The following is a 72089-nucleotide window of genomic DNA, read 5'->3' as shown; positions in this document are numbered from 1 at the left end:
GATTATCTTTTTTCATATATTTTTCTTTTTTTTTTTTTTTTTTAAACAAAACAAAACAAAACATGAAAAGTCCAAAAAGTCTACTGAGTTGCAGCTTATTCCTGACATACCTGCTAGATCAGACTGTCAAGTGGCAACACTTGATATTGTCTGAACCAAACATGGTCAAATATTTAAAGAACTGTTAAGCTTTCTTATGTGTGACTGTACTTCAATAACAAGTTAATATTATCAAGATAGACGTTGATACTTCCTAATGCATACATATAAAAATATGCGTATATCTTCAGCTGAAGTAAATCTTCTAACTACTTAATATCAGGTTTGAGAGTTGGAACTGGATAATCTTTATGTCCCTTCCAACCCAAATCATTCAATGGTTCTATGACCAAACTCACGTGTTTTACAACCTTTAAGATTAGTTAATTATGCCAGACATCAAAATGAATGCAAAGATCTGAGTAATTTAGAGCCTGCCTTAAAACAAATGTCACTATATAAATATTAGCAGCATGGTTGCTTATTCTGCTTCTGGTTATAAAATACAATCATCTCCTGCAGGATGAAGTAGTGATATTTTATCACATTTCAGAATAGTTACTTTACATCCTTTTCAAATGGTATTGCCCTAATTTTTTGGACTTCCTCAGTAAAAAAGCCCTTATCAAATTAAGATTGGAGTACCACAAAATAATATTACTCAGGGCGTTTTATGCCTGGAAACTGAAAAAACCCTGAGATTCTCCTAAGCCCCATGGGCTACACAAGCCTTCATTACTGGTGTAGTATGAGCTCCAACACTTAATCCAGCTGCTTCAGAGAAATGTGTGAGGAGGATGAATTTCTTTAAGTGTTCAACCCAATTGTCTATTCAGAGCAGTTGATGCAAAGACAGGAAGAACTTCAGAAGCATGGTCAGACATGGTGATTCTTCCTCCAAAAGAAATCTGCAAAGCTCCTGAGGGTGCTCATCACTGTTAACAAGGTATTGAACTCAGTCTTCTGTGATTGCCTTGGCTGCCATGGGAGTACTGGTAAGGAACACGGTGTCAGACAGAGTCAGTTATCCAGTTCATGGTTAAAAGAAGCAGATAAAACCTGGTAAAACAGCCCTGAATTACACCAAATCGCTGAAGCTGCCAAAGCAAACTAAGAGAGACAAAACAAAGGGCACATCAACATAATGTACATATTGTGAGGATTCTTGAAGGTCAGAGCATGCTCTTTTACTTCTTAGTGACATATAATGCCAATATTTGTCAGACCTTGATGAAGACCAAAGCTCAGTCAGAAAAGAAAGCACTGCATGACATTTGTTCTCAGACCTCTACCTTTGAACAGCCTTTGTTGTAGGCACCTGGCTCTGAACATAGTTTATAGCTAGAAAGAAAAATGTGGTGTGATTTTGGAGGCAGGGAGAGGGCTTCAGCTGTGGTGGTGAGCAATGATGAAACAGTCACACAAAGAATAAAAATGTTTTCTTTCCATGGGAAACAAATTAATGGCAGGATTTATCCTAATTAAAAGTTACTCTGAAAATCAACTAGAGAGTAAATTCAAAAACTATATGAATTTATTTGGATTTCATATTGATAAAATGTAATGAAAAAATGAAGACTTTTATTTTAACAAGTTGTCTAAACCCAATAGATTTTTCCATGTCTTTCTTTGTCTATTTGTAAATCTTCAGGATGCAGATCCCCATATAGACATTAATCTATTCAAAGATGCATTCTTTTGAATTGAGCTGATTAAATTTAAATTCAATCCACCCAACATGGAGAGTTGTTATTTTCTTCTTCATTTTGTTTTGTTTGTTTGTTTTTCCCTTTGGCTTTAATTAAGCTAAGAACAATTCAAATAATTTTTAGGCACTAAAGAAACTTCTGACTACATCTAGAACCAAGTATTTCCACAGATTAAGAGTATTTGTGTGTACTTGCACCTTGTGAACTACTTGCTTATAAATTAGTGTATTTCAGAAAGATTTTTAATTTTTTTTTTATTTTTTTTTTTCAGAAACTGGTTGAAAATGACACTTTCTAATCTGATGGCATTAGAAGACAAGGAAAGCAATAAAAAAGTTGAGTTTAAAGACTTTATTTATTATTCCCAAGAGTGCCATTGATGAAATAAATACTGTGAATTTGAAGATTTCCTTTTTTTACAATTTTTTTGGTAAACTTTGTTGGTCCTGCTGAGGAAATAAAATTATACAAGACAACAGGAAATTGAATAAGATTAAAATAACATAACATAACATAACATAACATAACATAACATAACATAACATAACATAACTAAAATAAAATAAAATAAAATAAAATAAAATTCTTCCTCTCTCCAGTAGGAGGACGATACAAAATCTTGATTTTATTGGAGAAATACTCCAAAATTTCTGTAAGAAATTTTTGATGTAGACCATGTTCTCAGATTTCTAGTGACCTCAACATGAAGATGAATCTCCAAATCATATAGCAAAATCAAAACAAAGATCCCCTCAGCTATGATAAACAGAATAAATTATTGTCTGAAAATATTAGAAATCTCTTAATGAAGAAGATATTTTTTTTTACTTTTTACTGAGGAAGCATTGCAGCAGGAAGGCCACTTAAGGATAGCTCAAAGATGCTGGATATGTAAGATCTGAATACTTACTTTTCAGCTCTGTCAGAAAGTTTTGTGAAGGCTTCAGCTCACAGGCAGACACCTAAATCTACTTTTTAGCTCCTCCACAATAATAAATAATCACAGAATATCTCTCTTGGCTGTAAAAATAAATATTGAAAGTACTACTTCCTTGTCAGACTGATCTAGCATGGCTTTATTTCCCTTTCTAGCCTGTCTATGAAATAGTGCTGACTATATGACCACAGCTATTTCTGCTTGTGCTCAGATGTGTACCTGTAGCTGTCAGACTCACTTTTCCCAATCTTAGAGCCCATTAATCATTTTTATCAAATCTGATCAGGGGTTTGAAAAATTTAATGAAAATAGTTGGTCTAAAAAGGAGGAAGAAAATATTAATTTCCTCAGCACAAGTGAGAATGCAGAGTTTCCTAAACCCTTCTGAGATGAGAGAGCACCAGGAAGGAAGATGAATACACATCTTAAACAAATGTGGTTGAAACTTGAAGATGCATTAATCCTTCAATCCAAAAGCAAAAAGATAAATTCACTATACATCAGGGACACTCTGACATCAAAAATAATTTGGAGATGAGGTCTCCATGGTTTGACACTGAAAGTTTCTTGGTATTTACAAGTGTTCAGCATTTCACAATATTTGGTAGTTTCATTAGGATTTTGCAGTGAAAATGAAGTACAAGACACTTGAAGATATAATATTATCTATATATCTATAGTCTTGTGAGCAACAGGTACCTTTTTATTATTTTATTTTATTTTTAAATTTATTATTATTTTATTATTTAAGAAGAAAATCTACACTTATTTCCAGATGCAGTTTTGGTAAGTGCATTAAAATGGATTTGACAGACAAGAAACATGTATGAGAGTGATGGCAAATTTTCCAGGTTAATTCCATTTCATCATGAGCCATGATCAGTGTCTCACTATTTCAGCTAAAAACAAGCATGGAGGCAGGTAGTGACTGATGTCTCTCACCATTTTGTTTGTCTCCTGTTTCCTCTGTCTAGCCCTAAAATTTTCTTTTCCACTGTGGAAGCCAAGCAGAGTCGTACATTAGCCTTTGGATGCCATACCAGTTTAATCACATTGATAGAGGGGTATGCAATCAAAGTGACAGTGCAACGATGATTTGCATCATGCCTGACTCATTACTTTGTGAAGGATTTGGCATGCCAATCAATGGAAAATGATGTGCAGTCCCTTGAAAAATGACAGTAATCCATTTTCCACCATTTGGCAAGAGAGGTCCTTGACAGACTTACAAGTTAGGGCCAAAGCCAAAAATTATTTGGCACGTTCCTCACTTTGCTGCCATTTTGTAAATCCTGAGGGTATTGATCAAAGCAGTAACTTTTTTTCTTTAATGTTAAAATCCTTACACCCTTCAGGATTTCCTTTTGTTTTCCAGAAAAGCCCTTGAATGTACAGATGTTCTGTGTGTTCGTGTTGAATTCTATTATGACATCAAATGCTTCTAAACGAGCACTGCCATTTGTTAACATCCTAATAATGCTAATAACATCCTGTGACAGTATTGATAGCATCCTTCAATAGCATCCTTTTCTAGTTCCCAGAGCAATTGTACTTACCTCCTGCAGAAAGCTTTGCACAAGTCCTCGACTCTTCCTTAGGAAGGTATTGGATGGAATTTTCACAACATATCTGCATTCAGGACACATCTGCATGGACTCAAAATAATGGTCTGAAGCATTCAACACCTACTTTGATTTAGGCTGAGGAGTGTTCTGTTGGGGTTTTAGAGAAAACACAGCACTACAACTGCTCTGGGCACCTGGAAAGTGATGAACATTTCTCTGAATGTCTCAAGGGCTGTGAAGGCAGGGCTGAGACCTCTGGAGATTCCAGGCATGGATCCTGGTTCAACTCTAAATGCAGGCACATCAGTGCTGTTTTGGATTTTGTGTTACTCTAGACCTCCAATCCCTACATTATGAGACCATCTGGGCTGCCAAAAAAAGGAAAAATGTGTGTCAGTTTTTTAACTTTAGGATGAGCTAAATGCCTTTTGAAATGTCTGTCTTTGTCCATTGATTCTAGAAATATTAAAAGTGGTCAGGTTAACCTGTGACTCCATTCTTTTACACTGGTACCAGGAGGGAAAATGCTTCCTCTGCTTCCTCTTCATGGCCTTAAATATTTGCATCTCCTCCTGTAATGAGAGTTTGGTTCCATGCATTTCAGGGAGCTGATCAAAAAAAATGTAAAAAACCAAGAAAATAATAAAGAGGAAAATATCATTTTCTTTTCTGATTTTCTCTCTTTTTTTTTTTTTTTTTCCAGATGCAGAAGCATTTTACTTGAATTGGTTTTTACCTTGACAAATAGTCTAGACAGCATAATTAATACAGCAATTCATTGCAATATTGGGTCAGAAAAAATAAATAATAGTACAGTATATATGAAAACAATATTAATGTTCAAGTGAAATTTAGGTTTAGATGAGACAGCTAAGTATATATGGTAAGATTAGTTTTGCTAACAATTCCCTTCTTTCATCTTTTTTAATGAATATTCTCTCTTTGTGTGAGCGAGCATAGTGCTTATTTATGTGCATGTTAAGTCTAAAACGGAAAACTCTATTCTGTCATTTATATGGGAAAATGATCTGGTGAAATCTGTCTATTACTGGGAAAATTCTTTGTATATATGCATATACAGTCAGTAAATGGAGCTATATGTATGCTAAATGTGATATTTATTATATTCTCTTATTGTTAAACTAGAGAGATGTTATTCTCTACTTACATTCACTTGCTGTCATTGGTTTACAAGTCTAGTTTTGAGATGTGGTATTTTTAGGATGTTGCTCTGCAGTGATGATTTTAAAATAAATATTATCAGGCAGCTTTACAAAACAAGTGAGTGAGAGAAAAACATACTTTTTTCAGTCGTAGACAGTTATTGCCACACACATTACTTTCCAACATAAATAATAGAAAACAGGATGAGTTTTGCACTTTAGTTTTAGTATATATAAATATTATGAAGGAGAACATCTGCAACATTTTTTTTACGAGAAACTTGGAAAAGTACTAAAAATGTTTTGGAAATTAAGCATTTAAAGACAACAAAAGGGGCAAAACGAAGAGAACACTGACAGGCTCAATTTTTTTTTTTTTTCTCCAAACATGCATCGCTATGTAAAACTTGAAGCTGAAACTTTTTGTAAGAAAGAATAGAAAGTTTCAAAAGTAAAGTTTTCAAGGCTCTCAGTGGGTTTTTCTCCAATTCTTTCTCTTTTCCTTTTCCAGTTAGATCAAGAGTTCTATTCTCAATGGCAACACAGAACCAACCATGTGTAACACAGTTATAAAAATGCATGTACAGCTCTAATGTTGACAGTTCTAGTTCAAGTACCCATTTTTCCTGTTTCAAGTCCAGATCCTGAATATCCTGAATTTCCATTTCCCACGTTCCAGCTAACTGCAGGGTTAGTGGGAATTTAATAGATGTGTAAGCTTCTCACATGCTGTGGTTTGTATTTTTCTTCACAAAAAAACTCCAAAAAACAAAACAAACAAGCAAACAAAAAAACCCCAAAATCCAAAAACAACAAAACAAACCAAACCAAACCAAACAAACAAACAAACAAAAAAAAAAAAAAAAAAAAAGCTTCAAGACAGCTTGTATTTTTCTGTTAAAAATGTTGAAAATATCTTTAGGGCAAAAAGCTGTTTCTAGCCTAGATCTTTGTATTGATTTATTAAAATATATAGGTCCGTTCTGCACAGGCTGAACTTATACATCATTGGAGATAAATAATACTGCAAAGAGCTTATAGTATAAACAAGCCAGATGAATGGAAAAAGAAAATATTATCCCTACATAATAAAAGGGAGTTTGAAAATAAGCAGCCTGCCTAAGAAAGTCTGGCTGAGTGCTGAACTGGAATCCTGTTATCCAGAATCTTGACTTCTCCAGCACAAAACTGTCATCTCCTGTGCAAAGCCTGTAACCCTAGGATTGATATACAGATCAAACTGAACTTTTCTGAAGAGAAAATAAAATCAATATATTCTACTCAGTCAGTCTCTATGGCATTATACAGAAGAATTCTGATTTTGCATATTGGATATATCATGTTGTCACTAAAGCAACGAGCATTTTTGTTATCTACCCTCTTTTCCAGATGATCGTAAGTTAGCACAAAAATCAGAGGCAATATTTATTGCTTGAATGATGACATCCATTAAACCTGGCCAACTTCCCCAAATTTGGGTAAGGTCTGTATTTCATGTGGCCGACAGGTAGTCATAATGCTAATTTGGTGCTGTGATGTGAATTTATTGTTCATGCATCACAGAGGACTGATACATACATAGAACAGAAAGAAGAAAAATTTGAAAGAATAATTCTTTGCATAGTCCAACATGGACTAAGAGTCTTATCATCTGGTCTTATATTTTTGGGTATATATATTCTGTTTTCCAATACTTCATGTTCTTCAAGATCTGAAGTGAAAAGGCATAGGTTGAAATGGACTACTCAAGTACAGAATGTGTCCAACCCTCTTTCCCTATTAGAGAAATGAATATTATTACAAACTGTTTCATATGCTTAGCCAGAATATTTTTGCATTGCCTTGCATAAGCTCTCTTTGTTTGTCCTTTGTAAAAGGACATTGACAAGCCAGAATCCTCTTAATCCAGCACTTTCGTATTCCAGCCTTTGTGCAGTTACATCTTGTTTTATACAAAGGAAAATAAATGATGACAAATGAATTACAAGGTTGTAAATCAACTGAGTACTTCTGCTGAGATCCATCTCAGGCAGATTGCAGAACAGCAATGTTAACAAAACGTGGATGAAAATGCAGAATATTTGTGTCTGATAACTCATGTTTTTCATCATCAGACTGAGGAAAGTTTGGAGTGTAATGCTTAGTCAGCATACTTGTATTTGAAAGCCATTATCATAAAGGTGGTGTTATTCATATGGAGATTGAATAAAATTTGGATAATCCTGGAGCACTAAAACAACACAAAACCTGATCACATTTTTTTTTTTTACTTTTGTCTCTGAAACACAAAAGTCTTGTAACTTCCAAGGAACGGTGGATCTTTCATGTTCCTAGGCTATGAATGAAGCCCAAAATTAGATCTGTATATGGAGTAATCCGTGCTCTGACTATGGATCACTATGGCTACTTCTGTGGCAGGCAGCTTCCAAATCACAGAAGCACGTTCAGAACCTAGGTGGTTCAAAAGCTGCATTTTAATTATCAACAGTGAATTAATATCACTGCAAACTCTTTTCTCAGCTGTAGCTCTCTTCAGTTGCAGTCTATATACAGGCAGATGTGCTGAAGATGTTTAAGTCTTTTGCATCTTAGTCTAGGTTTCATTGGATTTTGCTATAACAAAATAAATGCTTGAAATAAAATCTGATAATTAACATGCACAAAGAAACAGAACACCAAACTCTCATCAAATGAAAAAAAACAACGAAGGAGGATGGCCAGGCACTGAACAGGCTCCAAAGGGCAGTGATCCCAGGCCTGACAGAGTTCAGGAAGAGTTTGGACAATGCATCTCAGCACATGTTGTGAGTTTTGGGATGTCATGTACAGGGCCAGGAGTTGGATTTGATGATCCTTGTGGGTCCCCTCCAACTCAGATTATTCTATAATTATAAGAGGCATCATCAGCTGTTAGGAAATGCAAGTGCAGAGATGCATCCCTTGTCCTTTCAAAAAGCAATCTCTTCCTGCTGGACCAAAAGAGCATGATCTGGGCATGAAAGAAACTTGGTGTCTCAGTTTGCTTTTGGGGATTTTTAATGAGTGACTGCAGAGCTCTTCATAAGAAGAGCCAGACCTAGGGTTGTGCAAACCCTCTGTCCAATCTCCCAGCTTGGCATTTCAGCTTTATGTACAAAGGGGACATCTTCAGCAGGAGAAATGGCTCCATGTAAACCCTTGCCTCACCTGGGAAAATATCTTCTTAACATTCCACAGCAGTTACTGTGCCCACTGGGGCACTGGCTTAGGCAGTGGAACCAGCCTCACTGAAACTGTCAGCAACTGGGCTTTCTGCAAGGAGCCTGTCAGGATGAAAAAGCACAGAGAGAAAAGGAGGTGGTGACATGTTAGACAGCTCAGCACAGTCAAGAATGTGAAGAAACATTGACCACACATGTGGAAAGTAGCAGAAGTTGAGATAGTGGGTTATAACTGCAGTGGGAGAATAAGTATCTTGATCACACAGCAGAAAAGCAGAGTTTTGTCTGCCTGTGGTCTTGTGATGGGTCACATTAAAAGTCAAAATCCATTCCACAAATGCAGCATCTTGACACAAGAGATGCACTGCCCAAGAATGTGATAAGTGTGTTTGAAATTCTCTCTATAGTCTGCCAGTACTTCCTACCTAACTGTGATAAATACTTCCAGTCTGAACTTCATTTTGCATGTTTCACTTTTTTTTTTTTTTTTTTTTTTTTTTTTTCCTCTGGAAATATGATAATTCTCGATACTTCGTTCCTGCCTGCCTAAGACAAGTATTTTAAAGTCAATGATTCTGGGGGGCAAAGTCAGATAAGCTAACCAGTGTTATACTAATTCGAGTTATATAAAAGCATACTCAGGTTCTGGGATATGAGAATAGACTGTTGACTTCAGAAAGACTTTGGCGCCCCATTGAAATTGAGGCTATAAAATTGAATATATTGTTAACATGACTTTAGTTTGGATTCAGACTAAATTCCCTTTTGTTCTGTCATTGTTATAAATTTCATTCAGTAAAATCAGTCATGCAGCTATTGGTGGGTGAAGAAGAAAATTGTATTTAAAAATAGAGGATTAAATTAGAAAAGGAAAAGTTACACCAAGGCAGTGTAATAATAAAATAATAAAAATCCCTGCAAATAAATAACAGCCAACCAGGAACAGAATTTTAAAACATAATTGGAATTAAAAGAAATAAACGTGTTTTACTCTTATCTAATCTATCAGCAGAACAGTAATATGGTTTTTGAATTAAAACATGTAGTTGGATGAGAACAAATCCATCCTTACTGTGACTCCATTAACACCAAGTGTTACACTATGTGGGCTTTGACAGGAATATGCATGACTACCTGAGGCAGGAATATGAATTCAGTAATGGGCCAAATCCTGTCAATGACTCTTTTTCATTAACTGGAGTTGGGTCTAGGCACCAGCAATTTTAGACCTGAAGGAGACTTGGAATAAATTGGTAACATTACTCCTGTGGAAATCCAAGGAATTGTGGAGTGATTAAGTAATGTATTACACAGAAAATCGGTGGCAAAGTTGTGAACTGATCCTAGATCAGGTACCTGTCATCTGCCTTCTTAAACACAGGAAAATCTGCCTGCTCAGGGTACCCAGGGTGGTTTCTCCCAGCTTCTGTTTGCTTTAGCTATTTAGATTGTTAATCCAACAGTGCCAGGGCTGTCCTTTGCCATGTGTTTGTAGTGTGTGACACAAAATACCCTGTCTTGGAGGGGCCTTCATGGCTGCAGTGCAAATAGTGCTAATAACATTAATAATGCTACAAATAATGCCCTGAAAAGTGGTGGTGTAAATATTTGCTTTATATGCGGGGACAGTGTATATGTTACGGATGAAGATAAGCATTCGTGTCAGACAAAACAGGTATTTGAGCTGGGATTTTCAGAGCCTGGAAAGTTGCTGTCCCTCCGTGCCAGGGCATGAAAAACCACACATATTTTGTAAATGCCCAATACATTCACCAAATGCTGCTACCTGTGAATCACTACCTCATTTCGAGTATGAGATCTATACAAACTCCCTCTTTGGGATCTTGGCTCATTGCTTTTGGTGTCTCAGTTTCCCTGACTATAGGTTAGAAACAACCACGTTTACCTGATGTAGTTGAAAAAAAAAAAAAAAAAAAGAAACTAATTTGAACCAGCTGTTTTGCAAATGACTGCATAAATGTGGCTCCGTTAAGTGCAAAATTTTATTAACAGGTAGAAAAAAAACCAACCCTTTTAATTTACCATCAAAGTAGACCAATTTCTTTAAATCGCATTCAATTACTTCTTGATGGGTAAAGCTCCTTTTTTCCATGCCCATTTCTGGATTCTCATCCTTCCCATATCAAAATCCACTCTAATTCTTCTACTGTGGAGCTTTAAAAATAAGCTGGGGAGTCATAAAAAACTATCCCTCTCCAGATTCTATAGGCAGCCTAATAGAAAACAATTAGCTTGAACAATTAAAACACCAAATAACATTTGGGACAAAAATATTTTCATCAGAGATGCACCTCATCATTGCAAAGACTTGTGCAAGTCAGCAGACCTGAGTGTTTGTGGAACCTGTTTTGCACTCCCTTTACACCACCAAAGATCTGGAAGCATCCTGAGACACAAACTTTTTTGTAAGCTAAGCCAAGAAGAGAAACAGGAGAGGGTTACTGACAACCCTCTGTTGTACTATTGTACCCTAGTTTCCATGATATTCTCTTAATAAAACAAAAGGGAACCTTACGATAAAAATATCTCCCCGTTTTATAATGTAAAATACAAGCAATTTTATCAGCATTAACGCTGATTGGCTTCCATTAGCCTCTTGCCTTCTAATAAAATTTATGATACCTTTCAGAAGCACAATTTGATAGAAAGTGAAGTGATTACACCCTGCTTAGATATCTCTCCAGCATCTATTCCAACAATAATGCGGTAATTTTATGCATGAAATAGCACAATTGGCATAAATAGTTATAATACTGAGTGCTGTCTAAGGAACCTGGCTGCTGGAAAATTAGAAAGAGCTTCACACTTTTGAAACAGGTAATTAGGATTTCTCTCCATGCTCATAGGAGGCAGACTGGAGTTTCGTTTTATATTTCATGTTTCATTAAAATATATGTGTTAAAAATAAATGTTGAATTTAAAGCTGCAGAGATTATGAAAATTAAAGGTACAGCACTTCTGCAGTAGGTAGAGTAAAATAGGGCATTTTAACTTCTAATTTTGACTCTGCCAAGAGTTTTAACACTTTCTGACAGGTAAATCAGCCTTCCACTGTTTTCAAAGTGTTTAGTTCAGCAATAGCTGCATATGGCTGTGGTCAGCAAGATGGAGTTTTACTGATGTAGAGTTATGTCCCTAAAACTAGTCACAATTTTAATTTTTGCCTGCTCAGAAAAGTGGATGCTTAATGATATAGGAGACTCTTGCAAATTAGTGGTTCCAGGGCACTTCTCCCTGACCTACCTTCTATTTATCATTTAGTTGATCAAGGACTGTCTTCAATGTGTTTCACTTCCCATCCCAACCATCAGTGTGCCCCTTCTATTTTTTTTTTGAACTCCACAATTTCCTTTTTTTTTTTTTTTTTTAACATAGTCAGGGTCAACACCTCAAACTAGATGGATTTTTAAAGAAATTCAGGCTTAAAACAATCAGGAAGACAATTTCAGGCAAACAAATTAATTTGTGATTTTGGCAAACATCAGCTAGTTATTTCAAGCTCTCTTGAAAGAGAAAAAAGAGTTTCCCTGAATCATGACAATTCACATTTTTTTACCTTAAAGTGTTGAAATGCATTGTTCTGTTTCTAAATAATAATTTATGCTGAAATATTATCACCTTGCAAAAAAACCAAGCAGGGAAACATACAAAAAACCCTACACAATGATACAACAAGAAAGCCCCATAAACCCAAATCTCCAACCAATCCCTAAACACATAAAGAATGAAGACAAATAGTGAATGCTTTGGTTAACTAAACCAAACCAAATTAGAAATTAAATGTATAGTTTGACTCAAAATCATAGATTTACAGAGCAGGTTTGGCTCTAGAAGGGATTTTAAAGCTCACTTTATTCAAACATACAGGGTCATCGTCTGCTAGACCATATCCCATCCAATCTGGCCTTGAATACTTCCCCAAATTCCCTGTTTATTTTCTTATCTTCTCTCTGAAATTTAAATATTCTAGTGACTCTACTTGTGAAAACCTTTTCTGGCTGCAGTTTGGCTGTTTTATGGGAACCTGAATAGTCACAACCCCAATGAAAAACAAGCAAGTTAGGAATGACTGTGGCTCAAATATCACTCAGACCTGTAAAATCAAGGCCTATTCATCATGGTTCAGAAGCTCTCCTTTTGTGAGGGCGCAAGGTGCATTTCAAGAGACTGATTGTGAGGAAATGTTCCTTAGTTGTGATTTTTTTTTTTCCTTGTAGCCAAGGATGGCTTTTTACTCAGGAAAATTTCAGTAAGAGAGAAAAATAACCCTTTATTGTAATAGGCAGAAAGAAAATACTCCCTAAAGAAACCATCAGCAAGAGGGAAACTTTATTATCATTTCCTCGTGGGCATTCAAAATCTGAAAAATCTGACTGAAATTAAGCATCTGTTGTACAAAAAAAAAATAAAATCAATACATTAAAATTAACGATAAAACTGCCCCTGTTCTAATGAAGAGGGAATATCTCTTCTACTAGCAGATGCAATCAAGAAGGCACTTACCCAAACTGTCTTTGGTCAGTGGAAACTGAAAGAAATTTATGACCATAATATTAAACTTGAAGTAAACGAAAATTTCTCTTTGTGTTTCTATGCACATACTTTACTGTGGTCTGGTAAATAAATTACAGCAGTAAGAACCCTCCAACTATGAAAAAGAGAGCAACATTTCACAATGTTCAAGCAAACTCCAACAAAGTAATCTTGTTATTAGTGCCTGAGATCTCAAAATTTGATTGCTATTTCTCTCACCATTTATAGGAATCTTCACAGAAAGTGGGGAAAATAAGGTCTTAAATGTTAATATGAACAGAAACAAATAAATGAACCATCTCTCAGAAAATAGTCAACTTTAAAATAATATGAGGAGAAAAGAATAAAACAAAATAATTAGCTGTTGTTCATAATACAGAACAGGAGAATTTTATTGCTTTTCAAGTTGTGTTTTCTCCAAATTTCTGTAAATCTTTGGCTGGTTCTTATTGCTTATTTTGGTTTTGTTTTGATTTTGTTTGTTTAGGGGGATTGTTTGTTGGGTTTTTTGCTTGTTACGCTTTTTTTGTTTGTTTGTTTGTTTGTTTTTTGGTTTTTGGTTTTTTTTTCATTTTAAACTTCTGTTCCCATCACATGTTCTTCAGCACTGATTTCACCAGGTGAAAAAAAAGTGGAGACTGGCACATCCGTGTCTTGGTGTCTGCAGCTCAGCTTGGAGGGTTACAAGGCTTTCTCCAGACATTGCAGGTTTTTACTCCAAACCCTTGCACTCCGTCCTGCTTGGGACACAGCCAAATTCCACTTAATGCACGGTGCCTTTTGGGAATGTGCCATGCAGAGAGGCTCCAGAGAATACAGGAGAGCGATCTGAATAATTCCTGGGGAATAAATTATTCAGGAGGTTTGGCCTTTGTTCCCAAACCATTCCTGAATACTATGAATACGATAGTTATGCGTAAGTATTTACCAAATAGTTTATACAAACAAATCGCGGCCCATGGATAGTTCGTGAATTATTCACTTCAGCTGCTCATTCTCTGTTCTTCCGTAAACTGCTCTGTGCCCCTGAAATCATATGTTCCCTGATTGGATGACTGAAAAATTGCATCTCACTGCTCTCCCAGTGGATAACTGAACTCCCTGGAAGAAGGGAATTACACATAATGAGCAGCGAGCTGCAAGTGTGTGGTGCAGCCACAAACCTTTTTGGGTGGCAAAGCTGATTTATAAGGTTCATTCCCACCTCAGCTCCTGCCTCCCATCTTTATCCTTCTTCAGTCACCAAAATTTGTAATGTTTGCAGCTAATTTTACAGCCACGCAATTCCGAATGTGTGCATGTTAACTGCACGTGCATCCTAAAGGTTTCAACAGAAGCATTTTGGGGCTAATGCTCGCAATTTTAGCACAGGATACTGAGGCAGCTGTAACCTTGTAGCCCTGAAATATGGTAGTGCCACAGCTATCTTGTTATTACCACTGTTAGTGAAAATATTAAAGCAAGGGGTTACTTTTTGTGTGAGTGCAATTAGATTTAGACTACAGGCATTTTTAGCACTTTCAGAGACCACAGTTCTGCTAAAAAGGTAGAAATATCCAGCCACGAATACTAGGCAAAGGGGACTTGGATCATCCTTTTTATTTTCTCTCATCAGCCTAAACTGGTTATGAAGTGCATCTTCCAGACATTGATAGATTATGGCAAATGTTGGTTGTGAAAGTGCATTACTCTCAGAATCATTTTTATGGGCAAACAGTAAACATGTCTTAAATATAAAGCCAGGAGTTTATCGTTAGCATAATAAAATCTTAGTTGCTTAATCATTATCAGCCCTCATCTAACTAGAGTGGATAAAGAGAGAACACTCCTATGCAGGAAAACTTTCTGCACTAATAATTCTGTGCTTGAGCCTTGATATGCACACCTGAGTTTCTGTCACTTTCCCTGGTGTTATGCTCACACATCTCCCTCTCTGCTGGGTCTGAAGGTGAGTGGTTTCATCCTGGTGGTGTGTGTGGCAGGGGTCATGCTGAGATGTCAGCATCTCCAGCTAATGCCAGGAAGAACATGGTGGTGGTGACTGGTTTCTTCTTTTTGAGTGGTTTATTCTTTTTGACTTTAGGATCCACTTGTGGTCATTCTTATGTGCTTCTTAGGACAACTGTACACTTTATTCTTTTTTTTATTTGGACTGCATCTTTACATCCAAAAGTACCAGATACAGTACCTTCCACATGTCTCAGACATGATTTCCTCCTTTATCCCTAAATCTGGTTTCATCCAGATCCAGGTCCTCCTTTTTTTAAGTGAACCCTGAGTAAGTTAGTTATAGCCATGCAGTGTCCAGTGCCAGTCCCACCTCTGATCACCCTACTCCTCCACATCCCATGTCCCCACTTCTTAAGGCCTCTCTTGTCTTACCAGCACTGCATTTCTCTATATCACATTGAGTTAGAGTTATAAAACCATGGTGGTAGCATAAAAAGATAAACAGAAATAAAACAAATTAGCCATAGCCATCTGGTCATTAGAAAAATTGCAGTTGCAGCTAAACTAAGTAAAACAAAGCTGCGGGGGGGTCAAGAAAAGTTCAAACAGAATAAAGACAGATCTGAGGCCTTGCAAACTCAACACAAAACTGACAGTCTGCTACTAGCACTGGCAATATGTTATTACACGGCTATGGGAATACATGTAGATTCCACCAGCTGGAAAAGGAAAAGACCTGGACAACCTTGTATTGTTGATGTTATTTTATGGGGAGAGGTTTTGCTTTTTCGGGGGTTTTGTTGCTATGATTCATTTTTTATTGTTATAAAGGTTTCTGACTAAACATTGCTCCAGAAATGCTTATAATTCATGAAATGCCTAACTATTTTTGGGGCAGAAGTACTTCTGCTTCTCTAGCAGATACTCAAACTCTTGTGAATGAGCAGATAATGTTTATCTGATATCTATGTGAAGATCTGGACATTAAAGGTGAGTTTGTTAGGCTGGTCCATTAAGAGGTCTGTGGGGATTTTCAATCCCCACAACTGCATCTGCACGCCTAGAGAAACTAAACGTTTGTTCTTGAAAGGTACATGTTGGAAGAGAAGAAAGTGATATAATAAAAATTATTTCCTTCTTTACCTGAGCAAGGTATAAAGCCACAAAGCCCAGAAAGCCAGAAGGAAAAAAGAAGAGGATGTTTTGTCCCAGAGAAGAGGGCACTCAGCGGGAAGTGATAAGACTCTCTCATCTGTGCAGCTTCAAATCACCCAAGGGGGAAGAAACTCATCCTGCACACGTGAAAGCATCATTTGTTAAATTAGTTTTCTGCAAACTTGAACAGAAGAACAATTGTCATCACAACATGAATGAAAGAATAGCACTCCCTAAACAAGTGCAAACCCTACAGATGATCTTTCTGTGACAGCTTCTTATGAAAGACTAATCACAAAAAAATCTCTCACTGCATATTATGAATAAAATCTTCAGAGGAACCTAGAGCAGAGCTGACAGAAGATGGTTCCTTCCTTAGATTTTCCTATTTAATTTTAAATTCTGGATTTAAGCAAGTGGAAAACTGTAAAATATGACCAGGAAAATTTAAACCCAAAAAAGGCACGGTGTATCCTATAGAGACTTGGAACGTAGCTCATTCCTGTAAAGAGGAATTTCTTGTATGGCCAAGACTCCACCCTTCGGTTCTCAGAGCACTGCACATTTTCAGGGGCTTTCCTTAGGGATGAAGGGTAGAATTTGAATTCTGCAGCTCATTCCTGTCCTCCCACCCAACTTGGCTCTGGACCCCAGTGCTGTGCAAAGAAAGGGTGCAGTCTCCCATCCAGCTTCATCTTGCATTCACCCTGCCTCCTTTTGCTGTTGGAGTGGCACATGCCTCTTCCTCCAGCAGCTGGTGGGCTCATCTGGCGCAATGTGCGAACCGGCTCTCTCTTTTGTTTTCCTCTTGCTTCCCCTAATAACTTTGCCAGCCTTTTCTGCACGCTGGCGATGAATGTCATGGAAATGCCTATCAGCACATAAATTAAGCAAACACTGGGGGTGTCCTGAAGAGCTTTGCAAAGTAATGTCTGAGATGCCAGCGGGGTAGTGTCTGACTTAGGCACAGTTTATTATCCGCTCAACAATAGAGCTCATGCACAGCTCTGGATGAGGAGCAGGAGCCCGAGCAGGTTGTCGGCCATCTGAATTTTACTTGCTGAGTTATTTCCCCAGATAGAGTCTTCAGTCACAGCCTGGCAGCCGCCTCAAGCGCTGCCAGAAAAGTCGCACCACTTTATTAGCATAACTAATGCCACTGAAGAGGATCTGCAGATATGGAAATCATTCTGCTTCATATGAAATTGCAACATGCCATCATTTAGCCTGTCCAGACAGCATCAGTTATGAGAACAGCTACCTGGAGAGGCTGTCCTCTCCATGTCCAGAAATGGCAGGAAAAGTGAACTCTCACATCACCTCATCTCTCCTTCTGTCTGCAGTTCACAACATCTAAGGGGACAAAGGAAAATCATATTTCTGGTGCAGCTTTTAGGACTAAAAGCAAACAACAAAAAATCAGGAGTTGGCTAAATGGAACAGAAAGATGCCTGGTAAACTGCTTCAAAGATGTGAGAGAAAGGCTTTTAGGGAGAGGCATCCCTGATTAAAATATCCTGCTAGATCAGAGAAAAGATGAGAGGGGACTCCTAAGATAAATACAAAAGGAAGAAGACAGTAAAAGTTCTTCACAAGTGGATTTTCAAACCAGATTAATTTTTTCTGTATAAAATCTATGGTAATAGAACATCAGCACTTCCTGTTCCTTATCCAGCCAGTGGACCCCTCCATCCACTGTGTTTGTCAGCAACAGCAGTCAAAAACAGCTGTTTCCAGAGAAAGTTTAAAACTCTGTGTATGTTCCTAATTGTGACAGATTGGGGTGTACCTGACCCTAGGTACTGATCAGTTTATGCCCTGAAGCATGAGAATACACAGCTCTTGTAATTTTTATCCCAGCTAGCAAAACTGCAGATGTTCTTTTTAATTTAAAAATGTGCTGAGCTTCCCTCATTCAGCCTATATGTCCTTTATGCTCATGCCTTGGGCAGGCCATATCTGCATTTCTGTAGGGACATTGAATACCAGGAGACAAGAGAGGGAAAAAGAGACATATCAGTGAATGGATTCTGGGTTTGCAATAAGTCATGGCTCCAAAGCTCTCCTTGGGTTAAGCACTTTTATTTTTTTCCCCAGTAGCAAGATGGTACTTAAATAGACAAGTATGCCATCACAAAATCCCAAGCACATAATGATGAGATTGGAGAAAGGTTAGGCTTAATTGATAGCACTTATTTAAAGGTATACTGTTTCACACTAGGGGTACCTGAGGTTAACCTTTCTCTGCAAACATATGTGGCCATTTTTCTGGTTATATATCCCTGGGCTGCTCACTGGTGTTGATCTGTAATTCCAGGTGTATGGACTGTTTATGGATGCTCAGAAATGTACACCCACATGTACTGAAAGAGAGCTGAGGAAACTCCCTTCTACTTTCAACTTCCTTTGCATCCATCTCTGAGACTTTCTGCCAGATGATACCAAGGAATCAGGAGGAGAGGAATGGTGGGAGGATGTATTTGCAGGGAAGGAAAAGTTTCTGAGAGTTCATTCTGGTCAAAAGAGAAATTAGGATTAAAGTAATATTTATGCTTCCCAGGCTGAATGTCCTGGTGATAGCTGGTGTTAAATAGCGTGGGGTTAACTTCATCATAATTTTGATCTGCTACTGCAGTCTCTACCCTCTGTATTGCAGAGTCCTTTCAGCTGGTACATTGACACTTTTTCCCATTTCCTCTCTGCAGCCACTATTTATAATCATGTGTTTGCATACTCTGAGACACCATCAATGAGTGATAGCACAGACCATCCCCACTCATTCCTATTAATGACATTGCCACTCTCAGGCAAGCTCTCCTGCAAACTACTGCTTTGAGCTCCTGCTTGAGGCTTCTAAGCCTGTGTTGAGGATGCTTTGGAATACAGAAATCACTGGTTTTCCTGATGAAAGAGTTTCAAGTAAGACCTAGAAGAATTAAAAGCTATGAAGTTATTTCATCCATTTATTTTCCCATTCAGGATTATTTATCATGCAGATGAGTTTATCCCACACTCCCTAGTCTTGCAAGTATTTTACAATGATGGTTGTATTGCATCCCTTGGAACACTTCTCTTCTTTCCTTTTCTAAGAATTGCACTTTCTCTTTTGGAGGTTTCAGGTCAAGATTTTACAGTCTGTTTCTGAACTCCCAAACACCCATGTACTTCTAATAAAGCTAGTGAGAGATGCTCCATGACTCCAAAGGTCTGATCTAAACTATTATTAGAAAAAGCAAAATCCTGTTTGGAAATATTAACCTTTTCCTGAAATGTTATTTTTATTTACATATTGTAAGCAAAAGATCTCAGATAAGCTAGAGTAATCCAAGCTTATGAAATATTGAAGCCACAAAGGGAAACACAGTATAATAGCAACCAATTCCAAGAAATAATTAATGCCACCAGAAGAGTCAGCCTGATCAGATAGAACAAGAAAAGATGGATTTGGAGGAAAAGAAAAAAAAAAAAAGGCAGTGGAAATAAAATAGGTTAAAAAAAATTGTAGCAAGACAGGAGTAATAAAATGGCATTATAGATAGAATATTGCCATTCTCATTTACAACAGACCTCTGATTAAGAAGACAAATCATGTTTGTGTACCTCATCTAGTTTCCTTCCCCTCAGTTGGTGGAGAGAGGTGGGAGGTGCCAGAGGGTGCCTGAGGTGTTGGGATGGAGGAGGATCCTGCACCCTGGGCAGGGCACACTGACCTTTCACCTCCTGGGACAAGGGTGAGCAGGAAATCAGGGACACAGCAAGGACTTTGTCACATTCTTCTCTTTCCTTTGCTTCTGGAACAATCCTGCCCTTGGTTGGGAGGCTGATTTAACTGCATCCCCTTGTTAGCTCCGATGGGATCCCGCTGCTCCTCTGCAGACTGTCAGTCATGAAGTGCTTTAGACACTTATTGGCAGCTAAATCAAGAACTTGTTTCACCCATATCTCTGCTCAGCTAGAGGAATGCAGAGACTGCCCGAGGGCTGCATTTCAAAGGTATATTCAAATGTGATGCAATCCCATTACAGGTTCCCTGTGCAGCTTGAAACTGGGGAGAGTTGAAAGCCATCACTTGGTAGGGAGGAGGCAATATGGATTCAGTGTCACGGGAGAAGCCTCGCAGCTTGGTCATCACATCCTTTCACTGAAAATATCCAAAGGCAGAACATCAGGTGACTGATTATATTTCTGGTTCTGCTGTTCATGCAGTATTGTGACTTTGGTCAAGACAGTTAAAGCTGGATGTCTTGCAGTGCCTATCTGGAAATTAGTAAAAAAAACCCCAAAAAACAAAAAACCCAAACAGTTTTAAATCTATGTCAATGAAATATCCTTCATAACAACAAAGATCATTTATTGTTATGATTGTAATACTGAATTGAAACATTTCATGGAAGATAGGTGCATAATTGATGGGGATGACCTTCACAGCAAAGTAGAGACACGTTTCAAGCTAAGCAACTGGTCTATAGTTATTGATGATATGTTATTGAATTATTTATCACAGCCTGAATGAAGGAAATTATATTTGCTGTTGGAAACTACAGAAATACAGTAACGATGGAAATTCTTAGAGGAGAACTGCTAGATTTCATACACAGAGAGGATGTTGAAGCAATATGCATCGTATATAATTTCAGATGTGGGGGGAGGCTACCAATTAGGCAAATTATTAAGCCTAGTAATTTAAAAGAGAATGTTAGGGATAGAAGAGAAAATAGGTGCATTAGCAAACCCTTACAACAGATGGCAAAGTGTCCTCAGATCCTCTAGTGGTAAAAAAATCCGATATATATAAACTTTCAAAGAATATTTTATGTGATGATATCATCTAGAATGCCCTGACTCTGAGGACTCAGAAAGCTATCTAGGAGACATTCAACTAAATTATTTAGCACAGGATGACAGGAAAGAATTAAAGAAAGAAATTTTCCCATCTAAAAGTTAAAGCAACAATCTACTCTGTATCCACTGTTAAAGCTCAGGGTCCAGATGGTTGCCCAATAGAATTTTTAGCAAACATTTGGAGAGATAATAAGGCCTGTAACAGTAGATAATTACTCACTTCTATATGGCTCAGTGCCCCCCTCATCTACATTTGTTTCTGTAGCAGGTTTTTTGCCAAAAAAAAAAAAAAAAAAAAAAAGAAGCAGGCCCTCAGGTTTTTGGGTTTGGGTTTTATCTTTTTTGGGTTTTTTTTTGTAGTTTTTGTTTGTTTGTTTGTTTGTTTTTTCATTTGTTTTCTCTTTTTTTCTTCCCTGTAATTTGCAATACCATCTCTACTTTATCAGTGCAGATGCCAAAATTCAGGTGTTTGTCAACTTGCTATGCATAAGCCAATCTTGACAACTCTCAGAAAGGTGAGGCTGCCTTGAATACAGTGAAATGTAATACTTCTTTTAGTAAAAGTAAACTAAAAAATATAGAATGTGACTTTAGATTGCGATGGTTTCTTTTTAACTCATTCCGTCCATGGGAATAAACAGAATATGCACCACAGAGCAAGATAATCTGGTAGTATAATTCCCTACAGTAAACAGTAGCAATACACTGTGTTTTAGACATATATTTTGCAAAATGGTCACACTTGAATAGAAATTGAAATGGAAGGGCTAGACCAAAATATCCAGATCAGAAATTATCTCTGCTCTTCCAGCAGTTAATGGGGAAAGAGGAAGTTCAAGTCTGTTGTTCTAAATACTTAGGTGTAAAACTCCCTGCAGGGTTATGGGAGTTGCTACACGTTTGCAACTAAAATTTATTCCTTAGTCTGGTAAAGTACTAATGTGAAATATATGGGCTATGAACCAAAATCAGCATTACCATCAGCAAACTGACGTTCAAAAGAAATACTGTTAAACTAAGTCAGTAGAGCTGTAGCAGTGTCCTAGATCTTACTGCTCACTTGATGTTTTTTTCTTCAAAACCAAATGTGCATATCTGAAGCGTGAAGACACCAATGTCTTTGAGAGGGTCATGAGAAAGAGAATAAATGCTGCTTTTCTTTTTCCCTTAATTGCATACTGTTCATCTGGATAGCCAATGGGTAGCCAACTTGAGCTTCAAGATACTTTAGGTAACAAACTTCAGGTGGGTGAACAGATTGGAGATGTATTTTCCTTGAGCTTGGGCTGAACAGAGCTCCAGGCTCAGATTCTCGGCTGGTGTAAACTGGCACCAGTTCAATTAAATCAATGGTGCAGCACCAATTTGCAGCAGCTGATGGCCTGACCCCTTCATTCTCTCACCCTCTCAGCTGCTAAGGAGTGAGATGGCCATTAGTCCAGTTGTTAGTGAATCATCTGGACAAGACAGTTGGAAGAGGATATTGCATAAATAGATAAAATGAGAGTTAGTAAAATTCAGGGCAGGGGAAAGACATCAGAACAAAAAAAAAAAGACAAAAAAAAGAGGCATTGAAAACATCATTCAGAGGAAAACTGAAGATAATAAAATAGTTCTGATTTACCGATATGCTTATACCACTTTAAAAGAAAAATAAAAAGCTCTATGAAGAATTAAACCAGTGATGTTCCAAAGACTGAAATACTGGCAAGTTAGCAAAGCAATATAGAAGACTTTAATCTACTGTTTCAGCTATAGTGAGGACAAATTCAATAGTCAAAACTTTAAATTTGAAATACAAATGAAAGCTCCATGTCATTTTTCCTTTAGTTTCTCTGCCCTGGGCTGGAGCTGAAGTAAGGACTTATGCTGAGTCCTCCTCCATTCCCTGCTCCACAAGGCCAGGTTCTGAGTGTCGTTTATTTACATTATTTACATCCAGCCCAGCAAAGTGGGTTTATGGGACATCTGTGCTGCAGAAATCTACCCAGGCCTCAGTACTCACTCTGTATGTCTGACTGACCCTTTTTTCACATCATGTGCACAGTATGGCTTTTCACATCCATCCACACAGGAAAACTCTCACCTCTCCCCTCAACACCTTGTATCTCGATTTCTATAATATCCCTTTTATCTGGGTCTGAATGCTGCAGACAACTTTTCTTTCGATGTACAACCTGGGAATGTCTCTCTTTTTCCTTCATGCCTTTATCTCTCCCTGTTTTCAAGAAGGGCAAAAGGCAGTCATAGCTCAGGATTGTTTCTGTACATAATTTCTCACTGCTGTCAAGAGGTTAATTTTGACTTCCAGTTGGCACATGGTGTTTAACTTGCATCACCAGCTTGTGAAATTTTCAATCATTTTATGCTTTCCACTGTACTTATCTCCATGGAGTTCATTGGCTTTTCCTGTAAAGAAGAACCATAACATCTCTGCAGTCTTCTTCAAATTCCTCCTTAAAACTCTTATTTGCTGTAACATCTTTGCAGAAAGCCTGTCAATACATTAACAACAACAACAACTCTGTTGTTCCCAGTATTCCTAAGAGGCTCTTCAGATTTTGCCTTTCTTTTGCCCAGTATTTTGGGGGCAGGGACCACTTTTATGTTCCTTGTCTGTAAAGTACCTGACACAATAACATGGTTCTGTAATTAATGTGCTCAAGTCTTTCAGTAAAAGAAATAATAATGAACATCTGAGCACTGTTGAACTTGTTCAAATCAGGCCTTTGCTTTCTATCAATATTGGATAAACTTGATATAGCTTGATATGAAGTTCACAGACATGAACACAGTGTCTGATCATGGAAATCATAAAGCTCCCTTAAAGGAATGGAGGTAAAACTGACTGAGGTGTTTCATGACTAAAGTTATAGCTTGGACACTTTTGATTAGTGAGTAAACTGAGGGAAGCAGTGATCTTCCTTAGAGTTTCAGTCCCAAGACTAGATAATCAAGGCAGATCCACCTGAGAGATACAGCTATAAATATTCAAATCATTCACCATTTTCTTTTTCTTGTTGAAAATCAGAGCATCACAAATCACAACAGAGAAAATATTTCTTCTGCACTGACTGCAGCATTGGAATTTTTTTTTTTAATTAGGAATGTGAAGAATTATGCCTGTTAACTAAATTCTACTTCTAAATCAAGCTAAATTCATCCTATGTTTAAAGAAGAACAGGATTCATTGCACTAGGTAGGAGTTTCACTAACCTAGAACTGCAGTTAAACCATGAGCAATGCAGAAAAGTGATGAGGTTATCCTTATCTGACTGACTGCTGAGTCAAACCCCAGTGCAGTGCTAGATAGCACTCTGACACAGGAATTAAAATCTCTGGGATTAGACAAAGCTTCGAGCTCTTGGTTTTAGACAGTTAATAGCACTTTTCTCACAAGAATTCGAAGCATCAGCCCTTTCTATTTGACCACTTCAGGAAATATTATTTCTGGGATGTGATATAGGTGATATCACTGTAGACTCTGTTTAGGTTGAGCACAGGCCTTATATTGCTACTCACATTGCACCAGATATGCTGTCAAAAGGAACAATTCAGCATCATCAGCTTTTAGGACTGACTGTTGGTGGTGGTGCCTCCATAATGGAGATATTTTATCCCATTTCCCAGCATATCCTTTTGGAAGGTGGGGTAAAGTCACAGCAGAAGCAGTTTCAGCTTGGGCAGAAAGATCTGTCTGCTGAGAAAAGACTGGACTATGAATCTAGCTGTTTATTTTGAGTAAAAGGATTGTCCTGAATTCCACTTCTCAAATCACAGAATTGGGAATTTCTGTGTTTTCGTGGGAGTAGGGAGACAATAAGTAAAAAATAGGTGCATGTTTCTCTTCTGACCCACACCAAAATCATGTTTCTCAACACCCCAACTGTCAGACACATAATCCAAAAGAGAGGAGGTACCACATTTGTTCCTTTTTTTAAAAGTAGAAAAATACAAAAAAATTGGTCACTCTGAGATGGACCTTCAAGGGTAACAGCCCTGTGACAATATGTGTCCTTTCGAAATGATGCTGTGTCTGTGTTACTGCCAAAGATATTCCTGTTTTACTATCCGAGCTGTGCTGGGCTTGGCTCTTGAGTGAGCTGCAGTTGGTGTCAGATATAATGTTATGCAGGGGTTATATATACATATGTCCACCTATATGTGCTAAAGTTATTGTTATTTCTGCTTTACCATAATGAATACTTACTATCTGGGTTTGTTTTTTTTTTTTTCCCCTTCTTCTTCCTTAACTGCAGAGATTTTTTTAGCATATATGACACACAATTTGGCAAAAGTCAAAGCAGGGCAGCATTGCTGAGGCAAAGTGATAGCAGTATGTACTGAGCCTAAGGCTACAGCCAGAAAGCAGCTGTCAGTGGACAAGTAATAGATACCACTGGAAGACAGAAAGCTCACAGTTACAAAAAGTGGCACATTCCTTGAATAGAGTAACAAATAAAAATGGCCAGGAAATGTACAACTTTGTTTTTAATTCGCAGATTTCATCCAGTTCTTTTCCAAACCCTAACTGCTCCTTATTAGTAAAATTGAATTTATAACTGTCTTCAGTAACATTTCTTTAGGCTACTAACTACATTTTTAAGTTTCTAGCTGAAAATAAGATGCAAGTTTGCATGGAATCTTCATATTCAAGGTCAAGTTTTGTGCCAAAATGGAACTTATCAAAATGAGGAAAAGGAACTTTTTGAATTGAGAAAAAAGAAAAGAAATAGTCTTAACTATTAATTTTTTAATATGCTTTATTCATAGCTTTTAGCTGAGAGCTGAGGAAAAACAATCTGCATAGCTAGGTAACAGTGAATTCTTATCTCTATGTCAGGTTTATGGAAACAGTGAAGGGATGGCACTCTACCCCTCTGAGCTTCACCTCCTGCAAAAGCTACAGTGCTTCCAATTTTGATGTAGATCTAGCAGGTGGAAAGGTAGAAGCACTGTGAGAACACACAGTGTTTAATGAGCAGTCTTTGCTCTGTGAGGGGTGCATTAGCATTTCTAATCCTGTGTAGTATCACGCCAGTTCCAAAGCTGTGTGTTCACAGGATGGCACAAAGTCAATTTACCCACGCCAGTTATTTAGTTCAATAAATTTCCTCCTGACCACGACTGAAGATATGCTTATGCTTTGAAGCATGTCTCTCTTCTTGTCAATGTGGGAAAGACAGGAACAGTCAGTTTCAAAGCTAGGACATTCTGGAGACAGACACAGAGGAGCCCAGAGGCTGCACCACAGTGTGTGCAGGAACAGCACCTGGTCCCAACTCATTCCTAAGTACCTGAACACAGCATGACAGACACTGGAGCTGCTGGTGTGTGGGAAAAAACCATCCTCCCTCCTCTGTAATAGTGTAGCTGGACAGTGTAAATATTTTTCTGGACTCTTGGAACATTCTCAAAGTAATAAACTCGTAGTCCATCTGCCAGAGACCAATATTTGCCTGAGAATATACTAAAAGCCAAGATGATGCAATCTTCCTGTAAGCTAGATCTATGCCCTCTATACCCTTCCCTTTTTACTGGCTAGTCTATATTCAGCAGCCTTTCTGTTTAGAAAGAATGGGAAATATCTTGAAATGGCTACATAATTTGAAGGGCAGTAATAAATGAAGCTTGTTGTCTTTATGTACTGTACAATAGTCAGCATATTTCCTAAAAAATTCTGCTTTCTTCAGTTGTTTTCAAGTGGAATGAGAGTTTTCTCAATTATGAGATAATTTTATTGAGATTCACCGTTTCCTTTATTATGAATTCTTTTTCCCATCAGTAACTATTTATATGTACTTGCTTTTCCCTAGTGATGAAGAAGTTGTTGTTTGATTGCTTGAATTTCAACATTATGAGGTCAATGCCTTTGCTCTCCACTTATGAAAGCAGGTAGGAGAACACTTCCCTGTATATTATATCTAATGAGGTGAGCATGAAAAATATGCCTAGGGCTGCAGAAGGGCTCTCTATTAAAGCAGTTGTCATGAAATTCCTAGTAAAGAGAAAAATGAGAACAGTTGCCTTGATCAGCAGATGCAAAAAGATAACTTTTTCTTGTGACAGTGGAAAGGCGCCTCTCATTTTTCCAGGCCCTACGAACTAATGAGGAACCTCGCATAAAGTCAACAAAAAAAAGTTGCATGGATATTGCAGTGGGAAAAAATGGGCATGTATTGCCTCATTGAACAAAGGTGATCACCCAGATGATATCAGCATGGAAGGACAGTTTCCCTTTCATCTGCAGCTCAGAAGAAGACACGTGCCCTGAAATATTTAATATGTGCAATCACTGTGGATGGAAATAAACGATACTTCTCATCTTTCTCTCTCTTCTGCCCCTAGTCATCTAGCAACTCTCATAACTGGCATATGCTATGGCTCAATGACCTGGCTTCATTCACAACTAAATCAGTACTAAAACAGTCAGAATGATAGATAGCAGCTTATCAATAATTGAGAAGAAAGGCTTAGAGATGTCCCATTATCTGAATAATTAATGCTGCACATGGGCTTTGTAATTCCTTAATAAAACTGACTGATTGATTTGCTTAATTAATTCCTTCTTTGACAGGCTTATTGCTTTCTTTGGAGACAGGGCTGGACAAAAAGTAGAAAAAAAAAGAAAAGAAAGGGGAAAAAAAACATTAAAAGAGCTCAAAATTCAGAAGGAAAAGAAAGATTTAAAATCTTTCATAAAGTTTAACCCTCCACTGGAGAATAGAAGAGATGTTCGACAGTTAATTCTGTCTTGCATCCCAGACTGCTCCCAACCTCCTCTATCTCTTGTCAACCACAAAAATGGCTCAGCAAATGGAAATATCGACAACAGAAAAAACACCCAACAGATTTTTTCCACCTCCTTTGCATTTCCCCTCTTTTCATGTCCCTCTGCAACTGATCAAACATTATGATAAACCATAAAGTGTCCCATGACCACACCAGTAGTAAACTTGGCTGAGCCTTAAACACTTTTGAATAAATCGATCTGAATGAAATGTTTAAAGCCCACTTCAGTTTAACAGCAATAATTGCTTTGAAAGTTGGCTGCTGCTACCCCTGCACTGCTCTGTCATAAATGAAATGTTTCCTCAAGTTGGAGGGTTTATGTTGGGGGACAAAAGTAACTGCTGGCTCAAAATCAGAAGGCTCTGTCAGCTTGTTGTCTTTACACTTTTACTTTGTTGTTTATTGTGCTAAACTTGCTTAAACTGCAGTGGAACTCATGTTGTTATCTAGTGTGAACCTCTCTAAGTACCAGTGGGTTTATGCTTGCAGCATCTCCTGTTCTGGGTAAAAACAATATTCAGTGAATGTGCTGATAAAGGCAGCCACTGAAACTGCCCATAAGGGTCACATAAGCAATTCCTACATGGTGAACACACCCAGACCGTGATTCCCTCTCATGTGTCCGAGCAACACTTTTGATCCAGACACACGTTCTTCATTACTTAGGGGCATGGCAATGCTTGCTGCATATTTGGCTGCACGCAAATCTGAATTTATGTCTAAAATATGAAGACACATTGGCCTAAAATAGGGCTATGTGGACTTGAACTAGGGATGAAATAATTTCCTATTTCTAGAAAGCTCTTCTCTTTCTGGAAGCACCTCTTTAACCTAGACAATACTAACCCAGACCTCAGCCAGCACATGCTGCTAAAATGCTATTTTACATTCAAATATCTTGCATGGAAAATCTGTTTATTTATAGAGTTCCCTTAGGGAGATTACCCCATTATCTTCCTCTTCACTAGACGGAAAAAAAGAAAAAAAGTCAAAGAGTGAACTAAACCTGAAAAGTGAGCAAAATTAGCAGGTTGTGTGTGCTGTGCAGACTTGGAAGGCCAGCATGCCATACTGTGTGAAGGCAGTCTGCAGGGAAAGTGTAGATTACTGTGCAGACATGGTTTCTAGTTTAATTTCTGTTATATGCTAATTCAGGCACCCTTACAGTATAGTGAAATCTGCAGTGCAGACATTCTTGTAGGTTTTAACTGTGGAGAAGAGATCATTATCATGCTCTTGACAAGCGAGGGGAAAGAAATGTGTGGACAAGATGATTCAGATCAATATTCATCACTGTAACTGTGTTGGGAAAAAAAGGCCAGTCATTTGATTAAAAAATTATCCCAAATTTTTAATGTGATAACTAAATGAAAGATTCTTGTTTTTTCTAGAAGATAGTTCTGGGCTTTGATTGGTTAATTGGTTTTTTTGGGTCTTTTAGTCAGAAAAAAAATTGTTAGGACGACTTCAGCCTTTTCCTTGGAGCTTGATCTCTTTTAGATGAAAGATACTAGACAAATGAAAAACATGAAAGTGGAAAAAACTAATAAGATTTGTTGTTAAAAGTTAACACAGAATAATTACTTCAAGGTTAGTTGAGACAGACAACATTAGGTTAAATGTTGTACCTTTTTCTCAATCAAGACACCCATTGAGAATAAAGAAGAAAATTGTATAGGCTGTGTGAGGTGGAAGGGTGAGCAAGGCATTCAGGCACATGGAGTTTCTTGTATGTCTCATGTTGGCAGTGGCACACCATTTTCTTTCACAATGATTTCACAAAACAGTCAAAAATTATTTTTTCCTGAGGATCAGCTCTGTATGACCCAGCATTTACATTCAATCAGTTATTCAACTCTTGTGTATGTGTGGAGGATCTGAATCTCAAATGACACATTAAATTGGATGCACAGTTGAGGGAAATAATTAGCAAAAGAAATGGCTTTCTTGAGACTCATGATGAGGTTTCTAGGCTCATCATAGGGGAGATTTTGACACAACCAAGACAACTCGTTTTCAGCAGTTCTTCAGCTCCATAATCCACTATCGCTCTACTCAGCATTTCAAACCACAAATTCACCGAGACTTACAATTTCAGCATCTTTCAGAGCTGGTGTCTGACATAAGCATTACTCACTGCCTGACATGATCAAGCCAGTTATTTCCTTCTGCCTCATTTGTTCAGGATGGCAGCACCCCTACAAAAAAGGATGGACTTCTTAAGCTAGGCAGTTCTCTTGCAGAAGGCGGAGCCTGAAAATTTAACACTCCGTTTAAATAAGATTGCTTCTCTATCCTGTTAAAAATGCTGTGACGGGAGAATTGGCACATTATCTAAGTCACATGGTTTAAAAACAGCTACAGTGTCTTTTATTTATAGTAGATTATTTGCAAGTATCTTTTTTTTCCCCATGGACACAACTGTGATTGTAACAGGTCCAGGCAGTACCGAGACATTCTGCTTGCACTTCTCTTCCTCATGCCCGTGTGTTAATCCTATATGGAAGCACAGGAGAGGGTTTTGTCTTCCCAGACTGGATTTCAAAGTCTATCCCTAACATACTGTAAAATCCTAGATAAGTATTTCCAAATAGATTCTACTTATTTTTCAAGTGGAAACTGGAAAGCAGTGTTTAATACTCAGAAAAAAGTTTGTAAATAGTATAAGACAATAAACCATATTTGAAATGCCAATCTAAATGGAAAATATAATCTACTTGTACTGAATGTCCCTCATAGTGTTCCACCACAACAGCTTATGCATGTGTGCAAAGTATTTTCCTTGTGGTCTGAGATATTTTCTCAGAGCATGAAGATGTTCCAGATCTCTCTCCAAAAGCCTGGAGTTGTTTGCTGTGGCCCCCGGCTCAGCTGTGGCAATGGATTGCACAAACTCCCTGACTTTGTCTTGTTTTTCTGGGTAATTTTTTGGCTCATGTAATTTGTTTACATGGGCAAAAAATTGGGCTCGTTGCCAGTCTCATGAGAGGCTCTCCTTGGGAATTATCTAAAGCAATTTTTGTTGCCCAAAGAAGTTCACACTGGAAGCCCAACCACAGAGCAGAAAGGTTTCTGAAACCATTTCTGATGTCCCTCCTCAAAGACTCCCAAGGGACTGGCTTTGCTGGCTCAGGCAGATGGTCCATGACAAATGACAGAGCAGAAGCTACACTGTGTTCCTCAGGGCTCCCTGTTCTTCCCATTTCAACTGAGTTGCCTAGCCTTGCTCTCTGCCTGTAACTTTGGGTCAAATGAGAATTTCTGCAGCAAAAGTCCTGTGCATTTTATATTGCTGGAATGGACTCATGCCTCGTGGTGCTGTGTGTTTTACCTAAAAGGTATACCTCTTCACAGACTGAGAAAAAAAAATAAAAAAATTGGCAGTGCCTATCAAGGAAGTTGCTGTCTCAAAGACACAGCCCTCAGCACAATATTTTGGGAGAAACTAGTCATCCGTCAAGTCCACTGGTGTGATGCTGCTTTCACTGAGCTGAATATGAATATGAAGCTGAATACCTGCCAGTGGAATTGCAATCATTAAGGGGGGAAAAATAATGAACTCTAATTTTCAATTTACTGATTAGGATGTTTGTTTATGTTCTGCCTCTAAGGCATCTTGTAACAGCAAACTATCATATTTTAGTTCTCACAAAGCTCTGCAATACAGAACAAAGATGAAGTGTTTACATTTTTTTCCTAATGAAAAAGAACATCATTACATTAACTTTCACTTTGATTGTATTGAAATCTCTATTTCAAATTAACAAGAAAAAGAAAGCCTTTCATTTTAGTGCAGGAATGCATATGCATGTATATGTGTATATCAGAATTTCAACCTGACTTGTAGATATAAGTTTATATATGTACAATTACCTGTATTTTCATGAGATGTGATTACGTATTTTCATACTCATTCCCTCTCATATTTTTTCTCAATATTTAACGCCATATTCAAAATAAATTAATTCATGCAATGAGGACTAGTGTTTCAAAAACACTTATCATGCTACGAGCTGAATTTTTCTCAAAATGTAGCCTTTATACTTGCCAAAATAATTAAAATTAATTATTTTCCCTTTTTTAGAGGTGGAAGTAAATATAGAAAATGAGGCAAGTGTTGTGTTTATTTACTCCACCATTAGGCAATTTATAGTTGTGAGTGACAAGAAATTGTTGTTTCTTTTTCTTTTACAGAAAATAGATTGAGCGGAAAAATTAAAGTTTCCCAGTTTTCTCTTTCAGTACAGGGAAATAATCCTTGAGAACTTAGAAATAGTGTAAATATATAGATTGTGGTGGTGGGGTTTTTTTGTTGTTATTGTTTGTTGTTCTTGTTGTTTTGTTTTTGTTTGTTGTTCTTGCTGTTGTTTTGTTTTTGTTTGTGTTTTCAGTTTTTTGGGGGGTGTTTTTTGAGAACTGTTTCCTGGGGGAAATAATAATTTGCAGCTCAGTGATGCTAGAGATTTTATGGGTACCATGTATGAAACAAATGCTTGCTTAATTGTTTTTGGCATATAAATGTGAGCTGAAAAATGCAAGATCATAGCAGCTGTAGAGAGGTTGATCCTAAGGAAATGGAACTGGCATTCTTGAGCTTTAGCTATGGGATAAACCTTTGATCCCAAAGGAACAGCTGGCCATGTTAGTGCATAGGGCAAAATTAACTTTGTGCAACAGAAACAAGTTACTTCAAAATGATTTGAAGGATTGAGAAATACGAGGTCTGCTTAAGTCTTCTGTGGAGTTGAAGTAAATTGGGACTTAAGGAAAAAGAAGCTGTAGAACAGGATAATGGACAAGCCATCTGCAACCCATGAGGAAGATATTCCCTCTCATACCTAGAGACACTACTTTTAAGTATATCCATGCATGCATAGTTTTACTTAGTTATTAAGGATATCAAATAATAAAAATGTGATCTGGAAAATGGTCAAATGTAACATTTATGGATTTTTTATTTAATAACTAAAGCAGGTGCCTAATAATGATGAGAGTATGAATATGTGCTTGGTGCAGAGATGACATCCTCTTGCATCAATAATCTTTAATGGACACATATCAGAAGATAACCAACATGAGTACAGTTGTACCCAGACATCTGTGTATAAACAGTACTGAGATAATGCCCATTGCTAAGTTTACAAAACCAGAGACATCAGGACCAGCCTGTCTGATGGGCTTTGGACACATATGCAAACTTCTATATTTATCTGAACCCAACCCTTTTTGTTCTGACTATTGCCAAGAAGAGCATTGATCCATATCTTATTTCAAAGTGGAACCACAATAAACATTCAACTGAAAATTAATAAAGTTTGTTAAGCCATCAGTTGCTCTCCAGTAACACTGAAGAATTTCTGAACTGGCGTTTATTGAAATGCAAATCACTGATCCTAAGTCCCACAGCCTTCATAACTATCATTTAAAAATTAATTGCACAGACCAAATCATCTCAGTGCTTGAGTATCTGCCAGTTGAGAGTTCTTTAACTTCTGGTATTGATAAATTGCTCCAGTCCCTTCCTGTTACACATTCTGTGCTGACTGCAGACAGTAAAAAGGAATTAACTGGTTTCAGGGGAATAAGTTTCCTTGTCTTACTGCATATGTTCACTCATAATATAAGGCATGGAGCAACAGCAAACCAACAGGTTGCACTGCCCATGACTTTTCCAATACTGAACTGCTTATATTATTACAGCCTGAGGCAGTTATGGGTTTCCCTTGTGGTTTACTGTGGAAGAAAGCAGGTTCAGGACAGCTCAAATAAATTCCTCATTCCCCATGTCACTGTAGAGGGCAGAAAACAGACATAACACACTTTGCTGTGGCCAGCTCTCCTCTCCATTTCCAGTCTCCTCCTCTTATCCAAACTCCTCGCCATAAACTGAGACTGAGAGGGAGCTTAATCTCTTCATCTAGGTTTTCACTGGTTGGAAAGGCCCCCCCAAAAAAGTGGTCCAGTCCTTAGACCTTTCGCTTTCTGTGTCCTCTATGAGAAGGATAAAGGCAGTTTTATAGGAGTTAAATATGAACCTGGTTTATACATATATTTTCCTACCTTAATCTGGCTGCTGACTGTACATTCATCTAAATCTCAGTTTGCTGTATTGTTGGAAGCCTCTCCTCGTGCCTTTGGGAAATTCCTTTCATTTTTAACTCCTCTGGTTTTATTCCATTTAATGTTTCTCCTCTTGACTGGCAAGCATCCTCGTGGCAGATGAGTGAAGGAAGTGTCATGTTAAGCTAAACGATGCCACTGCATCACGAAAACAACACAGCCCATTACAGGAGAGGCCAAAAGCTCCCTAGGGAATCCTGAGACTAGGAGTCTGTAGTGTCCATGTATTGATTGCTTTCTCCTAAGTTATTGAACAAAGAATATATTATATTATGACTCTTGCAAATAGAATGTCCATTAATGTTCACTCTGCATGGATTATGTTTTAGGTCTCTTTAAAGACTGAAAATCTCGGAAAACTCAGTGCATTTCTAGCTGCTTTGGAGCTGTAATATTTTTGTTTAGGTTTGTTGGTTTAGTTTTTGGTGGGCTTTTTTCAATAGTTTTCCACAAGAAGTAAAAGCTCTAATAAGACACATCATGCAGTGACTAATTATTTTGAGCAAACATATCATCAGAGTCTAATTATAATCCAAGTTGGCCAGGCTTACGTTTTATGTTTTTCTTTACTTCATATATAAGTTGCTAGCTAAAAGCAAATAAAATGTTATCACCCTTATCATTACCATCATTAAGAGTTTTGCTTATTGTTTACATCTATGGGCTCTATTCTCACATTGCAGTTCCACTACAGCAAAGGTACAATAGGGAAAAATAGGCAGTCCTGCCTCAAATAGTTTAGATAATTAATTTAATGGGTAGCAGCCTGACAGGCAAATACAAGAAAATTACAAGATAACATTTATGGAACAAGAATGTCGTTATAGCCTCCAAGTAAAGATTCAATTCTGTTTTTCAGTAAAAGCTGTAATGAAATGTATTCATTTCTTTCGTTAAAAGCATAATCAAACTTAAATCTAAATTTTTAAATGGCCTACTAATTTTGACTGTTTTTATTTCCAGGTAAAGACCATTTAAATGGGCCTACTTTTAAGCACATGGGAATACAGGCTATGTATAAAATTAGGTATTTTGAATTACCACTAATTTTTCAAAATTCAAGCCATACTTGTTAATGAAAATCAAATCACTTAATTTTAAAAGAAAGATTTAACTATCCGGAAAGTTTTAAGTGAGTCCACTAAAGAGTTTGAATGAGTTGGAAATTATTCCTTTGGGATATTTTATGGATAACTTAGTCTCTTTCCTGCCTTTCTCACAAATGAGTTTACCTTAACATTGGTCATTTTGAGTATATATCAGATGCTTGAGTTGTTGTATCTTGCATCTTAATAAAACAACTGCAACAATAACAATGAAACTTCAATCCAATCTAGTTTATTATAATTTTCTTTATTAGTGATCTCATTTATGCTAGAAATGTTAATGAAAACATTCTTATCTTTTGCAGCATGCAGATAGTTCTGTTTAAACAGAAGAATTTTCATTCCTGGTTTAAATAGGAAGTGAAGGGCTTGCCACTTCTCCAGAGTAACAAATCACTCAAAATCCAGGATATAAACCAGATCCCTTCCACAGTTTACTCTTCATTTTGAGAATCTGATAGATTTCAATCAAATATGGAGCTCTTTTTTTCCCCCTCCCCAACCTGTTCTATGCTAGTCTCAGTCTCCACATTTTCCTCTGAACCTTTCCCTGTCCTGCACAGAACTGCTGTGCTGCTCCCTTGGTCTCTCCATTGAGTGCTGCCAACCCCCAAAATTTAATTCCTAGTGATGTGAGATGGACATTTAAGCAGTCATTTTACAACATGGAACCACAGAGCCACTAAGGGATCATCAAGTACAATTGTTAACCTTACACTGCCAGCTCCATCACCAAATCATGTCCCTAAGCGTGAAGAAGGTTTTTGCCTTTATGTGTTGATTCCCCGCCCCCCCAGGGAAACAACAAAACAAAACAAAATAAAAAGCAAACATGAAACAAACCAAACCAAAACAAAACTCTACAGACTTATGTTACTGAACAGGCAACTTTCTAACATGAAACCAAAGAGTCAACCACAGATATCTTGGAGAACTATACAAGTCCTCTGCTGCAGTGAGTCAAGATTTCTTTATTGACAGTAGTTAGTGGCCTTTGCTCCTTGCTTCTTATAATAGACAAGGACTTCTCCGTGTGAAACATCCCATAAAGCCTTCAACTGATCCAAAGGCCAATGCACCTGGTTTCAGGTCACCAAGGTGTTTCTGTCAGTGTTTTTTCTTGCTTTCCAGAATCATTGTGCTGCGCCTCAGCCCATGGGCAGAAAAGATGTGACAAGATTGAAGTGGTGTTTTTTTGTTTGTTTTTGTTTGTTTGTTTGTTTGTTTTTGTTTTTTGTTTTTTTTGGTTGGTTGGTTGGTTGGTTGTTTTTTTTTTCCCTTTTCTTCTTTTTCTTTCCTTTCTTGTTGTTTTTTTTTGTTTTTATTTTTGTTTCCTGGTCTGTTGGGCAGTGGAGTACTCATGGACACTTGTGCAAGGAAAAGGGTGACAAATCTTAGGATCTGTTGGCCAGGCAGAATTGTGTCACCCGTACAGACAACTTGTGGCTTGATATAAGACATTTAATCTCTCTGTATTTAAACTCCATCTGTAAAATGGATGTTAAGACCCTGCTATGGCAGGAGCTGTTGTGAGAGGGAAAGGGTGTATAATTAATAGATGACTAAAGGCTGGATGGCAAAATTCATCTGATGGTGAGGAGGTTCATAATGAATTTCTGACCTGGGGGACAAACATCAGTGGTACTTCATTACTTCAGTACTGGGATGAAGAAAAGATTCTGTATCATTAAGCAGCTGGGAAGGAAGTGTCAATTGGGAGAAAAGAGGGAGGTGGAGAATTATCTTTTGCAGTGCACTGAAGGGAAGTGGCCACACTCTGTAGACAAAGGGACTCAAGCATTTAAAGGCAAGTTAAAACCATAGTTTAATCTATTTTCTTTACCTTTCAAGATTTTTGATACTACGTATTGTAAAATCTATTTTACCCATCTGCTGCTTTTATCCTCCCTTTCTGATCATCATTTGCATTAAAATCTTCATATGACCTCTGTTCAGAAAGCTCACCTACATTCCCTAAACTCTGAGTTCAAAGAGTCTCACCTGTCCAGTCTTATCCATATTCTCCTTTTGTAATGTCTCTATTTTAGAGGGACCCTCACACAGAATTTATTTACTTTCCCTTGCAAAGGTCACTATCACCACTGTATAATTGAATCTTTTTGTGGTCTTGGGACTTACAGGTTAAGAAGCCTTTCTCAGCTTTCTGATTCAGAACTAAACGAATGTTGTTTCTTAGTATACTTAATGCTCTCTGCCTTCCTGTAAATTATAAACTTTGAAAAATAGGATGGCAACCTATGTTAAATTAATTTGCTAGCTACCATCTGATTGCTAAAAGCACGTGGTAAAAAAAATTCTGTACTTAAAAAAACAACAACAACAACAAAAAAACAAAACAAAAAAAAACAAAAAAAACAAAAAAAAAAAACAAACAAACAAACAACAAAAAAAAACCCAAAAAAACCCCAACCAAACAAACAAAAAAAAACAAACCCAAGAAAATTGTCTACTGCTGTTTAGTATGCAAGAATAAGTCAGCTGCAAGCAGCCCAAGATTAATCAAAGCATTTATTTGATATAGGCAGTGTTTAATATAGCTTATATTTACAACACACATATATGGTCTCTGTCTTCTGTCTCTTTAGTTGCCCTTCAGAAGATATGTAAGTTGTTTTAAAACAAAAATCCTGAAGTGTTTATCAGATGAATACACACATTTTCAGCAAAGGTTCTGCTCTCTCCAAATAGGGCTATCTACCAGATACCAGAAAATCCCATGAGGGAAAAAAAAAAAAGAAAGTGAGCATTTCAGGTTAGCAGAACACAATATTTACCTCAGAGAAAACAGAGATTTTCAGCCCCCAGTCTTGCATAATTTAGGTACTTTCCAAAGTTCAGTATTCTCCTTTGTAAAATAGGTGTTTTTCAGAGTGGTACAATCCCGAGGGCTTAAGGAAGATGGCAGGCACATGGGCACACAACTGGAGCTGTTTTTAAATAGTGACAAATATCATCCCCCAGCATTTTTTTTTTCTTTTAAACAATTTTTTTTTCTTTTAATAGTTTGTAGATTTTTAGTCACTCTCACAAACTGGATTTCACATAGAAGTGTATAGATATTTCTTCCTTGGAGCCATGGAAAAGACATAATGGTGAATTTTTATCCCCAGGTCTCAGGTATATGAAGTTCTGGTACATCCTCTGGCAGCACACAAACATTATATAGTGGATATATTGAGTAAAACCAATGGTTCTAACTAAACCAGCATAAGTTCTAAGGAATGCAATAACACTCTAACAATGGCCTTTTTTAGCTATTCTTCCTGTTAAACTCTATAGGAAGTAATTACCCACATCATTACTGAAACTAGTTCTAAGGCATCACTTCAGGAGGATAAAGCAACTTTTTCAAGTTATTCCTCTACTGAAATGAGAAAATTGAATAGTTCCAGGCAAAAAAAAAAAAAAAAAAAAAAAGAATTGTAAGGTGAATGAGGAAAGATATCAGCAGGATAATTTGGTAGACAGTATAATAGTAGCAGTATTATTTCTTTTCCTTTTGGTAACTTTTGGTTTTAATTGAAAGATTGGATTAACTGCTGTCACTAATCCCAGCCTTCTCCTATCCAATTTACCATGTGATGGACTTTCATAGTCAGCATTGTTGAGCATTTTTTATCAGCCCTGTTTTATATGTTTGCTCCTCCTATATTTGTGTTATTGTGGAACCTCCACACATTTCCATAGTGTTATTTTGTCCTTTTGAAAATACTACCTTGTTGGCAATTTCTTTATCTTATTCCAAATATGTGAATGGAAAAACAACTGCAAATGGTTGTTGTATAAGTTAAACTGCTAAATAAATTATATAGAAAAATTAAAAGCTGCAAGTATGCAGTATAATGCATATTTTATTATTTCCTCCTTACAATGTTGTTTAAAAATACATAACCCCTTGATGTATGTATATTTCCTTGAGGAAGGTGCTCTGTAGCTCTGAGGCAGGATAAGTAGCATGTGATGTGGCAGCTGTAACGTAACAGCATATTTTCCCATAAAAAGCAGAGTAAATGGGCACATAAATTCCATATAAACTGTCAGCATGTCAGCTATGCTAACACTGGGTAAGCTACTGCCCTTGAGCCTCACAAACTTATGCACCATCATTTTTCAAACAATTCACTTCGAGAAGTGGCACAGCTCCTGTGGAAGCAATGCTCAGACCACCCTTCCTTTGGCCACTTTGACTTTCACTCCAGCTCAAGACACAAAAAGGGATGAAACCCAGCCTTCGTCTGGTGTAGGTCATGTTTTCTCTGGCGTCTGGAACTCTGCAGGGAGTTTAACTATATTTTCTGATAGATTATCCCGGTCCAGGATTCATCTCATCTGGCTTAAGGTATCAGCAGAGCTCTGCATTTGAGCGAGTCACCCCAGGCTCTGCAGCCACTCGTGGCAGTCAGCCGGGGTGCTGAGCTCTTTTAGGGAGCAATTCATCTGATCTGCTTTAGCTGACATGCCTCACACCTCGACAGAGCCTAGGGAATTCAGCAGACACCAACAGCTGCATTATGAGTGTCTAAGTTAGAAGGCATAAATCAGCTCCTGAATATCTCCAGACCTCTAAAATAACTGTTCTGATAAATTATTTTTTTGTTTGTTTGCGTGGCTTGAAGTCTGGCTATCCTACATCTTTGGATGGATAAAGGTTAAGTCGAAGTTCCTCATACTCTTGGCCCATCTCAGTAGTCAGTTTTCATGGTTATGGTAAGGAAATGTGCAGGCTGCTTCTGTGTCCCCACGTAGAGTGAACTGTGGAATATGGAAAAGCCGTAGAAAGAAGGAATTATGATGCGATTTTGAGGAGCTTCATGCAACATTCAAATGCAATTATATTACAAATACTACACGCATGTCAGGAAAAAGATGCAACTTTCTAGTTGGAAACTTTCTAGGCCAAAAAGTTAGTAATAGGGTTTTATCAAGTTCATTATTCCTAAGGCAGGGGAGAAAAAAAAACATGCTGATAATTTTACAATGAAAATTTCTGTATATTAAAAATTCTTTCTTGAATGAAACATAATAATTTATGGCTAAAGAAAGAAGACAGGAAAAAGAAGCCGTTTGACAAATTTGAAGCAGCCTTTTTTTCCCTTCATACTTTTCAAATCTATTTTAGGACAGGAAAGTCATCACCCTGAAAACTTACATAAGGAGTGTTTGCTGACCACCTTAGATTACTTCACATGTTCTGGAGTGTGACACAATGGTCACGAAAGACAAGCAATGTCAGCTTGAAGCAGTTAAAATTGTTGCATCAACAAAGAAAATGAAACTCTCCCACAGTCACCCTTCCTCTTCAAGGTCAAGCGTTCTCTGTCGACCTCTTGAAACATGCACACAACTAAATTATACAGGCATATCATTGTTATCATAAATACATTATGTACGCCTATTTTCATAGTTAATGTAAGAGGGTCAGAGAAAATTTTTACTTGATAAGGCGGGTCAGTAACCTGAAAATGTTGAAGAACACTGCTTTAGATAGGTGGACAAGGAAAGTCTTTATGACCTGATTTCCATGAACTTTAGCTGAGTTTCAAGTGCTGATGAGGTATTTTAGGTTACAGTAGAGAGCAAGCCAATCTGCAGATGTTTCCTAGGTTGCTATCAATGAGCTGCTCAGCATTTCTCCATGTCATCTTTTCCATGTGACTCAGGTGTCCAAAAATATTTCACTTCTAATTTGGATCCTTCAAGTAAGCATTGTGAATTGCTATTATGAACTAATGAAGTAACATAGTCTGAAAGTTTAATAAAATCAAGAATATTTATCTGATACCTTGACTAAAAAGGATCATTCTGAATTAATTTAGCTGAAATAGAGAGCAGAGGAGATGATTTGTATCTGAGCTAGGTACATTCTGCTTGTTCATTTTATATGGCTTATTGTGCAACAGATCTGGTCTTTCATTTTAGGCAGTCTTACAATGAAACAAAGTAATGCAGAGAAGAAGAGGAAGCCAAAATCATCAGAGTGAATGTCTGCAATTTTAACATATCCAGTCTACTCATTAACCATTATTTGAGCAAGTATCCTTATTACAATTATTTCTCACTTTTGAAAGTACTTTAATTTATATTTATATTTATATTTATATTTATATTTATATTTATATTTATATTTATATTTATATTTATATTTATAGTCAGAGTTTTGTCTTCTTAGTTTTTGTTAGTTTTTGATATTTTTTTGCTTATTAATTTCTTTTTTTTTTTTTAATTTGAAACCTCCTAGATTCCTAGCTATACAAGAACATTTGAATAATCAAATCAACTCTTTTTATAATATCAGAAAACATAAAAGGAGAGAAGAAACTGTGTTTATTGACTCCACAAATACAAATGTGGATTTATGTGATATTCACATTCAAAAACTCACCTTTCAGACCCTCATGATCATGTTCTGAGAAGTAAACCAAAGTTATGACCACAAAGTTGGCCTATGGAAAGCATAAAAAAGAAAGGTAAATATATTCATTATATTTCATTGTGCTTTTTTGGCATTCAATAAAACATACACGTACATTTATACTAATTAAAAAACAGAGAATCACATGTTATGACAAAAAAGTGGTAGTGACTTTTGACACTCTTAGTAGGATTGAGCTGAGGTGAAATTTATCTGATGTTCTAGCAAAGAGATGGTTTGATCTCACACCTTAGAAATGGATCTACTAAAAGACAAAGAATTTCTGACAGCTGGATAGACTGCTAGTAAACTTCAAGCATCTTCAAGCCCTTAGGTTTGGTGGCTTGGGTAATAATCCCCATGAGAATTCTTTAATCTGTTTGCAGGTTGATTTTTATGTCTCATGAAGTGCATATAGACAGTACAAAAGGAAATAAAAGAAAGAATAATATATTGTTATAAAAGTTTATATTTGATATTGTTGTTTTTTTTTCCTTAAAGGTGAGAAGGAGATTTAATTTTAAGATGTGTTTTAAGATTTATGCAAACTTTGTGGCAAATGTATATTTGCTGTTTCTATAGCTAAGCCTCAAGCTGTGATCCCATCAGATCTCCTGGGGCACTTCCAGCTGTGATCCTGTCAGATCCCATAAGCTAAATAGGTTGGGCCAACTCAGGCTGTGGTGCTGTCAGATTTCATCAGCTAAGCAGGTTCGGGATGAGTCAGTGCTTGAACAGGAGACTTGTAATGAACAGGTTGGATTCAAAGGACCTTGTGGCTGTGAGAACTCCACTGAGGTGGGAGATGTTCCCTTTTCCTTCGTTGATCTCAGGCAGAAACTCTGCACTCCCAACATGTCACAGTGCTGAAAGATAGTGCTTAGGAAAAGGGGCAATGAAACTGAACATGAATAATCAGACTGCAAACGAGATTTCTTTTTTTTTTTTTTTTTTTTTTTTTTTTTTTGTGCCTACAGTATGTGTTTCCCAGGAAGAAATCGGCACACAAACATATGACACTGGAATGGGTGAATGTGGTCCAAATCTTTTTGGACAGCTATGTATATGTTATTTTCACTTTGGAAACTGCAACATCACCCTTGCTGACAAGACTTTGGAAGACTTTTGCAGATGCAAAATGAAGGAACAAGTGCTTTCATTATGTTTCTCGGGTAGTTCCCACTGCAATGTGTTAGGATAAGACTTCTGAAGGATCAGATTTTCTTTCTCCTTGACAAAAAAACCTGCATATCCTGCTGGTGATATTATTCCCTTCAGAAGCCTTCAGAAGCCTTTTTAAAGTTCATGCTTGTATTAAACCAATGTAGTGAAGCAAACTAAATAGGTGATGTTTACAAGGTTTCATGTGTAAAACACCTTTCTTAATTTATTTTGTAATTCATTCTCTCTCATTTCATTGTGAAACCGAAGCAAAAAGACAAAGAAGGTTGTGGAAAACAAAGTCATCTCTGGAAGAAAAGGAAGGAATGTTTTGAAGTTTTATCTATTTTTCAGGGTTGATATTAGATTTTTTTGGGGTATATTTATATTTGTGGCCTTTTCAGTAGATATTTGTAACAAAATAATGTCTATATTGAATCCTTTTCATCACAAGAAGTCACATTTTCTTGTTATGTGGTTAACTTCATTAAATAGATAAGGAAAAACCTCTATGTAAAAATGAACTTGATAAAAAGAAGTGCAAAATTTCAAAGAAAACATTAATTAAAATAAAACATTACAACAATAATTATATAAAATTTTTCACTTACACACTTCTTTTGTGAAGTAAAAGATATTTTTAATGAGGAAAACTGCTATTGTGGAGTATTTTATGAACAGTTTTTAGGAATAAGATCTTGTGCTGAAATAACCCATTTCCATGATGAAAGATTCTCTAAAATACAGGAATCCCCTCTTTGCAGACTAAATCTTGAGAGATCCTCTTGCCTTAATATAGTACAAGGCAAAGGTCTCTAAAGAAGTACTAAGGGTGCACTCAGTGAGCTCCTTCTTCCTTTGCTTGTAATGAATTGTGGGACCGGAAAATAATTTCCACCCCCCCAAGCATTTTTCAGGAAGTCTTGTCCTGATTTAAAATTCGGAGCTGTTGTGTGTGATGATCAGTTGATTATGTACCCCAGGGTAATTTAAAAAATAATCTTCAGGAGCACAGGGATGTGACTCACCTCACCATACGAGCCTGGCAAGGTCTAGCAAAGTGAAAATCTGCAGTCAGCTGGGACTCCTCTCAGAGTCAGAGAATGGGAAGAGGAAACCCAAAATCACTTTTCTGGGCAGCTTTTGACAGAGGCACATGAAAAGTTTAACTTTCTTTCTGTTGACTTAAAAGGGAGAACTAGGGGACTGATAGGGATATCCATGCAGATATCTCTATTAGTCAGATAAATGCTGTCCATGTTTTCCCAAAAAAATGTACACCACAGTATTGGACTAACCTTTTCCTTTCATTTGGCTAAACTCAAGAGGTGTTGTTTCTCCTCAGCACAAACAGCTGGCTTGATCCCTTACCCCTGATTAATCAACAGAGGGAAAGCACAGCTTATTTGCTGCAAAATATCTGAGATGGGCTAAAGTGTTAGCTCCTGACCACTTTGCTTCTCCTCCCAAGTCCCTGCAAGCTAAAAGACAGCACCTTTACAGTTCAGATGGTCTCAGTCACCATCCAGGTTAGAATGAAAAGAGATGGACTATGTCCCGGCTGTGCCTCAAGCTCCTAGCACCCCACTAAGACTTGTTTCACCTCCTGAGTATCATCCTGGCAGTCATGCAGAGTAGAAACTGCTGGCTTTTTTTTATCAGTGCCTGGGCTTCTTTGACATGATTGCTGCTTTGTGGTGTGGTTAGCCAGGAGCATACAAACTCGGCATGGCAGTCTGTGCTCCAGCCCATCTTGCACAGGGGACTGATGCCTGGAAGAACCTGGATTCTCTGCCCTGGGCCTCAGGGCTGATAAAAGTTTTCTGTTTGCTTGGCCCTGCTTAGAAGCACAAGGATGTTTTTCATCTCCACCTACCTTTTTTCTCTCTCTTTTTTTTTTTTTTTTTTTTTTGATGCTTAGAAATTCCCATTTGAAATGTTAAACCGTAGATGAGGGTTCTGACGTTTGTGTCAAGATTAGCATGGTGGGTGGGAGGGAGAGTGAGATGTTTTCCTCAGGAGCAAAGCCCTCAGTGCAAGAGAGCATGTCAATAGAGATGAGGGGAATCTAAAGCATAAAGGTTGGCTTTTTAAAGGGCTGAAGTTAGAAAGAGTGATCTTTGTGAAACTGGTCACAAAGGGAGCAAAGTGTCTGCACCAGAAAGACTGAGTGACCTTTTCAAAGCGTTAGGCATTGTTTATTTTCATTGAATTAAGTGTGTATGTGCATGTGAGTGTGTTGTGCGCTGAACAACTGACAAATGCTGCAATTTTTTTCTTAAACTCACTGAGACTCTACTAATTAGAACTGGGATGGAGCTGCATTTTGTAATTCACAGTTAAGTTCCTAATTTTGAAATACTTCCCAACCCAAAATGGACACAAGTAGGCAATGCTTCCTCCTTAAATCTGTGACCAAGCACATTCTGGAAGAAATGACTTGGTTCAATTCAGCAGTTCATTCATATTTCAATATACTTTTTTATGTAGTATTCATTTCAACCACCTCGGTGTTGATTGGAGAGACAAAAACAGAGCAAGGGCAACCCAGGAGGTTCCTGGAAAGTGCTGATGACAACTTCCTTCTGGAGATGATAGAGGAATAGCAATAAGGAGGATTTCTGTGCTGGACTTTGTGCTCAACACCAAGCAGGGGATCATGGGGAATGTGAAGGAACCAGGACACATGTCCTGCCCTGGGCTTCTGGAAAGGAGATTATGGTAGTTCAACCCAGATGTAGATGAATAAATTGATAGATACATGGGGAGAAAGAAATTGCAAATTATGGATTTTTTTTTCTGTTGAATAATTTTATTTCAGGAAGTAAGACACTAATTTTATTTTATCTTTGGAAAGGTCTCTTCAAGGAGCTGCTTGGTAAAGTGCTGTGGGAAGTGGCCCTGGAGGCAAAAGGAAAGTTGGTTAAAAATTAAGGATTGGCTCCTCAAAGCTTAGCAGTGATGTGTCCCAACAGAGAGAAAGTCAGGTAAAATCACCAGAAATCCTGCATAGATAATGGGGATCACCCATGAACAAGATTTCAAAGTGAAGAGGGGCAGGTTTAGATTAAGATATATTTGGGAGAAATTTACTTGGAGGATAGAGAAACTTTGGAGCAAGTTGTCCAAAGAAGTTGTGGCTGCCCTATCCCTGTAAATGTTTAGGACAGGCTGGAAGGGGCTCTGAGTAACTTGGTCTGGGGAAAGTGTCCCTGCCCACGGTGGGGTGGTAGAACAAGGTGAACTTTAATGTCTCTTCCAACCCAAACCATTCCAGGTTTTTACAACTCAGTGCTGTGCCCTGTGATGTCATGTAACAGAAAATGTGAAAACAAAACCACATCTCTACTAGTAAATTATACGTGCTCAGAACTGGATTTGGATGCAGAAGCCAGCTGGCATGGATCAGTCCAGCTCCTTACTGGGAAGTTCTTCTGGGTGGCCACATCCAAAATGCCTATTGAGAGTCATCCTTGGCCCATCTTGTCTCCTGAACTATTCCCAGAAAATGTCTGGGGGAGTGCTGGCTCCCATATGGCAAAACTGTGCTAGGGACAAGTTTAACAATCTAGCTTTACAGGCAATTGTATTCCAGAGCAGAGGAATATTTTCTGGCACTGATTAGCTTAGAAATACAAGTACATCATTAAATCCTTTGGACTGTGCTGTTCTTAATTTGGTCAAAAACCAAAAGAAGAAGCAGGTCTTATTGTGTTACACTCTGAGGAATATCTCTCTGGCTTTATCCTCAGATTAGCCTAAAGACTGTATTCACTCTCTTGGCTGACAGCTCCAGGTGAATGGAAAATTATACTTCATGTGTCTCTTACATGCTTCTCTGTAAACAAAGCTTTAGGTTGAAAGGAAAAGACTATATAGCTAAAAAAATCAAGTCAAAGGCAGCTATGCATTTGTGAACCTTTATATATGGCTAAAGTATGTATTAAGATTCCCTTGACCTGATTCTATGCACAGGCAAAACTACTTTACCTTTGCTTTCATATATTGCAGAAAAAAAATTGGATTAAACGGATTATTCTGTACATTAGAGTATATTTTAATTTTGAACGTGTTGTAGGAGCAGAGAAAATGTCACATTATGGTAGTTTAACCCAGATGTAGATGAATAAATTGATAGATACATGGGGAGAAAGAAATTGCAAATTATGGATTTTTTTTCTGTTGAATAATTTTATTTCATGAAGTAAGACTCTAATTTTATCTTTGGTAAATTTTTCAAATAATTTTGTTGTTCTAGATGACTTCTTCCTTCAGCAAGTGAAAACTGTTTCAACTGAAGATATTTAAAAATCCACACACAAAAAAATTACTTATGTTGTCTTATAATAGGTAATACAGGACAAACGGTGTATAAAACAAAAAAAAAAAATTGCTAAGAATAACTGCAGAAGCAATGAGGAAGATTTCAAGATGATCTTCAATGTGAAGAGGCTAGACTTGTCAATAAAGCCCTTTAAAACCTCCTTCCCATTTCTCTTTTAAAATTTGTCAGTCCACATATTTTATTCTCATAAACAGCTATGTTTAATAGTTGAAGATATCCCTTCTAATTGCAGAGGGGTTGGACTTGATGGCTTTTAGAGGCCCCTTCCAATTCAAATTGTCCTATGATTCTATGATTCCATCAGTGACCTGAATGAATGGAAAATTCCACTCATGATTCTTAGACAAGCCCCAAAACCTCGCTCTGCAATGGGCTTTAAACAGACACTCATGGATTGGTTTATACGAATCTTTTCATAAGTCTCAGCATCTATCTAAATATTGTCTACTTAAAAAACAGTTATATTTCTAAAAACATTCACTTGTGAAATGCTTCTAAAGAGGCGAGCTTTTTTTAAATTGTGAGGTTTTTTTTTTTTTTTTTTTTTTTTTTAATTTTTCTGTATGTAGGACCTGAGTTGCTTTGAAATCCAGCAATAAATCTCCTGGAAATCACACTGAGAATGATATTTGGAGCTACACTTCTGAAACAAGTGAATAATTTCTATTGATCATTCTGGAAAACAAAATCCATAGATGTCAGGCATTCCCACATATCTTGGAAATCTAGGCAGCTGTCTTTTATGGTGAGGCACAAATTTTTACCGCAGTTGCTGGTGTAATGCCAAGTTTGGAAGAAAGTTTGTACCCTTCTCATCCCCTTCTCCTCCCCTAAACATACAGAAAAGCCACAGTGAGTCCATTTTAACTCATAATTGAAATCTTTCTCTCTCTAAACAGAAGCACCCCTTAAAATAAAATAAAATGCCACATAAAATGCAATTTCTACTACAATATAAAATGTGCTTTCACTCAGGCTCTCTATAGCATTATCTCTAACTGCAGTGTAACTAAAAACTAATAACCTCATTTTTAATTAGCTGGGTTTGTGGCATTTTGCACCCATCTCATAGTTGCTCCTTCTGCAGTGTATATCATTATTAACTCTGGATGTCTTCAAGGAGATCTTAAATATACTTTGCTTACTCTCTTCTTTTTTCCTTTCGAAAATTGTTCTCAAAACCCTCATATTCATTAAAAAAGGGGAAAAAAGCAACGTTTTAAAAGTGATCTTAAGCACAGTATGAGTGATTCTGATTTTATGTAGCTATTCTCTTTGTTCTTCCATTATCTGAGTTCTTTCCTTTTCTTTTAGTCAATAGAGTGGGAATATATTTTTTATAAAATATTATGGTGTTTCAGTCTGACTGCCCTAAAAATCATTAAGGTGTGAATTTAGAAAGGAAGACCACAAATATTGTGCATTGGTTCCTTTGATGTCAAAATAGTACTGAGTAATTACAGAGGGTACATAATATGTTGTGGCTTTCAGTTCTTTTAGAGACATTACTTATACTGAGGGCTGATATAAAAGGACACTTTTATATAAAAGTGTTCACTGCACAGCAGCACTGTAAACAGGAAGCTCTCAGTTTACAGCCCTTCATCACATCTGTCAGAGAAGACAAGACACCCTGTACACGTTTAGAAAAACTTGTAAACCATTGAAAATCTGACCTGAAGCATACCCTGAACCCAGGTGGGTCACATCACTGACCCACGCTGTGTCTTATCAACAAGTGATGCAGACTGTGGCCACTGCACCTCCAGCTGTCATCCCCCCACCTCTCAGATCCCTTGGAGCTGAGCAGGGCTGTGAAGGGAACCCTGGGTGCATGGTCAAGCCATGGAGGGCAGAATTCCCTGCCTAGGGCACAGGTTTTGGAATTAGTTGATCTGTGCACCTCCCTTCCAAATTTTCCATTCTATGACTCCATGATTCTAAGTATAAAAAGAATAATGGTCTGTACATACTGACTTTTGCCACAGGGACACAATTTGTATTTTTTTTTTTTTTTTGGTCACATTTAAGCCATTTGAATTATTTCCAACTGAAATTATTTCCGTCTTCCTGACAAAAGATGAATCTGTTTTTAAATGCATATAAGGAGGGCTGTTCACATCTCTTCTTCTTTAAAAGGCCTTTGTGAGTGATCAGTTAAATTTCTTTGCATCTTCAGCATGCAGTTATCTAGATTAAGAATCATCAAATTGTTTAGATTAGAAAAGACCTCTAAAATCAAGTCCAGCCATTAACCCATCACTGTCAAGCCCACCACTAATCCACGTCCCCAAGCGACACATCTACATGACCTTCAAGTTCCTCCAGTGATGGGGACACCAACACTGCCCTTGGCAGACTGTTATGCCTTGTCAACCCTTATAGTGGATAAATTTCTCCTATTATCCAATCTAAACCTCCCCTGGCCCAGCCTGAGGCCGTTCCCTCTCCTCCTGTCCCTGTTCCCTGGGATAAGATCCCAAATCCCCCCCGGCTGTCCCCTCCTGTCAGGGAGTTGTGCAGAGCCACAGGGTCCCCCCTGAGCCTCCTTTTCTCCAGGCTGAGCCCCTTTCCAGCTCCCTCAGCCTCTCCTGGTGCTCCAGACTCTCTCCCAGCTCCATTCCCTCCTCTGGACATATCCAGTCCTCAGTGACCCAGGATTCAAGGTGCAGCCTCACCCAAAGTCCAACACAGAGAGGTGGCCACAGCCTTGGTCCTGCTGGCTACACTATGGCTGATATCCTGTGCTTTGCTGTGAAGCTACATTCCTAGCAAACATTCACCTGGATATTTTAGAAGTTTGGGCAAAGGTCACAATGCAGAAAACACAGAGACAAGAGCTGCCTCTTACACTGTGAAATGCTGATGCCCAGTGCTGGAGTTGATGCAGCCTGAACACATCGAATTTCTTCCTTCCACATCTTTACATTAAAAAGAAGTAAAATAAAGCAGAAACTCAAGAAGTAAGTATGACTGATTTAAAGTATTTATCACTGATGTCTCAGTTAGGATGCTGATTTATTGAGGACACATACAATTTAATCCATAGGGTGACTCATTATATAAATTTTCAGTTTCTCACCTGAACTACTCTCTCAGGGATTTTATCTCATGCCAGATTAGGAATTTATTTTGAATGTCTATCATTCAGCCATATCTGCAGTCTCTTCATAACTTGCTAGAGAAAATCTGCTAAAAGAGACATAGGTTTTTGAATTTGAACCTTAAATAAGGGAAAACATATTTTTCTTTGTATATGTTTTTCCTTACAGGAGTTTATGCTTCCAATCATCATGTGTGCAATTGCACCTAGATCCATTTGCTCAACAAACTTCTACATAAATGCAATATCCCTTCTACAAAGATAATGAAACACTGAAGGGCAATGGGAACATATTTCAGGAATATTTTGTTTTGTAAAAACTCAGGAAAATATGTAGCTTCGTATTCTGTTTTCTTTTCTTTCTTAGTTCTCACTGTCTCCTTTTTCTGTCTCTATGTTCTTATGCTTTTGGGGGTTTTTATTAGATGGATTTATAATCCTGTTTTTAGATGTCCTTGAATAGATTTCTATAATTAGCAATTATAAATAGAGATATAGTCTTGGGTTATGAAGTTTACTTTTATTGACTGCAACAGAAGGTTTAAGTTCAACTTCTCCTTATCTGATTATATTTACCAGAACTGTGGGAATTCACTGTGCTATAAAAATGGACCTTGCTGCTAGCTGGCATACCCAAGAACATTTAAATAAAAATAGCAATGAAAACCCAAGCAAATATTATTTATGTCAGTTAGATACCAATGAAATCTAAGGCTTTCAGGAGTAGACAGGATCGATTTTTAAATTTTTTTTTTCTCTCTCTCTCCTTTTTTTTTTTTTATATGACAGAATGACACACTCTTCACTCAGCCACTCAAGCTGAAGAATGACTCAAGAACCCTGTGAAGGTCAAATGCATTTTCACCCAACTGATGCTCTTGTAAAACTGACTTAACCCTCCTTGTGCATTTCTGCACAGCATGGAAGTTAGCTCTGTAGCTCCAAATCAGATGAAAGTGCGGCGAGACCTTCTTTTTGTAGAGCTCTTTTGTTTTAAGCAGAACAAATTCCCTATAAGCAGTACTGTAATTTGCACATTGAAATGCCTTCTGCCTATAATGATCTCGCCGGCAGAAAGCACTGTCATTTCACAAATGGCCCCACAGTGCTCCCCAAAGCTGTGCAAAAGTGTACAGATACAAACTGAGAAAGAAACTAATACAGGCCCTGATCCTGCAATGGACATCTAGGGTACAATGAGGATGGCACTATCAAATTGGAGAGATAACACTTTGCTCACAGTATGCCACAGCAACATGGCAATGTGAGAGAGAAGGGAAAGGAAGCTTGGATCCGCTGCAGGTCGGCAGAGAAAAGTGTTAGATGAATATCTAAACATGCTTTAGTAAGTGAAATTAAGCCACATAATACCATTTGTGTGGAGGGGTAAAAATAAAAAAGGTAAGACCATCTAGATACAGTATATTCACAATATATTCAGACCTGAGAATCACAGAATCACTTAATCACAAATCACAGAATATGCTGAGTAGGAAGGGCCTCATCAGGGTCATTGAGTGCAATTCCTGGTGCTCCACGGAACACTCCAAAAATCACACCACGTCCTTGAGAGCTTTGTCCAAATGCTCCTGGAACTCTGTCAGGCTTGGTGCTGTGCTCATTCCCTGAGGAGCCTGTTCCAGAGCCCAGACACCCTCTGGGTGAAAAACTTTTCCTGATTTCCAACCTAAACTTCCCCTGACACAACTTCAGGCTACTCCCTCAGGTCCCTGGTCACCACAGAGAAGTGATCAGTGCCTGCCCCTTCTCCTCCCATCTGGCTTCCTTATGATTTTGGAGAAGAACAGAGATGACATAACCTGCTCACAGATCTTTGCAGTGCTGATCACCAATTCCCTGAGCAGGGAAATCAGGACATCAAGGGGACCATCCATCAGCCTTTATGACCCTTACACTGAAAGAAAGCTCACTTGAAGAGGGATGCTGATTTACCAGGATTTCCTGCACATCTCATAGTGTTCCACAACTTTCAGGTTGCAGATTTTTCCTCATAATATCAACCAGCACCTTGAAGAAGTGTGTTATATATCCATATTCTCAAACAGCAGGTGACAGTGAACACTGCAGCACTGAGGACGGGTGACAGAATATGGCCCTGTAACTCACAGCTCTGTGCAACACAAGCTTTTCTTCACTATTAAGAAAATATTCAGTTCTGAGAACACATTGAAAAAACTTCCCTTCAAGTTAGATCAGTGAAAAGAGAGAATAAAAGCGACTTATGCTGAACTTCCTTGTTGGACCTGGACATTTATACTATTCTTCTGAGGATCCCCCTTGCAGTAGTCAAAGATATCTGTGAAGAGGATGTAGAAGGAGAAGGAGATGAGGAATAAGACTAACACATACAAAAACAAAAAACAGTAAAAAAAGATTAAATTTGGTACTCAGAAAAAGGAAGTGTGAGAGCAAGATGGAAGAAAGATCAATGTTAAAAAACTGTACTTTACAAGATGTCCATTCTTATAAGGATATTCTGTGCTTCATGCTGAATTTAGTCCTATGAAAAAAGTCTTATTTTTAACTTGTAAGTACATGAGTAACAATAAAGAAAATAATATTATTTTCTATATGTGTTTTAGGTTATCAATTATCAGTGTTAGAGAGGAAATATGTCAAATACAATATATCAAATTTTGAAAAATGGGGGGAAAAATCAGAGTTTTATAAAAGCTTAGATTTACTTTAACTACACGGTCCTTTCCTAGAATCCACCAAATGCAAGGATCTGCAAAGGAGGTAGAAGTTCTGTTCTGTATATTTTTTGTATCATAAAATATGAGAGGTTTCAGCTCACATCTCCTGTTCTAACAGGTTAGATTGTGATTTTTGTTTTTTTTTTTGTTTTTTTGCATGAGCCCTTTGTTTCCATGAAATTTCTGTTTCAAAATGCCTGGGATTATCCCCCCAAAAATTTGGACATTTAATTGCAATGCCAAATTTAGAAGTTGAGTGACTATTGTTATAATGAGTAGAGACTCAGAAATAATTCAATCCATTTAAGACCGTACTTATTGAATGATCTTCTGTTGAAATTCTGTGGATGATGTGGATGACTATTTCCACGAAGCTTACTAAATTCAGAAAGAGTGGCCCTAATATCTATACTATTAAATATCCCCTTCTCACTTATATATTTGCCTTCAGGAGAATGAAGGACACTTTCCACACTGCCCAGCATGTAAATCATGCCATAGTCGCTGCCTCATATCCCACAGAGCCCTCGTCCTGATCACATTTGTGTCTTTCCAAAGTACCTCTTGGCTTGAGAAAATATTCTGGAACTTAGAACCTTGTCAGCTCTAAGCCTTGCAAAGCTGAGGAGCTTCCTCCTGTAGCCACTCTTCACTTGCCATGCAGCAGCCTTTTATCAAACTGCCCAAGGCCACTGCATTGCCATAACCATTGCACCCCAAGTGTTCTTATGCACCTTGCCCTGTGGGATTCTGAACAGAATCCAGTGTTCAGTTTCTACTCAAAACCTTTTTTTTTTTTGGTGATGTTTAAATAATTTTGTTCTTCCTCTGCCTCTTCACATTCCACCTTGCAGCTACTAATCTTTGCCTATATTTGTAGACCCACCCACTCTTCACCCTGTGGGTTTTAGTTTGCAGCTTCATATTAAAACAAACACAGCTTAAGAGAAAATGAATGATACTAATTTTAAAATCCAGAAAATGTTATCAAGAATATACACACCAAAACTTAATGGCCAATTAGTGTGCAACACCTGCACCTAATCAGGCATACTCCAACCAACTCTGGCAGTGACATAAAAGTAACTACCAATGGGGAGATCTAAGCAAGTCTTAATGAGAAGTATAATTGTACTCTTTTTTTCTGAGAAGAAAAGAAGAAGAAAACACTTTTTTTGTAATAATTTTCAACTTGATCATTGTCACCACCTGCTGCCCTGCAGAGAATGCCCTGAAGAAAAGGCTTGTTAGGGCAGCTCATTGCTTTACTTTCCACCTGGACTTGGGGGAGAGGGTTAACTTTTTTCTTTTCCCCTTGTTTCATTCCCCACCCTAAAGCAGCTCTGAAGGCTATCTGTACTGTCAGCTGAGGCCCCCAATAATAAGCTATATACATGTAAACCTATTTGAAACCTATTTGTGCAGCAAAGGAGGGCATAAAAGGCAGGGCCAAGTAGAGAGCAGGCAGCAGAGAAGGCAGGACTGGATTTCTCTGCAGACCAGTTCATGTCCTTGGCTTCACTTGGATCATTAAATTTGTGCCAGAGTCAGGTATCTACCAGGGGAATAGCAGTCATAAACCAAACAGTTTATCCAAAAATTAGAAACTTCCCTTCTCCCTCCTTACCCTCAATCTGAATCAGTAATGTGAATATCAGGGTCCCTCATATCTCCGGTCAAATTGTTTTGCTGATGATACTTTCTCAGCCTTTTATGTTCTTAAACTCTTAGTCACCTCTTGGAAGAAGCATTTTAGAGTCATTATGCTGGAAACCCAGGTGAAATTGTATCTCTAGAAGGTATAAAGGGTGCCACTGACAAGTATTTCAAAAATACACCAGTGACATACACAAGGGCAGAGTACTTTTAATGTGGAATTTGTTTAGATGCAAGACTGGGGAAGACAAGCCATTTCAAGACTCATTTTACATATTACAAGAGGACATGTTTTTCCACTATGAAACACTGATATCTGGAATTCATTTCCATGAGAATGCGTAAAGTATGGTAAAAATTCATTTTGTTGAAAAAAACACAAGCCAGAAATTGTAATCAAATAGAAACTCTTTCTACCTTGGAGAGTTTTACTTGTTTGTTTGTTCGGTTTAAGAAATTAACAATTTAGAAGTAGATTTGTTCTATTTTATCACAATATTTTAAGATAGAAATAGATTATAGCAATTATTTATGGGTGCTGGCCATCATTCAAGGGTCTAACTGTGCTCTTGAAAACTGATAAAGGGAAAAAGCAGAGTGATTTGCCCAGGGGTAGGACAACTGACATTCACATTGCAGCACCATGCATAGAAGAAAACTGAAGAGCTCCTCATATTCATTGTATGACCCCATGGTTGCAAATAATAAATAAATAAACTCATTTCAGGGGTTTAAAAATGTTCTGCACCTCAGACAGCTGCTACTTCCCTTCAGATGTAGTATGATAACCACTAACAGGATCTCTTCTGGACTGATACAGTGCAAAGTTAACAGCTAACTTAAAACACCATCATTCTTGGTAATCTTCAACCTCTCAGAAAAGCAGCACTTTGATAGCACTTCAGCTATATCTCATATTGACACTGGAAAACAGTGGCTGAAATGAGGACAGAGTTTATATTTTCTCCTTTTCTCTCAGGGACGTTGTGGAGAATGAGGAAATGATGGATGCAAACAATATTCAGGTAAACATATTTTATATTAACAGTTCCAGAAAGGCCTCTGAAAGGGAAGGGAACGTGTGCTTTACAGGAACTCAATCTTATGCAATACAATTTACTCAGAGGAAAAGGGTTCAGCTGAAAAAAATAAATTATAAATTTGTAGGGCAAAACTCATACCTATGTCTTAAAGCTCTTTACAAATACGTATGAGACTGGCTTTGCTTACTAATGTGCAGAGGAAACTGAAGTCTGACATTACTTTAGGACCAAGTACCATTTCAGGTTAAATTTTAGCTCTATGTCTAGAAGGAGTGGCTACCAATACTGGAGAAGGATTCCTGGGTTTCCTACGGAGCAGAGGAGTGATCAGATTATTAAGTTACTGGACAAAAACTTGAATTTAATCTATTTTACTTCCCTTCCAAGAGAAAGGACAAACCTAGCTCAGTCTCTTAATACCTGAGAAGATCCCTAAGTGTGCCAGAAACATCCAATATGCCCCCTTCATCTCTAGGGGCAGGCAGCATCTATGCTTCACTCTTCCCCAGCTTTTTATGATATTAAGGAGCAAGCATAAATACCTCTCCCTCTTTCTACATCAGAGGTGCTTTGCTTACAGGGTGTCACCTCAAATCTGTGTCTGTCATGTTCTAAGTCATGTGCTGAGCATTACTCATGCTTTGCTTCCAAGAGGGGTTGGTGAGCAAAACTTCCTGAGGGGTGGAAGCAGCAGGGTAACCTGCCCTGGCTGCCCAGCTCACCATTAACTGAAGTAGAGGTGTACAGAGGACAGACTTTCCTGAAACCTCACATGCAAGGCTTCCTGCTGACCCAGGACAAAGCCTTTAGAAAGTTGTTTTTTTGTTCTTTTGTTTAGTTCTGTCTGGGGCTTTTGTCAGATCCATGGATTTGTGCTGAAGCTTTCCAATGAGAGGAGCAATGAACAATGGATATGTGTATATATATCTCTATATTGTGATATGTAAATATGTAATATTTAAGGGTTTAGATGTAAGGGTTGAGGCCTTCAGGAGTTGTCTGCAAGGCAGAATTACATAACGTGAATAGTTGTGGTGTTATGGTGGTAAGATTTACTGGTCAGCTTGACTCCAGAGCTGGAAGCCAGCCCAAATTTCCTGGTTTCAGATGCTGAAATATTACTGCAATCCCAGCAGTTGAGGGGAAAAGAAACCTTGGATTGGCAAAGTAAAAACTATTACTTTATACAATACTTTTAAAGAAGATAAACCTGTGAATTAGTCTTATCAATTAATTCTCTTAAGAACAGGCTGTCTCAGGAGGTTTCTGGTAAGTTTTGCTTTAAATTGTGTCTAAAATACTGTAAGAAAACATCATCTTTCCACACAGCTGTTTTTACACTTATTCTTCAAATCCCAGCCGATGCTGGGGATTGCAGATGAGAGTGAAAATGGGAATGCGTATCAGAAGTACATTACAGAACAGTAATGAGGTTTTATCAGCATGAATTTGGAGAAGCTGGAGTGCTTAGGATGCAGCAGAGCTGTGGGGATAGGACAACATGTGTTTCTGTTCCAGTGACATTAAAGCCAGGATCTCTGAACAAAAACCCATGTGGTGAACTGAACTCTGTATACAAATGATTTTCATTACACCCAAAAACACTGAAGTCACTGGTTTGGCCTTTAGGAAATCTGGCTCTAAAGACTTACTTGCCATTTCAGGTTAGATCACCATAAGGGCATCCAAATTACTTAATTTAAGAACACCTAAAATATTTTCTTAACAGTGAATTTTAATTAATTACATTAATAAATTAGTAGAAAGTTCTCTGGACTGGTACAGACACAGAGTTTAATGTCACCCTATGTACACTGAGCAGCCAAAAGGTAGCAAAGGAATGTCAGTGCTAGATTTCTGGGACTGTATTCAATTACTCAGTGCCTATTTTTCTTTATTTCTTTGCTAATTTTTCATGTCATTTATGGTCTTGCCTCTGAAAGTTCTGATTTTACTTTCCCTCATGATGCGTCTGCCTGAACCCTTTCTAGTCTTGTTCCAAGGTTATTATGGACTCTGTCTGCTTCCATGAACTTTTTTGGCTTCTCAGTTTGCTTTTAACTTGGGTTCTGTCTTGCTCTTAAAGAATTTACACTGGCTTTCTCTGTGACCTCTATCCATGGCTTTGTGTAGATGCTGGGAATTGAATTTCCCCTTTCTTTCTCTTCTTCTTTCTGATTTTAGGAGAGAAAAAAAAAAAAGTTGCCCTGGGCTTGACAGTTCTAGATTTACCTGTACTTATACCCTACTCCCTTCTGGTGTTTAATTAATGAACATACACAACCCTCTCCTTTTTTCTTTTCCTCTTGCACTTAGTATTTGCAGCACTTTCTTTCAGGCCTCTAGTTCTAAATAACTTCGGTATTTTATGCATATATTTACCTAATCAGATCCTAAGGCACTCAGGATATTTATGTCACTTGGAAAGGCTCATCTGGTTGGCAGCCACATGCTGACCACATCATCACAAAAAACTGTGGTGTCAGGAGTCTCCCTTCAATCATCACTGCTGCCAGGACAGAGACAGACTGCCTCTTGAAAACTGGTCTAATGATGAGACATTTCCTCTAGGACAGAAAAATGTCTTCTGGATCTGTGTAATGCATGAGCTCCCCACCCTCCAGCCCCTGTTGTCCTGAATATGTCCTAACCCTCAGGTTTATGAGACGTGAAGGAAGGATGCAATCCCTCCTGCTGAAGATGGGCCACTGCATGGAAGGGCATGGGAGATCCAAGAGGTAAGGAAAAAGGAGTTCCAAATGTAACTCAGCAATTAAAGGCAGCCTGTGAATAAGAGAAGCTCTTAATCTGGATCTCTAGCTCCCGCTTCTCAGTTAGGAAGGGATAAGTGAGAGAAAAAAGGGAAAAGTGAGCCCTTCTAAATGCATAAAAGTGGCTTTCCTCATAGGAGCTTTCCGGGATAAGGATTTTGAGAAGACAGAGAGAGTGACCCCCTCTTACAAGGTCTTCAAGTCCCTGTCTCCTGAGCCCAGATACTCAACAGACAAAAATGACTGAAATGCCAACCCTGCATGTGAGAGCACATACCCAAAGTAAGCACTCAGTCCAAGGGAGCAGGATGAGACTGAAAGCTGACAGGGGGGAGAGATGCACACTGCAACAGCAAGACAATTATGATTAGTGTGGACAATTATGATTATGATTTAGCCGTAGGATCCCCAATAGCCATTAACATGATACCACATTTTCCTGACAAAAAAAATTAAAAAGGAAAATTCAGTGGCTGAGCAGCAGCACTGAAACCCAGGGGTAAATGTTTGCCTTGAACAGGGCTGTAAGCCACACAAGAGAGACTAATTAAATGAGTCTCTGGCCCTTAGTTATGACAGAAATGAGAGAAAGGGGGGATTGTTTTGGGGTTTTTAATTCCCCAGCTGAGGAAGAGCAATGTGGGGAGAGGCATGGGGAAAAGGGGGGAAGGAAAAAAAGAGCTATTCCAGGGCAAAACAGGATTTCCAGGGTTTCTTTTGTTTGAAAAGCCAGCTAAAAGAAAGGAACGCTTCCCCTCCTCTCTCCCAAAGATGGAGCTGTTGGAACAGGAGAGGAGAGGAGAGGCCGTTCGAGCGCACAGGCAGGCACACAAAGTTCTGCATTCTGCAGCAGGACTTCCAGGCTTCTCCGAAAACACAACCAGTTCCTTTCTGGAAGGAGAAATAAAAATCCGTATTATTATAGCAGCTGCGTTATTGCAAAATTCTACCCAAACACAACGACTGATATTAAGTATCTAACCCCTCTTAATTGTCTATTTCATGGGCTTTAGATTTCTGGATTACTAAAATAACCATCTGAAGACAAGACTTCGATTCGTTTTGTTTTATTAGTATTATTATTTCCTTACAATAATAATAACACTTTACACTTATACAGCACTCTTCATCTGCAGATTCAGACAATGAGGACTGGATTGCTGCTATTATCCTATCACACCCCACAGATGAGAAGGGATGGGAAATCCTCTGGAGGAAGGTGAGGCTGGGGAGAAATTTCTTGAAACCCTGAGGCTCAGAAGTGATTCAAACGGAAGGGTAACTGTGACTGAAAGGTCAGCTACTTTGGTGAATTTGTTTGTTGATAAATATTTTGAAAATATTTTGGCATTATAATTTTCATTGAAACGTTTATTATTAATAGAAACAGTTCAGTAGTGTCATCTGGGCACTTATTTGGGGATCTGGTTTGATTTCTTTGGAAATGTATGTTCCAGTTGAAGGAGAGTTAGACAAATGTGAAGAAAAGCAAATCATTTTATTTAGGACACCAGCCTTGACATACAAAATGCCCTGTTTACTTTTAAAGTCTGTGAAGAAATGAATGATCTGGTGCTACTAAAGCCACTCACTTATGAATTTGTGAGGACTGTATGGAAGTTAATGACTTTTGAAATAATTTTTTTTTCAATTCCTTTTCTGTTCAGAAACACACATATTTTGTTGTGAGCAATGCCAGGGAGTGCAGCAAATTCAGTCCCATCTCCTTTTGACTTGCAGCTTAGACAGAGACGAGAAGTTTAAAGAAAAAGGAAAAGGGCAGAGGAAAATATGAGGATAACACTTCCCTTTTACTGTGTTTTGACGTGGGTTCTCTTCCCCAGGCAGGCTAAAACGTCCTTATATAAAAAAGAAGGAGACAGCGAGATTATTGAGTATGTTATAATTAATTGTTGTCCCATTATCTCAATTTATACATGGAGAAAATATGGCCTGGTTTAAAGCTCTCTAACACCAGATTTCTGTAATGTGGATGGACATCTGAGCTCTTCACCTCTGGATTAAAAGTGTTAAATCATCCGGCTCTTTTAGCTCATGGTTTATTTGCAGTGCTAGCCAAGAGGTGCCTGCTCCTCTCCACTGACAAGTGGGGAAAACAAGATGACCCAGAAGAACCCCACGTGTGGCACATTTGGGTTGTGAGGCACAGAGGGACCAAACTCTGTCACAAGAGGCACAAACAGCTGTGAGTGCCACCACTTTCAGGCTGCCCTTCACCAAGTGACAAGGTGAAAGCCAAAGGCAGTCTGTGCAGACAAGAACAGTCAACAAAAAGCTCCTCCCTGGAGGACACATTCATGGTTGTGCAAGGCATAAGACATGCACCTGCTCAGCTCCAAGGAAATGGAGCAGCATCACACAGCTCATGGTGGTGCCCACACTGATCCATGGTGAAGGCAGGGAGGGAAGCCAGGGCTTGACTCCCGAGACTCTCATCTTACCCTCAGTCACATTCCCCTTCTTCAGGGTCTTGACTCAGTAGCTCTCTGCTGCTCCTGACACAAAAGGAGGAAAATTTGCAGCAGGGATGGAATCACAAAATGCAAACCACTCTGCTTATTTTTTTTTAAATAAATACAAAAAGAAAAGCAAGCTCATTTGACCCCGCAATGGCTCTCCCCTTCAGTGCTGCTATTATTCCCATCTTAGACTTTTCCACTTTCTCTCTTGCCAGCAGGAAAGAAGTAACACAGAGATGTTTTATGCCACTGAGACAAAGAGGTATTGATCCTTTTTGCCTCTGGAAAAGGTTTCTAATAATTTCCAGATATATCGTAGATTGTGGTGCTGCTATCTTTAATTAAAACATGACACAGAATAGAAAGCAATTATTTGGGGTATTTTTTCTTCTCTATTTTTTTTTAAGAGTATGTTCATTTCTTTTGTTTTAATGGGCTGTGGTACCAGACTAAATGACTTGCAAGTTGAGTACAAAGAAAGTGGAAAATGAGAGGAAGAATACTTGCTCTTATGTTTCTTATTCCTGACATTTAAATTTGGTTTTGCCCTTCGTATTCAAAGAGTTTCATAATCTGTGGCTTGTCAACCTCCTTGTCCAGGGAAGCTGCAGAGAAAAAACAAATCCTCAGTCCAAAGGAAGTTTGTGCTCAGATCAACAAAACATTCCTCTATCAGCACTGGCCCTTTGCAATGACTGCAGCAACACCTCTGTGCACAGGCCTTGGCCCTGTGGATTTGGGAGATAGCTGCTGGCACAATAAAAAGCATACTATGAACTCAGAGCGACCTTCTTTCTACACAAAGTTCTTCAGGCAGAAGCAGAAGTGAAGAATTGACTTTCTTGTTGACTACACTCAGATCAGAGCTCCATTCCAGTCAAAATGGTGGGTAGGATACTCAGGTTATGTAATACTGGTAATATTATAATATAATTTTTGGTAATAGCTACATGCTGGGGAAATTTGTCCATGGAATTAGCTTCGTAATAGTTTTATTTTCTTAAAATTGTGGCAATTATTGGTTCATCAATGAATTGCTAAGGCTTTACCAGGTCCACCATGGAGAAATTGTTAAAACAAGGATCTGTTAACAACTTTGATTAAATTAACTTTTCTAGAAACTCACGTAGATATTATGCTGGATTTTCATGTGCTGAATTCGGGTGCTTTAAGGATTTTAACCTGAAAAAGACAGGCCAAGGGTTCAAGGTACTTAGGGTACATGTAGAATTTATTATTGTTCCCTGTTTACAGAATAAACACTTCCTGTTAAATGCATCAAGCCTGAGATTTCACTTTGTCCGGAACATCAATTACACTCCTTTCCATAACTCCAGCCTCACAGGCATTTAAATTTATGATTAATCTTTTCAGGAACACATAGAAATTGAATCAAAGAAGCACTTTACAAAACAAGCCTGTACAAAACACACGGTTCTCTCATTAGCAGTACAAATGAAATGCACTGAGCGTTTAGGAAGGAGCAGATATCTCCGTGCTGTCCTGCTCCTTTAGGAGTCCATGGGGACCCTTGGAGTGGTTATAACCTGCCACAGATTTCACAAGACCCACAGGGGCTCCTTCCCCCTGACATCCACACAAGTTTGGTGTCGACCTAGAGGGAGAGGAAAAGACCCTGCTGGCAGGGTATGGAGCACTTAGCCCCTAATTCCAGATTGTCTTTCACAGAGCATCCTTGCTTCCTGCCAAATGAATTTCTACAAGGCTGTAGATGTAGACAAAGGATTCAGGCTTTTTTTTTTGTTGAAGCTCCCCTGTTAGCATAAAGATACAGGAATTTATTGTCACAGATTCTCTCATTGTAGCAGCTGCAGAAAAGCTGTGCAGAAATCAAAATGGAGGCAAATAGTCTCCAAACTATTTTTGTTCTAAACTGTCCCAAAGCATAAATGCAAAGCAGTTAAGAGATTCTGCCGATATTGGTGGCAAGCTGATGACTTTGAAAGCTGATGTTTAAGTGTAGGAGTTGCTATTTATCAGCTCAAGATTACTTCATTACAGCATCTTGGTTGCCATGTTTTCAAAACAGCAGCTCTTGTGGGACCTGAACAGGATTTTCTTTTTTATTATGGTGGTGCTAAGAAAAAAAAAATCAAATAATTGGTTCCTATATTTGCTTATAACATGTGCTTGAATATTCTTCTGGAAATCTTGCTGTATATATTTCCTTCCCTCATAAACATGTCCTTTCTTTCATGCCCTATTGCTCTGTATATTTTATTCAATAATAAAATTAAATACAGCAAGGGGTTTTTAGTGATGTCTTTCTCTGTCCTGTGAAAAGGATGCTGCTTTCATATGCCATAAAGGTTAGCTAAGTGATGAGGGAACTTTCATATGCTTCTGGTTCAGATAAATATTGAAAAACATACAAAGGATGTTTATTCAGCATTTACCTGAGCTAATAGAATCTCTTGAGTCTGAAATTTTGGTCGGAAATGTCTCAGGAGCAGGGCTGTTCCTTGACAATTCCACTATTACCTCCTGTTTCCTTAAATCAACAGGAAATCAAGAACAAAGGTAATAAAGAGTGGAATTTTGTGAACCTCGATGAATGATCAGTTTGGGTCAGTGTCATGTCTTGCATTCATGTTGGAGTGGAATAAGCTCTTATGTTACTTTAATTCATTCAGCCACTTCTTGTGTCAAACAAAACAGTGAAAGACAAAGAAATTCTACCACTATCTGAAAGAAGTGGCAGCACTACATAAGCAAATAAACAAAGCATTTGTAAACGACCAAACAAATCAATAACATTTTTTTTAAAATCCAAACAAACAAAACAAACAAACAAACAAAAACAACAACAACAACAAAAAACAACAAAAAAAAAACAAACAACAAAAACCCAAAACAGAACAAAATAAAACCACAAAAAAACCCAGCAAATAAGCAAACATAAATAAACCCCCCAAAAAAACATAAAAGAAAACCAAGCTGAAGGAACTTCTTGAGCTGTGGCAAAGCAGAAAGGAAAGCAAAGTTGAATGACAAACAATGGGTGCTAAACTAATGTGCCAGGGGATGATCTACAGGAATGGGAGCAAACCACACCACTGAACTCCTGTCAAAGACAAACATATTGCAGAGAGTAATGACTCCTTTGTGTGTGCTAGAAGAGATTTCAAAAATTCCCCCTGTACACCATGTCCCACAGAGGAGTAAACCTGTACATGTGGTCTGAAAGAAGAAATAATTCAGCAAAACCAAAGAGGACAAAAAAAGTGAGAACACAGATATGGCAGAACCTGGATGGTATAGATACCAAATCTTACCTGGGGTTGTTAATTTGGAAACCACCAGTGTGAAAAACCCCATGAGCTTCTGTGGGCCTGTGGATCTTGCCAGGTGACCTACTGAGGACACTTTACTTTTTCTGCTGCTGGTAACACAAAACCCTCTGACTCCTCCTTAATGGGGAGAGCTTTGCTATAAATCTCGATACTTTAGGGAAGGAAGGGAATACTAGACCTTATACAAATCAATTATCAATTGAGTTGAAACTCCTGTTCTCCTGTTTCTTGTCATTATCCTCAGAAAAAAACCTCTCAGTGTCAAGTAGATATAAAATATAATATACTTCCTAGAATACTTTTTCTTCTAATCTATGCTGTAAAAGGTAGCCCATATTACTGAAGCTCTCATCTGCCATAACCTACTAGTCTTTCAAAATGCAACTGGAAATGAAACTAATTTACTAGAAGAAAGTAATTCTCTTTACATTTTCAAAATCTTATTTACAAATCCTCCAGAGCAATAAATCCCCTGTGCATTTTCATGTTGGTACATTGGAATGTTCAGAATTATCCCCTATGATCATATTTGGCTTGAGTGATGGTGGCAAATGCTGGAGTCATTGTCATCTTCAGTGTGATTTGAGGTGAATGTTCAGACAGTAAAGGGATTTTGAAAGTTTTGGGGGTGATACAGAAATACCCATGAAGAAGACGAAAAGGAAGAAAGGGGAGGGGGAGTAATCTAGTCATTATATGCTCTGAAACTTCTGACTTTAAAAGAATCGTTAAGAAATTTCTCAAGTGGGTAGCCAGGAATCTAATGACTCCTAAAAAAATCATAAAAAGACACTGAAAAGAAAGGAATGAATTATCTGTAAAAAGAATTCATAACATATGTTACTGATGCTGCATCAGATGTGAATGTAATTTATGGGTAGAGGATAAAATGGACGAGTTTGGTCACACTAAAGATGCTTTTTTAAAGTTTCATAGAGAAACATCTCTAATTGTGAAATGTTAGTGAATTGATTAACTGAATTGAATTTACATTTATTTAAAAGAAAGACAAATACTAATATTGTGGATCAGACAAAAATGTGGGGAAGAAAGTTACCTTTTATAAAGAATTCTTATGCATATATATACATATATATATATATTTATATATATAAAAGTACATTTAATTGATTTAATGACTATCTGATATTTTTCTCCTTGTGATCCTGAGATTATGAATGCATAACATATAACAGTGCATATGTTTACACAGACACACACAGAAAATGCAAAGGATAGTTTTTGCCTGGGATATGGCATTCCATGTTGGTAGTCGAGATATTCACTCACTAAAAGCTGTTGAAAGAATCATCTCCAAGAGATACTCCCTGTTCCTAACACTTCTGCAGGTTAAGTGCCCTCTAAATCCTCTAAGAAGATGCAGATGTACCTCTGAGGAAATCCACAAGTCAGTGCAGAGTTTTAAAAGGTCATTCCATCTGCTTTAATCTCTCCTTGTAACTATTTTAGCTGCTTTAGATATTCCACATTGGAAAGAAGCACATAGGAGGCTGAGGCAACATTTGCTTAATGAAAAGAAAATATTTTTTACTGACTCTGATGATCTATTTTGTACCAAATAAAGTTTCTCAAAACTTCTGGTCTCAGACCAGGACTGAATTCTGTGTGTCTTACCTGAATCTTCCTTCATAAAAAATTTTAAGAATACTTGTATGTATTTATGATAAAATGCACGTAAGCATGTAGGGTAAGTTTAGCATATTAGTCAGTAGTATTGCCATGACTGTTAGTCACATAAAATCAATAGATGGTATTGAAGGCTTGAGAAGGGAAGGGGGAAAATAAACCAGAAAATTAAAAAAATTTTAGTCAGAGAAGAGAAGAGTTAAATATACTGTGCTCAAAAAAGTACATTATAGCTCCAAGCACTGAGGCAAGATGCACCATGAAGTAGAAAACATCCTGGTTGTGTTTAAGGAGCTGCAGGATTTTCCTGATGGGCAAAATGCTTACATCATATGTAAGCATGAGCTTTTGACTTCTTTATATGTATGTCTTTGTGGGGGTGAAATGGTTAAGCCAGAGGAGCCAAAAAGAATAGATGAGGTCAAAGTGCTGGAGAGAGGAAATAAAGCATTCCCTATTGCTGATGATAAGCTGTACAGAAAATTCTTTCCTTGACTATTTATCTTGCACCTAAAACCTTCAAAAAATACTTTTAGCTGTAAAGAGCTTTAAGTCGATGGACAAGGCTTAACTTGGTCCGTGAGTCTAGTGGGTAATTCACCACCTCCCCATTGATCAGGAAGCACAAATGTCACCACCTGGCTTAATAGTGACCTGTGTTCTTCTGCTGCCAAGATCTGTTGAGCAGAGACAGCAGAATCAAGGTTGTTCCTCTCACAACATATGAAATCAGGAGCTGATGTCATTATTCTTATATATGAGCTCAGTTTTCCATGGCTGGTAATACAGTTGTCCTCCAGCACTCACCCAAATTGACCAACAAGGATCAGAAGACCTTTATTTTCAGAGGGAATTATTTGACTTTGGAGATCTGTCTGAAAATTATCTGCTTCTAATTAATCTCTGAGGGTTCAAAATTACTGATAGGTTGTAAATGAAACAGAAATCCATTGACTAAAAGACATAATTATGGGAAAGTTTCCATCACACTAATTGAACCGCAGACCTTATTGATGAAGCCGAGATTTTTTTTCCTGGTTTGGACGCTGTGGACTTTGGCCCTAAGGAGCACAGCAGGGCCCTGTTGTCTGCCCCACACCTGTGCATTGTGCAGGAGAGTGGTGTGGTCACACAGGAACAAGCAGAGCAGGTGTGGCAGATCAAGATGTCACACCATGCAGGAAAACACCGTGTGTACTTCTTGGACCAACCGCGTTGAAAAGGGAGAAGATTTCCATCTATTTTAATATCTCTGGAACAAAGCAAGTGAAACACCTACAGTGTATAACAGATGCACAAATTTAACTTAGGTGATTAATGTATTTCGAACAGAGAACTGTCATCTCAGGTCCTATATGTTTTTATCTGCTTTAGTGCTGCACACCTGTGGTTTCTCGATAAAGCATTTACTTTGCAATGGAGACAACTGCCAGGTTTAGGGCTTTTGCTCCTTAATTACCACCTGACTTCACTTCATACACCTGTGCATATGTGTACACATCATGATATGCTCAGGTAAAATTGCAAAAATTAACAAGCAATGACAAGAAAAAATAATAATAGCATACAGGGTGAGACAAATGCACCATTTGTGGACAGTGTGAGGTCTTTAAACTTGTGTATCTGTGAGAAACCCAGAGCACTGTAACAGAGGACCCACAGCTTTACAATATGATCATATGCCTTTCTTTAGTCACATCTTGGACTGGGGTACATATTAAGCTTCAGGAAAAAAAAGCAACAAAAAAACAAACCCTTAATAATAACAACCTGTCATCTCAATACAGGAGCACAACTGCTTCTGTTTTGGTAAACACAAAAATACTTATAACAACATAACCAAAAAACAGGTGTGGGACCAAAACAATAAGTTGTAATAATGCAAAAAATTCAAGTGTCAACTGTCTTTTTATCACCCAGATGGTGATATGCTTTTAAAGCCAGAAATTGTCCCATCTAACTTAAGAAATCAATTTTTACTTTAAGTATGAAACTTCCATTGATTTTCACTTCAGAGGAGTACATATTTCTGGTATAACTATTACCACTGCATTGCAATTAAAAAGATAAAATAGCACCTTTTTGTGAAGGTATTAAAATTGAAGAGCTGGACATTTAAGCTTGAAATGTAGTTTGCACTGGCCTAGAAAACAACATTGCTCACTGACAAATGACTATGCAGTTCTTGTGAGTTTATCTCCCTGGAACAATAATTCTGCTATAGATCATAGTCATAAGGTCCAAAATATTGGCCACTGCATTTATGCAACATGATGTTTCATGACCTATCAAACCAGATCATCATCATAACCAGCCAGAGATGAAAATGCATGCCTGAAATTTCTGGAAATTATTTCAATAGAAGATTTATCTACCTTAAGGCTTACTGGTAAAGTACTCATAGTACAGTTGATGACTATTAAGAATAGATATGAAACTGTACATTTCATGCGTATTTACGTACATGAATGTTGTCATCACAAAATAGGAGACAGACAAGCCTATTTTCATCACTATTTGATTATTACATAAATTCTTTCTCTTGTTCAGAATGGCTTGAGTTAACCCACACTACAATCTTAAATCACTAGCTGAGGTCTCAGTTGCTGTGGCTGTATTATTTAAGGTACATATGAAGATAGATAGCAACAGAAAAGAGGGAAATTAAGAAAAAACTCTGATCAAAACAAGACAAAATGTACCAGGGAAAATTCACTCACCTCTCTTGAAAAACTTAGATCTTTTATGTGTATGTGAGTGCATATTCATTCTACAATTTCCATCAAACTACACTTTCCTGTCTAGGTTTTTGGAAAGGCAAGAGATGGCAGTATTGACACATCTATGAAAGGCAGCAGTTCATTGAGCAAACTAGAATATTAGGATTTTTCTTCTTCACATTTCTTTTATATAGTTTCCTTTTTGTGCTCCTTTTCCCCACTTTCAATACATACTTTTTTTAAAAAAAAGCAAAAAGAAAAAAGTAAAGCAACCCCAAAGTCACAAACCAAGATCACCCCAATAGTCTCCCTACCACTCCCCTTGAAAAATTCTCTCCTTCAGTTTCTGCTAAACCAAGGGAAATATACAGAGAGGACAATTTGGAAGATTTTCTGTTATGTCTAAATAAAGGATCAAAACCAAAGAAAAACACAGTGAGAGGGAAAAAAGGGATGGGAGGAAGCAAGCATGATAAATTACTGGTTACTAAATGGAATTGTTTCAATCAGGAGCTTAAAAAAAAACAAAAAAAAATGAAAAAGAGAAGAAAGTATGAACTTGCTTCTTTCCTTGATTCTAGCTTTTTGCAAGAAGATCAAAGAGATTTATGACCTGTGTCTCTTCGAGTCTGATGCCAGAAATGAACATGTTCTCATTAATAGTCATTTTCTCGTCACAACAGAGCTTTTAGGCAGACAATGTGCAAAGCTTTTATAAAGCTGATTGTTGACAAAATTTTCAATAAGTTTCAGTCCAATGAGTGGCACACAGAGAGGAAAACTATGTGGGTGACTGATAACTGCTGCACATTCTGCAGTAAAAATCAAATCTGTTCTAAAAACCGAACCCCACCAGTGAATCTTGTGAGAAACACAACTGTGAACTTACCAGGAGAGAACCTCACTGCTTTTGGATGTTTTTTTTGGAGCAAAAGTAAAAGCAGTGAATTTTTTACTCTGTTTCTTTGAACTTCAGTACAACTTCTTAAAACAGGAAATCTAGAGAGAATAAAGTTTCCTCTTGAGATTTCCTGTTCATCCAGGTTTCAGATGAGTTAGTAATACAGGCAGCTGGGGACAATTTCCCATGGTATATTACTGCATAATTAGTTACAATATGGGGATTTTATGCCTCCCACTTCAGACTCCAGAGACCAGATACTGGGTAGAACGGGCCATTTGTTTGTTCTGGTATACTGGTCCTTGTTGCCAAAGAGCCAGTCTCACTCTCCTTAGGAAGAATTTTCTGATCTTAAATAATAACAAAGTGATCTGCAATTATAAAGTGAATATACAAGAACATTTTCACAATTAGAGGAGTACAGAATGTAATGCATTTAGGCTTGAGGTTGAGTTGAGGATCTGGTCTGAGTCTTGGCTGCAGTGTCATCCTTATTGCAGCAGTAAATCCAGCTGAGAAGATTCCTACTCCTGGCTTTCCCCAGAAGCATATTCCTTCATTCTGCTGGCCGACCAGTGCTTGGGTGTTTTTATACTCTCTAATCTGATTTGATGAGGTTTGGTTTAAGAAAATGTTATCAATATCCTCTCAAAACCAAGCTTTTGCTGTTCTTGTTTTCAAAACCAGCATATTTTACAGAAGTAGTTTAAAGAAATGTAATGAAGTGACAACTTCTGAAAACACAGAAATAGGCTGAAACAGAGACATGAGCAGAAACTTAATGAATCCTCATTTATACTTTGGTATTGAAGTTTTGTGATTTGTTTTTGCTTTTTTTTATTTGGGGTTGTTTTTGTGTGTGGGGGGGTTGTATTTTTTTTTTTTTTTTTAATTTTTAATACAGAGAAACTACTCTATGTGATAAGTCCCATCAAATTTATATAATGCTTGAGGACTGGAGGAAATGCTAAGGAGAAGCTCCAAAATGGGCACAGCACAGTATAAGGTCTACAGTGTAAGATTTACAGAACTATAAGTGCAACCCATTTGACGCAAAAAAAATAATTTTAAGGTGTTTCTGAATGATGTAGTTGCTCTTTTGTGGGTTAAAAGCAAGCCCTGGTCTAAGGCTGAAGAAACAATAAAAGCATCTTGAGTTTCTGAGCAATTTTTCCTAGCAGAAAAATATCTTTGATGCATCCACTCTCTCTGCAGTGCACATGCAAGGCCTTGCTATATGCACATAGACATGCACATGCATTTATTAATGTAAAAATATCACAGATCACAGCAATTCTAGGATATTCTAAGCTGGAAGGGACACAGGAGGGTGATTGAGTTTACCTCTTAAAGGAATGGACTGTACAGGGATCAAACAACCTTGGAGTTATTAGTACAGTGCTCCACCCAACTGAGCTAATACATATACATATTCAGATTTTTGAGGCAATATACAGATTGTGGGTTTATACTGTGGGTTTACTGTACACCAGACCAGTGAAAAAGAAAATTATTGTTGAAGAAGGCCATATTTTTTAATAATTCTCTCTCTTTTTCTTCTGAGTTCTTCCTATTGTCACATCTCAACCTTTTGTACAAAGTCAGGAGCAAATAAGCAATCATGAAAAAGAACAGGAAAACTGTCTATTAACCTGCAGTGTCACAGGAAGAAATGTAGCATCAGATTACATCCTTAGGAAGCACCACTGGTGCAGTACTCCCACAGCACTCAGCAGCACCCACGTGTGCCTTTCTCCCACTGCACTAATTACATGATGCCATAATTTGCCATATTTCTGATCCACGGCATCTTAGGTCTGCATGCATCAGGTCTCTGCTGCTCCTTGTCTGGTTCTCTGCCTTCCATCCCCTCCCTCCTGTCTCCCACCCCAGTGGTCTGCCAGGACCCATTTGCCACTCTGCTTTTGAGTCCAGGTAATCATCCCCTGGAGGAGGCACTTGCCCACATCACCAGCTGCTCTAGGTTAGGGTGTGGAAACAGTGAAAATTTCTGCTGCACACAGCACATAACCACAGAACCTTTCACCTGTGAAGATAAGCTGTTTTTAGTGCCAGTTTAGGTGGGAGGTGTACATCTGTCAGCCTTCAGTACAGACTGGGCTGCCAGACTAGTCTGGATGGAAGCAGGCTGAAAGGAACAATTGCAATATCTAACTCCAAAGCTTGTTTTCTTTGTCTGCAAGCAGTAAGTGTTAAGACACAGCAGAACATTCAGTAATGAACTGAGGAAAAACATTGTTATCATTCCTGGCCCTTAAGGAAATTTCTAGGACAAGGAAATACTTGTCTGTAGATTTGAAGAAAGAGAGTGTGACACATGTTTAAGCTAAGTGCCTTTTTTTTTCACACTGTTGTTCAGTGTATCTTCAGCATTCTCATTTCAGTACCACAGAAAGCACTTGGCTGACAAGAACTTGAAGGACAGTAAAAAATTCGGCCTGCACCAGTGTCCTAATTTAGAAATCGTTGCAAGTATAATAGGTTTGTCATAGTAATTCCTAGTGTTCAATATTTTTCTACACCATCAGAAACTCCTGACTTCATCACATTCTAATTTCATCAACTGGTACGAGTGACATCAGTAAATAGCAGCCAGGAAGGATGCAGAATAACAAGAAAAGATCAAATTGGGATCAAATTAATGG

Source organism: Sturnus vulgaris, chromosome Z, assembly GCF_052056855.1.
Source record: "Sturnus vulgaris isolate bStuVul1 chromosome Z, bStuVul1.hap1, whole genome shotgun sequence".
Lineage (NCBI taxonomy): Eukaryota > Metazoa > Chordata > Aves > Passeriformes > Sturnidae > Sturnus > Sturnus vulgaris.
The sequence above is the reverse complement of the archived record's forward strand: the minus strand, read 5'-3'. Positions refer to the sequence as shown.